General features: G+C 41.9%; 1 protein-coding gene across 1 annotated transcript; it reads left to right on the top strand.

The window, feature by feature from the left end:
* Positions 1–33,193: 33,193 nt before the first annotated feature.
* ERI1 (exoribonuclease 1) lies at positions 33,194–48,644 on the top strand. Its single transcript, XM_063453283.1, has 7 exons — positions 33,194–33,460; positions 39,612–39,790; positions 41,063–41,282; positions 43,403–43,486; positions 44,092–44,201; positions 46,042–46,156; positions 48,123–48,644. The coding sequence occupies exons 1-7, from the start codon at positions 33,362–33,364 to the stop codon at positions 48,363–48,365; spliced, it is 1,050 nt and encodes a 349-aa protein (XP_063309353.1). The 5' UTR covers positions 33,194–33,361; the 3' UTR covers positions 48,366–48,644.
* Positions 48,645–72,089: the final 23,445 nt, after the last annotated feature.

Genomic DNA, 72,089 nt, shown 5'->3' with positions numbered 1-72,089 from the left:
GAGACAGAGGAACAGCAAACCAGTAACCGCAGGGAAACAAACGCGAAAGGCAAAAAGCCAGGAAAACATACCCCTCGGATATGCAGGAGTACCGGTCACCCACATGAAGCGCAGCACCACACTCCGGGAGAGCCCTACATCCCCTCACAACTAACACAGACGACGCCTGTCACAACGCCCTGAAGGCGGTAGCACTGCTTAGACCCGAGAGGCCACACCGCTCCACTACCTCGCAATCAGCACACCAGCAACTGGTCCAGAAGCGACGGACTATTCCTTTAAGTCATGATACGGTGCAGGACGAAGAGTCCCTGAGCATGTACGGGACATTAGTTGCTGGACAGTACACACATGAAAGCGGAGCGCCCAGCCAAGGTATCAGCTGACCCTCCAACTACAGTAGCGGGCTGTCAAGCAAGCCACATCTGACAGAGACTTTCACCTGAGATCTAAGAGACCCAGTGGCACACAAGTGACAACAGTTTTATTTTATAATATAATGTGTAGATAAATCTGTCTTACTCCATTTAGTCCAACACCCATATTAAGCTGCCTACAACCCAACATCACCCACTAAGCATAACCCACGCCCTAGTCTCTCCCGCCACTGCTCCACGTGGCGGCATAACACCACTCTAGCCAGCTTGGGCATACTGGGGGGCTGGGCACCAAGGCAACGTAGCGCTGCCACATCGCTTAATGCCCCAAAGCGGTGCTTTATCTCCATTAACAAAACTATACACAAACGTTAAATACTCGGATGGCCTAGCATGTATTATAAACGTTGAACTATATCCCACACTGGTACCATTGTATCTTCTGACTATGTTTTGTCTCTCCACTGTCTCTTTATCCTAACACCATCTTTTAAACTCTGTGCTTTCACTCTATGGTTCACACAGTTACCTTGTATCTATTTAGCGTGCATAAATATCTTAAAAAGCGCAGATTAACCCCTTAAGGACCAAACTTCTGGAATAAAAGGGAATTATGACATGTCACACATGTCATGTGATCTTAAGAGGTTAAACTATTAAATCTAACTATAAAACATAACCATTATAAAGCTACGCTCTGTTTATACAGTTATACACAAAAATTGTGCACTAATTGAATGCCATAAATGTAAAACAAATGTGATATGTTTATGCTTGCAAACGCTATTGTGGCAGAGTAAGCAGCTGTGTCTATTCATGCACTCAAAAATAAAGAATTAAAAAAAATGGTAAGCTTTATTGGCAAAATATTAAAACAGATATAACATAATATATGTAAATATAAAGATAAAAGTAAAGAAAAAGAGGGGGATGGGACACTTATAAAAATATGTATAAAAAAATTACAATAAATAAAATATAACTAATGATCAATAACAAGTACAATGACACCTTCAAAGAGAAACAAAAATGCATATACTGTATACACATAAAACTACAGTATATATAGGCGCATATATAAAAGATGGAATAAAGTGCATAAAATGTAAGGAGAGAAGGGTAAGAAACCTGATGAGAGTGAAAGAAAATGGGGGGGGGGGGGGAGGAGGGAGGGGAGGTATTCCTTTAAAAAAAAAAAAATTGGCATTCAAGCCATTGGGGTGAAGCATATCCATATGGTATATCCATTACATTTCAGCTCTTCCAAGTTTCTTAATAAAACCACCTCCTCTACAAAGTCTAGTAATAATAGTAATGCTCATAAATTTTAAAAGACTTTGATTGTTGTTGTGCAATTTAAAATGAGAAGAAACAGAATTATTAGTAAAGCCTTTCTGAATATTACAGCAGTTTTCTGCTATTCTGATTTTTAACGGTCTAATAGTTCTGCCTATATACTGAAGGGCCTTCTAATAAATAATAGCATTTTTACAATTGCAAGTAATTGCATTTTTAATGGTAAATATTTTATTAGTATTGTTAGCCTTAAACTGCTGTAAGCACCTTTCCATTTTATATATTATTTACAAGCAATGTGTAATGATATTAACCCCTTAGGGACCAGGCCGTTTTTCAATTTTCTTACCGTTAAAGGAACACTATAGTCACCTAAATTACTTTAGCAAAATAAAGCAGTTTTAGTGTATAGATCATAACCTGCAATTTCACTGCTCAATTCACTGTCATTTAGGAGTTAAATCACTTTGTTTCTGTTTATGCAGCCCTAGCCACACCTCCCCTGGCTATGATTGACAGAGCCTGCATGAAAAAAAAAACTGGTTAAGGGGAGAGGTGGGAGGGATGAACCTAGTAGTGACGGTTCTGACATGGAGGGGGCCTGAGTTTTTGTAGCCGGGTAACCCCTCCTACAATTACAGGATACGCCTTCTTATTTGTAGTCGGGATATAAGCCATAATCGTAAGATAATATAATTGTAAGTAAGCACCGGTCAGTTGTGGTGTGCCGGAACCGACGTATGGGGTAGGCCTGTAATAAAAGAGGGCAAAAAGTTGATTTGTACAAATAATCTTTATTACATATATGTTACAAAGCTAAACATTTAAACGCTAATCTCAATTCCTGTTCTGGTTTTGGTATATAACTGGTGAATGCTGCTGATTTCCAGCATCCAAGTTTTTTATTTATATGTGCAGGAACATTGTGGCTTGATGCTGCTGTAGCGGCTCCAATTCTGAATGAGTGGTCCGAAAAAGCAGAGTGGTCAAGACCGAGCCTAATGAAAAGAGTTCTGATGTAGTAAATGAACTTCGTGGTGGTCAGAGGTTTGCCATGTAATGGGAGTAATGGCGTATTTGTATTAAGACCAACAAGTGCTGAATAGAGATGTCCCGAACAGTTCGCCGGGAACATAGCTTGTTCGCGGTCGCCGCGGCGGGCGAACATATGCGATGTTCGGTCCGCCCCCTATTCGTCATGGAGGTGGGACGGTCTGGGAGGGAGGGTCTGCTGCTGATTGGCTGGAATGTGTCTGCTGACTGTGAGGTACAGGGTCAAAGTTTACTCAATGATGACGAATAGGGGGCGGACCGAACATCGCATATGTTCGCCCGCCGTGGCGACCGCGAACAAGCTATGTTCGCCAGCGAATAGTTCCCAGCGAACTGTTCGGGACATCTCTAGTGCTGAACAATATGTGTCCCGTAATGTAACAGGAGACCAATTAATAAAGGTGGGATAATAGCCTACTTTAGTAGGAGGTCCTAACTGGCTTGTTTTGGTGTGATCAATGGTAAGTATGTAATGGTCAGTGTGACAAACTGTACCTCGTGACGGGTGCTTGGAGCAGCCTGCTGGCCATGCTCTTATCAAAAGACTATGGGCCCTTTAAAAACTATGTAAGCATACTTGGTCCGTGGGATTTTATATTTGGTTCGAGAACCGAAAAGCCGCACGAACCGGAGACCGCCCTGGAGCTTGTAAAGCCTAATTGCTACTTTGTAGCAATTTCCACGGCAGTGTTCTAAGTGTTCGCCTGGGTTGTCGCAATTCCAATGGACGACCACGAGGTGGCAGCCATCTTGTTCGCTTGAAAGCAGGCAGCTGTACTTCCAGCTGGACTTTCAGCATCTCCTGCGTTCGATTCTACAACACTTAGAAAGGCACTGTATGGTGGAAACATTCACACGAACAAGGAGATCAAGCTCCAGGGTAAAACTATTGACTCTGTTCAGTAGTTTGTTCGTTTTTAAATTACCGAACTAGACCAACCGCAAGCCCTGATTCTCTGGAACTGTTTTGGGCATGGGACCATGCGGGCAGTCGGTCAAATTATGACTTCAAGGAAATTCCTGAACCCCTGAACTGATCTGGGAGATTTTTGGATATGTTGGTCACCGAGATCGGGGCTTTCAGGAGATGTAACTTTGTGGGGATTTCGTGTGTTTTAAGGTATTTTTGGGGTTTTGTAAAAATTTGTGGTTTTTGTGCCTGGAGATAATTGAGTTTAATACAGTGCTTGACTCAATTATCTCCCAGGCATAGGGGAGGGATTGACCTATTTTGTATGGGAGTGCCCTGGACCTGAGAGCCAATGTAATCGTGTATATGTTATTACTGTAGTCTACTCTCGGGTCCAGGGGGGGAGTGCCCCTTGCATGGGGACCTGCTTATAAGGCCAGTTGTGGCTGCCATTAAACAGATTTGTTTTACTCTTCATGAAGTCTAGGCTCATGTTTGGGGGATTGGAGAGCTTTATTCACTCTGGGGATTGCTATAATCACTATACTCCCTTGCAATTGCTCTTGTAAGAGCAGCCTGCTTCGCTCTCTGGACTAGGAGAGGTCTACCCACTGTAAGCTGGATCCTGGTCTTGGGTCCAGGGTGGGTGGAGGACAGCGAGACCCCAACCAAGCTGCGGGGTTTACGGTGGTAATGCTGTTCGGGTGCCGTGCTTATGGTGCTCGCAAGTACTAGGAAGCAGCGATTCACAGAGGTACCCAGTTGGGGTGCCAGGCGGTCCGTCACAGTCAGTATCTTTTTGTAGGCTCATAATTTTTAGATATAGGTGGTTAGTCGTGATGTTATTGATAGTAAATTCATTTTGGCATAAGAAGCCATAGAAGGCTAGGTAAGCAGCCATTTTAATTAACAGATTAGTGTGAGTTTTAAACGGATTGGTGTCCAGAAGGTCTTAAAGTGCACAAAATCTAGGTCCGTCTATAGGAAGTCTGGTAGTGGAAGTGGGTTTGTCTAAGCGTTGTATGCCTTTCAGTAAATTCTTAATGGGATAGGTAGACATAATAGGATTTGTGCAAGGGTAGGTGCTTAGGATGTGATGTTGTATTCCTGTGAGGTAGATTTTTATGGTGTTTAGTGATACGTTTAAGTTAAGGTGGCAAAAGGAGATAAACACCACTATAGGGTCTAGAGAGTGTGTCGCTTATCTGGTAATCTACTGTGAATTTGGTATAAAGGGTGAATGCTCTATTGTACGCCCATGATGTATTGGTTGAGAGGGCCGAGCTGGGCAAATATCTGCTGTGTGTTAAGAGGCGTTCTAGTCCAGGATGAGGTCTTGGTATGAGGGGGTGCTGACAGGACTGATGTTTGAGGTAGGATGGACTCTGATGAAAACCTGCACATTAGATCGAGACAATGCGTCAGCGGCTGTATTGATGTGCCCTGGGACGTGTATACAAGTAATGTGATATTGCAGCGTAGCCGCTAACCATGTCAGACGTCAAATTTGTCTCATGATGGTAAGTGATGAGGATCTGCCCTTTTTTATAATGTTGCACGCTGCTTTATTATAAGAGAAGCATTTTACTGCTTTCCCTTGCCATAAGTGCCCCCACGTTCTGGAGGCTGCCACTATCGGGTAAATTTTACATAGAGCAGATGTAGTGTGGAATGGGGGCCAGGAATCTCTTAACCAGGAGTTGCCAAAGATAGCTGTGAACCCTGTATGGGCTGCGGCATCAGTCCATATGACTGGGGAATATTGAGAGAAAGGTGGAAGAAACATTGCTTTCCCATTCCATTGAGAAAGAAATCTAAGCCACATGTGTAGGTCTGCCTTAGCGTGTGCATCTAGGGTTACGGCGCTTTTGCCAGTATTGAGAAGAGGAAGAAGGCACAGCAATCTAGAAATCAAGGCCTGGCCCTGAGGAATAATTCTCATGGTAAAGTTCAGCGTGCCCAGTAAGGATTGTAGGTCCGTTCTGGTACACGTGCCCTTAGCCAGGAAACCTTCCACCGACTCTCTGATATGCTGTACCTTCTCCATGGGTAAACTGGCTTGTAACAAGATTGTGTCTAGTTGGATACCAAGGAAAGTCAGATTAGTCGTAGGGCCGACAGTTTTCTCTTGCGACAGTGGAGCCCCTATCGCTGAGAATAGAGCTAATGTTTTATGAATGCTGATGGGAGTGGACTGAGGTAATTCTATAGTGAGAAAGTCATCTAAATAAAATAAGACTGATGGGCATTCGGCAATGTTGAGGAGCAACCAACATAGCATGTCGGCAAATATGTCAAACAATTTAGAACTACTTTTAGCCCCAAAAGTTAAACGAGTTGCGAAGTAGTACTTATGTTCCCAAAGACTGCCATGCACATGCCACAGTGACAGATGTATGGGCAGGAGCTTGAATGCGTTGCAAACGTCAGTTTTTCCTAACCAAGCTCCTATGCCAGCCCTCAGAATGGCATGAATAGCATCATCCACTGCGTATTGCACGGAAAACTCTTTTGAGGGAATTAATGAGTTGATGCTAGGGGTAGACAAAGAATGTGGAGCCGATAAATCGTAAATGAGCCTTTTTATGTTGTTGAACTTCCCAGTGGCTATACCTATGGGATTGGTACGCCAGTGGGAAAATGGGGGTTTTGAGAAAGGACCTAATATGAACCAGTTGTCCAACTCTTTCATGAGTAGCAACTCTGTGCTGACGGGGTCAAGAAGAGCAGACTGTAGGTTAGGACATTTGTGAATACCAGTGGAGAGTGTGACAAGGCCAGTGTGAAAACTGTCGGTGAAGCCATTAACCAAGAAGTCGACTTGGTGATGAGAAGGGTGTGCCTGGAGGTAATACGCCAGGTTGTCGATGCTAACTTCGGGTAGTCATTGTTTCGGGTACAGACGGTTAGGACACATATCTGTTAAGTACTAATTCTTTCCTTTTGTGCAAGTATGCCCTACTATTAAGCCTAACATGAATCGCCAATTAGTCAATCTCTATTACCGTTATACATTAGTTTCACTAATTACTATTGATGTTGCATATTGTCATCTGCTACCATTAGACAATTACTGGTTCGCTATTGTCGCCTGTTTATATCAGGTACAAATAAGTTTTCAATCACATTTCAAACAACTCTACAAGGCCACGTTGTTACACAATGGGGTATTCGGGTACGGGGGCTTGATTCCTGTCTTGCCTCGTCAGGCCACGGCTACACTCGACAACCCGTCATTAGTGATGTCCCGAACGGTTCGCTGGCGAATAGTTCCTGGCGAACATAGCGTGTTCGCGTTCGCCACGGACGGCAAACATATGCGATGTTCGGTCCGCCCCCTATTTTGTTGGGTTTTTTTTGTGGTCTTTCAGCCAAATTTACTAATACTAAGTAAAAATGACTTAGTATTAGTAAATTGTGCCCCTACTCGCAATACCGCGAGTAGGGGCATGTCTATTAAACAGTGAGCAGCCTGTGGCGGCTCACTGTTAAAAAAAGGGTCCCCCCTCCGTGAGCGGGTGGGGGCCCTAAAGTAAACAAGGGGGGAAGACCTATTGTCCTCCCCCTGGCCCCCACCCCTGAGCGGCGGGTGGGGGCCCTAAATACCAGTAGGGGGGACCTATTGTCCTCCCCCCGGCCACTACCCCTGAGCGGTGTGTGGGGGCCCTAAATACAAATAGGGGGGGACCTATTGTCCTCCCACCCAGCCCCCACCCCAGAGCGGCGGGTGGGGGCCCTAAAAATTAACAATAAGGCGGGGACCTACTGTCCCCCCCCGGCCCCCACTCCTGAGCGGCGGGTGGGGGCCCTAAAAAAAAAATAAGGGGGGACCTACTGTCCCCCCCCGGCCCCCACCCCTGAGCGGCGGGTGGGGGCCCTAAAAATGACAATAAGGGGGGACCTAATGTCCCCCCCCGGCCCCCATCCCTGAGCGGCGGGTGGGGGCCCTAAAAATAACAATAAGGGAGGGACCTACTGTCCCCCCCGGCCCCCTACCCCTGAGCAGCGGGTGGGGGCCCTAAAAATAACAATAAGGGGGGGACCTACTGTCCCGCCCGGCCCCCACCCCTGAGCGGCGGGTGGGGACCCTAAAAATGACAATAAGGGGGGGACCTACTGTCCCTCCCCGGCCCCCACCCCTGAGCGGTGGGTGGGGGCCCTAAAAATTAACAATAAGGCGGGGACCTACTGTCCCCCCCCGGCCCCCACTCCTGAGCGGCGGGTGGGGGCCCTAAAAAAAAAATAAGGGGGGACCTACTGTCCCCCCCGGCCCCCACCCCTGAGCGGCGGGTGGGGGCCCTAAAAATGACAATAAGGGGGGACCTAATGTCCCCCCGGCCCCCACCCCTGAGCGGCGAGTGGGGGCCCTAAAAATAACAATAAGGGGGGGACCTACTGTGTCCCCCCCCGGCCCCCACTCCTGAGCGGCGGGTGGGGGCCCTAAAAAAAAAATAAGGGGGGACCTACTGTCCCCCCCGGCCCCCACCCCTGAGCGGCGGGTGGGGGCCCTAAAAATGACAATAAGGGAGGGACCTACTGTGTCCCCCCGGCCCCCACCCCTGAGCGGCGAGTGGGGGCCCTAAAAATAACAATAAGGGGGGGACCTACTGTGTCCCCCCCCGGCCCCCACCCCTGAGCGGTGGGTGGGGGCCCTAAAAATAACAATAAGGGGGGACCTATTGTCCCCCCCCGGCCCCCACTCCTGAGCGGTGGGTGGGGGCCCTAAATACAAAGGGGGGGACCCTAGTCACCCCCTCCCCTCAAAAAAATTATCCCCCTACCTACCCCCCTCACCCTAAAAATAATGAGGTGGGGAACTTTAAGTAAAAACCTGTAAAAAAATTAGATAAAAACAACTTACCATTCTTTCTTCTAAAATCTTATTTTTTCAGCCCCAAAAAAGGCCAAATAAAAAACCATAATAACCAACGCAATAAAAAAAAAAAAAACGAGCGCAAAAAAAAATATTCCATCTTCACCCATGGAGGGCTCCACGCAGACTGAGCTCTGCAGGGCGGGGGAAGGCTTATAAAGCCTTGCCACGTCCTGCAATTAGGCTAAGAACACTCTGATTGGCTGGTTTAAGCCAATCAGAGTGCTCTGTGTCATTTTACACAGTGTGGGGAAATTCCAAAGAACTTTCCCACGCTGTGTAAAATGACACAGAGCACTGTGATTGGATGGCTTGAAATCCATCCAATCTCAGCCACGGAAACCCTAATATGATAGGACATGATGGAGAAGTAGTAACCTGAAACGTCATCTCCTCCCTATGGGATGCCCCAATAGAGATCGTAATAGGGATAGTTTCGTGGGTTATAAGCGATTGTGTGAGTGGTCTACCATCAATAGCCTCTACAACTAGTGGCGTAGGTCTCTCCCTGACCGGTATCTCATTACCCCTAATAAACTGGACATCAATAAAATTTCCAGCAGCACCTGAGTCCATTAGGGCACTGCAAGAAAACTTCTTGTTATCAAGTGAAATAGAAACCTCAAGGAGGAATCTACTTTTGTTTTTGTTAGAGGACAACTCCATCACACCTAAGATCTGTCCCCTTAAGGTTCTTAGGTGCAGAAGTTTTCCAGACGCAATGGGCAATTAGTTATCATATGTCCCTTTCTACCGCAATATAGGCATAACCCCTCCCTTCTCCTATACTGTTTTTCGGCCTCCGACAGTCTAGTGACCCCCAACTGCATAGGTTCAGGTTCGGGTTCGGACTGTACAGGGAGGTTAGACAAAACAGGTTTAGAGAATTGAGGTGCTAGGGACATAGCCGTACGTCTGGTCTTGCTTCTGGTGGCTTCTCTGAGTCTTAACCTATTATCAATATGCATGACAAACGTAATAAATTCGTTAAGACTCTTAGGTAATTCTTTAGCGCTATCTCATCTAGTATAGTCTCTGAGAGACCCTTTTTGAATGCTGAGATTAACCCATTGTTAGTCCAATCTACCTCGGAAGCTAAGGTACGGAATTCAATAGCATAATCCGAGATAGACTGGTTACCTTGTCTGATGTGCATTAGGGTAGTGGAGGCGTCATCCTCTCTACTCAATGGCTCAAACGTGAGCTTGAATTCGGCAAGGAATTCCTGGTAATTATGAGCTATGCTCCGATTACTCTCCCACAACGGATTAGCCCAGGCAAGGGCCTTGCCCTTTAATTGATTCATTAGATAACCCATTTTTGCTCTGTCCGTGGGGAACGACCCTGGTGAGGCCTCAAAATGGTACTCCACCTGATTAAGAAAACCCCTGCGTTCCTGGATATTGCCATCAAACTGTAGGGATGGCAATAAGGAGATGCTAGGAGTCCCATTAACAGTGGGTGGAGGTACACAGGGTAGAGGTGCTATAGGAGGAGACGCTGCAGGCTGAAGATGCGCCGTTCTAGCGAGAAGTGTACTGAAAGCCTGAGCGAATTGATCCATGCGGTGATCATTCTCCTCTAATTTCCTCTCGCAAGCAGCTATGTGCTGACACAGTTCTACAGGATCTATGGCCATGTCGTAATGTCAGGATTACTGTTTGATCCAGCACATAGAACTGTATAGCACGGATGACAAATAAGTAACGTATTACCGGTCCTTAGAATGGCCGGATTTAACGTACATAGAATAGTCAAAAATACTAGCCGAGGTCAGGGAACACAGAAAGGGACGCAGCGATGAGGAAAGCCAGGAGTCAGGATACCAGAATATAGAGAAGTCAATAAACAAAGCCAAAGTCAAAAAACAGGTAGAAAACTAATAACAGGAACACGCTCTCGGACAACCACAAGGGAAACCACGACAGGGCTCTGAGCAGGATGAGAACTGGGCCTAAATACCCCTCCTTTAGTTCTGATAGGCTGTAACCGGCCTTTGACCCCAAAGTCAGTTACCAGGTTTCATTTGCATAATTGCTGCTCAGCATTAACCCTTCTGTGGATTAGGTTGCTGCTTGGCAGAACTTTTCCTGTGTGGACAGTAAATGTCATTAACCACATTTCTATAAGCGGATGAATACGTGACACACAGCTAATTAGACTGGCAGATCACGTCTCCTCAAGGAAGATTTAAGAAGGTACAGACACTACCTCATGTCACGCCAACATTCAAACCAGACAATCATGACACTTGATAAACACAAAAAGAATTCAGCGCTAGTAATCACAAAATTAGTCAAGGTAGGCAGCAACCCAAATGAAGGTGGATAGATACAAAAAGATATGGAAGGGCTGCGCCAAATAAGGGTAGATAGTCCAGTGAAGTATTGCTAGGGTGCCAATAGATGGTCTAGGATACTTGATAGAGTTCCTCTGTGGATGCGTCTAGTGTAGACCGTTCCGTATATGTAAATACAAGAGAGGTAGAGGCGACTAATGGTATAGTATGAAAGTTCAGGGTGTGATAGGTAACAAAATGTAGAGAACTCACATTCAAGAGAGCTATGGCCAGCTCTGGTGTGGATTGCGTACAGCGGTATAATTCCCGCTTATGGGATATGTAGGGAGGGGGTCTCCGTCAACACCGTCTGGTAGTCCAGAACTCGGAAAAGAAAGACAGAAAGCGACAATAGTGCTCTCAATTTTGATGTGGTTCAGTGTGCAGATAAGAAGAGGTAAAAAACTCACATTTGAGGGAGCTATGGCCAGCTCTGGTGTGGATAGCGTACAGCGGTATAATCCCCGCTTATAGGATCGTTATTCTATCTAGCAAGATGTACATAGATGAGGCACATAGACAACTACACGATACAGAAACATATAACAAATTACCCTCTGACCCCACCCCTACCATCCAAATCACCCTATCCACTTTTTTACAAAAAGGCTTGGATTCTGGCATCCTAACCAAAAACGAATACAACTATCTTAACATCAAATACCCTAAACTCCCTGTCATATATTTTTTACCAAAGATACATAAAAATATTAATAACCCCCCTGGCAGACCCATCGTGTCAGGGATAAATTCCCTACTCTGCAATCTGTCAGAATACATTGACATCCTCCTCCAACCATCTGTTAAATTAATGGGCTCTTACCTAAAAGACTCTATGTCACTACTACGTTTTTTAGACAAATTCAAATGGCAAACTAATTACATTTTAGCTACTTGTGATGTCCAATCCCTATACACGATTATACCCCACCATATAGGATGCCAGGCAATCAGAGACATTTTAACTAAAGAAAACAGAACCCCGCAGCCCAAATAGATTTTATTTTAGAAGGTATTAATATAATTTTAACCAACAACTATTTTTGGTTTTTTGACTCCTTTTACCTACAAAAACAAGGCAGTGCGATGGGTACAAGGTTCGCGCCAAGCTACGCCAACCTCTTTATGGCCGACTGGGAAACCACGGCCATATGGGGAAGGCACGCTTGGTGTACGAACCTTGTAACATATTTTAGATATATAGACGATTTGTTTTTTATCTGGGATGGCACAGAAGCTCTTTTTAACTCTTTTATCCACCACCTTAACATCAACAATAGAGGCATCACCCTAACCCACGAAACAAGTAAGGAATCTATAAATTTTTTAGACCTCAACATCTTCATTACAGACAACACCATCCACACCAAAACATTTTTTTAAAAAGTCTGCGTTAACACAGCTATCGAAAGATCTAGCTGCCATTACAAACCTTGGTTGGAAAGTGCCCCTCAAAGCCAATTCCTTCGTCTCAGAAGGAATTGCTCCAAAATAGAAGATTTTAATAAACAATCAAATTATCTAAAAGAAAAATGTATTGAGAAAAATTACTCACCAACCCGCCTCAACACCACTATAAATACCATCACCAAAAAAGATAGAGCAGACCTCCTAACTTACAATACCCAACCCATCACCAACCCCATGCCCCTTCCTGTTATTTTCAATTTTAATAACAAAAGTGGCCATGTCAAAAAAATTATCAAAAAACATTGGCACCTCTTAAAAGAAGACGAAATACTTAAAAATATTATACCTGACAAACCTAATGTTGTCTTTAGAGGTGCCCCAAACTTCAAATCCATTTTAACCACCAATTTTACAAAAGAAACCAAACCTACTTTTAATTCTTTTATGCCCAATGCCAGTGGCTTTTATAAATGTAAAAGATGCATTGTATGCAAAAACACAGACCCCTCCGTCCCTTCCAAAACCACCAGTTTTAAATCTAATATCACTAACAAAAGCTATAAAATTAAAGATTTTATCAGTTGCGATACCAAAAATGTCATCTACTTGTTGGAGTGCCCTTGTGGTCTCCAGTATGTAGGCATGACCACAAGAAGTCTTAAAGTGAGACTGAGTGAACACTGTAGAAATATCAAAAAAGGCTACCTGAATCACTCAGTCTCCAAACACTTTTGTACACATAATAACGACATAAGACACCTTAAATGCATCGGCATAAAAAAATGTATAATACCATGGAGAGGTGGTAACATTAAGAATATATTAGGTAAAGCTGAGATGGAATGGGTTTTTAATCTAAAAACTCTTACCCCATCTGGTTTAAATGTTGATTTTGACCCGTTCAATTTTATTTAAATTCCTATATACAACCCTTATCTACATGCCTTTATTCTTTATGTTTGGACCTAACCAACCCTCATAATAATAATTTTAAATAATTTTTTCATCTATGCCTTTCCATTTATGTATCTTGTATTCTGTGTTATCTTTTATTTAATTGTATTTTTATTTTATTTTATTTTATCTATTATTTTCATTTAACATCTGTAATATATTATTACTCTGGGGTATAATGTAACCCCTATTTAAATCATTATGTTTGGGATTATATTACCCCCTTTTCATGCATACTCCATTTACATATATCTCTGTATCTCTGTACCTTTAAACCATCTCCTTATGTTTTTTAGATATGTGACATGTTTTTTTTACTTATTTTTTTTATTTTTTAAGAACTTTATAAAACAACCTATTTTTTTTTTATGAACTTTATAAAACAACCTTTTTTTATGAACTTTATAAAACAACCTTTGCTGTTTTTTTTATGAACTTTATTAAACAACCTTTTTTTTTGTTGTTTTGTTTTTAAAACTTTCTCACCCTCGTTTTTACATTTAAATAATTTAAATGGACTCATCACCCTTATAACATCACTCCCATACTTTTGAATCCTAATTTTTAAAAGTGTTTTTAAAAATTGTCTCTGATTGGCCAATTACACTTTTGGCGCAATTTTCAAATTAACATAGCCCTATTTAAACAACCCCTGCCAGGTTACTACTTTTATCCCATTCTGAAGAAGCCACTTATGGTGAAACGCGTTTATGGTTATTAATTCTGTATTTTATTGTGTATTTTAGATCAATAAAAGTTTTTGGGCTACTTTATTGTACCAATCCTCTTTTTATTGCACTCTCTATGCACTTTAAACTTTTTTTTACCTATTCCTGGCATTTTAACCTTTCCTGGTTACATTTACTTCCACTGGCAATTTTAAAGTTCCAGTACTCCAAGAAATCCTAGGTGGGGATCATACCACCAGCGCCTATCCATAGAGCAGTACCTCTGCTCTATCTTTGTGAGTATTATTTTATTTCCTCTACTACTCTCTTTACCTATCACAATTGAGAGCACTATTGCTGCTTTTTATTTTTCTATATTGGAGCCTTGGATCACCAGACGGTGCTGACGGACGTATCGCCGCTACAAATCCTATAAGCGGGGATTATACCGCTGTACGCTATCCACACCAGAGCTGGACATAGCTCCCTCAAATGTGAGTTTTTTACCTCTTCTTATCTGCACACTGAACCACATCAAAATTGAGAGCACTATTGTCGCTTTCTGTCTTTCTTTTCCGAGTTCTGGACTACCAGACGGTGTTGACGGAGACCCCCTCCCTACATATCCCATAAGCGGGGATTATACCGCTGTACGCAATCCACACCAGAGCTGGCCATAGCTCTCTTGAATGTGAGTTCTCTACATTTTGTTACCTATCACACCCTGAACTTTCATACTATACCATTAGTCGCCTCTACCTCTCTTGTATTTACATATACGGAACGGTCTACACTAGACGCATCCACAGAGGAACTCTATCAAGTATCCTAGACCATCTATTGGCACCCTAGCAATACTTCACTGGACTATCTACCCTTATTTGGCGCAGCCCTTCCATATCTTTTTGAATCAAGACACTTGATCTATTAAATAATCCCCTAACTACTAGTGATGTCGCGAACACAAAATTTTCGGTTCGCGAACGGCGGGCGAACCGCCATAGACTTCAATGGGCAGACGAATTTTAAAACCCACAGGGACTCTTTCTGGCCACAATAGTGATGGAAAAGTTGTTTCAAGGGGACTAACACCTGGACTGTGGCATGCCGGAGGGGGATCCATGGCAAAACTCCCATGGAAAATTACACAGTTGATGCAGAGTCTGGTTTTAATCCATAAAGGGCATAAATCACCTAACATTCCTAAATCACAATGGATATGGATTGACACGTGACATATGACATATTGACACCTTGACATATGGATTGACACCTGTCCTCAGAGACCCTAATACACACTGACACGGAGCAGAATAGGGACTGTTCCCCCTACATAGGGTCACTTGGCAGATATGGATTGACACCTATCCTAAGGATCCCTGATACACACTGACACAGAGCAGACTTGGCAGATATGGATTGACACCTGTCCTCAGAGACCCTGATACACACTGACACAGAGCAGAATAGGGACTCTTCACCCTACATAGGGTCACTTGGCAGATATGGATTGACATCTATCCTAATGATCCCTGATACACACTGACACAGAGCAGAATAGGGACTGTTCCCCCTACATAGGGTCACTTGGCAGATATGGATTGACACCTATCCTAATGATCCCTGATACACACTGAAACAGAGCAGAATAGGGACTGTTCCCCCTACATAGGGTCACTTGGCAGATATGGCGTGATCGTGGGAGGAGGAGGATGACTTTCACCTCTTCCCCTGTTAGATTCCCGTTGTGCTGTGACATCACCCTTATACGCTGTGTAAAGCATACTTTCTAATTTATTTTGCAAATGCTGCATCCTTTCCGACTTGTTGTAATTTGGTAACATTTCCACCACTTTCTGCTTATACCGAGGGTCTAGTAGCGTGGACACCCAGTACAGGTCGTTCTCCTTCAGCCTTTTTATACGAGGGTCCCTCAACAGGCACGACAGCATGAAAGACCCCATTTGCACAAGGTTGGATGCCGAGCTACTCATTTCCCGTTCCTCCTCCTCAGTGATCTCAATGAAGGTATGTTCTTCCCCCCAGTCACGTACAACACCACGGGTACCAAATAGGTGACAACGAGCACCTTGGGATGCCTGTTGTGGTTGGTCTTCCTCCTCCTCCTCAAAGCCACATTCCTCCTCTGACTTCTCTTCCTCACAATCCTCTTCCAGCGTTGCCGCAGGTCCAGCAAGCGATGCTGATAAGGCTGTTCCTGGTGGTGATGGTGACCACAACTCTTCCTCTTTCTCTTCACGCTCATCTACGGCCTGATCCAGCACTCTTCACAGGGCACGCTCCAGGAAGAAAACAAATGGTATGATGTCGCTGATGGTGCCTTCGGTGCGACTGACTAGGTTTGTCACCTCCTCAAAAGGACGCATGAGGCTACAGGCATTGCGCATGAGCGTCCAGTAACGTGGCAAAAAAATTCCCAGCTCCCCAGAGGCTGTCCTAGCACCCCGGTCATACAAATATTCATTAACGGCTTTTTCTTGTTGGAGCAGGCGGTCGAACATTAGGAGTGTTGAATTCCAACGTGTCGGGCTGTCGCAAATCAAGCGCCTCACTGGCATGTTGTTTCGCCGCTGGATATCTGCAAAGTGCGCCATGGCCGTGTAGGAACGCCTGAAATGGCCACTCACCTTCCTGGCCTGCTTCAGGACGTCCTGTAAGCCTGTGTACTTATGCACAAAGCGTTGTACGATCAGATTACACACATGTGCCATGCACGGCACATGTGTCAACTTGCCCAACTTAAATGCCGCCAACAAATTTGTTCCGTTGTCACAAACCACTTTGCCGATATCCAGTTGCTGCGGAGTCAGCCACTTTTCCACCTGTGCGTTCAGGGTGGACAGGAGTGCTTTTTCGGTGTGACTCTCTGCTTTCAAGCAAGTCAAACCCAAGATGGCGTGACACTGCTGTATCCAGGATGTGGAATAGTACCTGGGGAGCTGGGGGGGTGCCGTTGATGTGGAGCAAGACGCAGCAGCAGAAGAGGACTCAGCCGAGGAGGTTATGGAAGAGGATGGAGTAGGAGGAGTAGAGGAAGTGGCAGCAGGCCTGCCTGCAAGTCGTGGCGGTGTCACCAACTCCTCTGCAGAGGCATGCATTCCATGCTTGGCAGCCGTCAGCAGGTTTACCCAATGCGCAGTGTAGGTGATATACCTGCCCTGACCATGCTTTGCAGACCAGTATCAGTGTTCAGATGGACCCTTGCCCCAACACTGTGTGCCAGACATGCCATTACTTCCTTTTGCACAATCGAGTACAGGTTGGGGATTGCCTTTTGTGCAAAGAAATTTTGTCCGGGTACCTTCCACTGCGGTATCCCAATAGCCACAAATTTTTTGAACGCCTCAGACTCCACCAGCTTGTATGTAAAAGCTGGCGGGCTAATAGTTCAGACAAGCCAGCTGTCAGACGCTGGGCAAGGGGGTGACTTTGTGACATTGGCTTCTTACGCTCAAACATGTCCTTGACAGACACCTGACTGTGGGCAGATGAGCAGGAAGTGCTCAAGGCGAGAGACAGAGTGGCGGATGGTTGAGAGGGGGCAAGGAGGACAGCAGTGGTTGACGTGGCTGAAGATGCTGGACCAGGAGGAGGATGGCGGCTTTGAGTTTGTGTGCTGCTTGTACTCATGTGTTGATCCCATAGGCGTTTGTGATGTGCGATCATGTGCCTACGCAAAGCAGTTGTACCTAGGTGGGTGTTGGACTTCCCACGACTCAGTTTCTTTTGGCACAGGTTTCAAATGGCATCGCTGTTGTCAGAGGCAGACACACAAAAAAAATGCCACACTGCTGAGCTCTGCAATGACGGCATTCTGGTGGTGGACACAGCATGCGTTGATTAGCGTGCTGTCGGGCTGACCCCGGGTGCCGATGCATGCTGTCTGACTGTGCCACTAGCTCCTTGCGATGACCTCCCCCTGCTTCCAACTTGTCTCCTTCTCCTCCTCTCTGTCTCCCCATCTGAACTTTCGCCCTGTTCTTCTTCTTGCCGAGCAGGCACCCACGTGAAATCCATGGACGCATCATCATCATCAACCGCTTCACTTGTATCTGACAACTCAGCAAAGGAAGAAGCAGCGGGTACAACATCATCATCATCACACCGTACGTCCATGTGTGTAATGCTGCCTGCCTGTGACATATCCCTGTTATCTACATTCTCTGGCAATAATGATTGCGCATCACTCATTTCTTCAAACGGATGTGTAAATAACTCCTCTGACATACCAAGTGAAGCGGCTGTGGTGCTAGTGTTGGTGGTGGCGGCAGGCGGGTGAGTGGTATCTTGAGAGGTGCCCGAAGCTAAGCTGGAGGAGGATGGTGCGTCAAGGTTCCGAGCGGAAGCTGTAGAAGATTGGGTGTCCTGTGTTAGCCAGTCAACTATGTCCTCAGAACTTTTCAAGTTCAGGGTACGTGGCCTCTGAAAACTGGGCATTATTCTAGGGCAAAAGGTAATCACAGCACCACGACCACGATGGCCCCTGCGGGGTGGCCTGCCTCTGCCTGTCATTTTTTTTTGGATTAGTGGTACTATGCGTGCAAGCTACTGTGAGACCAGATATGAGTGGCAATGTGCACTGGCAGAGGTTGGCAGAGTACACGCTGTAGGCCTGACACCCGCTTGAACTACACTGACTGCTATTAGCTTACAGTGAAAAACTTTTTTTCTTTTTAAAGGCACGCTATTGTGACACCAGATATGAGTGGCAAAGTGCACTTGCAGAGGTTGGCAGAGTACACACTGAAGGCCTGACACCCGCTTTAAGGACACTGACTGCTATTAGCTTACAGTGAAAAACTTTTTTCTTTTTAAAGGCACGCTATTGTGACACCAGATATGAGTGCCAAAGTGCACTTGCAGAGGTTGGCAGAGTACACGCTGAAGGCCTGACACCCGCTTTAAGGACACTGACTGCTATTAGCTTACAGTGAAAAACTTTTTTTCTTTTAAAGGCACGCTATTGTGACACCAGATATGAGTGGCAAAGTGCACTTGCAGAGGTTGGCAGAGTACACGCTGAAGGCCTGACACCCAGACGCTTGCAGACAACTAACTGCTATTAGCTTACAGTGAAAAACTTTTTTCTTTTTAAAGGCACGTTATTGTGACACCAGATATGAGTGGCAAAGTGCACTTGCAGAGGTTGGCAGAGTACACACTGAAGGCCTGACACCCGCTTTAAGGACACTGACTGCTATTAGCTTACAGTGAAAAACTTTTTTCTTTTTAAAGGCACGCTCTTGTGACACCAGATATGAGTGCCAAAGTGCACTTGCAGAGGTTGGCAGAGTACACGCTGAAGGCCTGACACCCGCTTTAAGGACACTGACTGCTATTAGCTTACAGTGAAAAACTTTTTTCTTTTTAAAGGCACGCTATTGTGACACCAGATATGAGTGGCAAAGTGCACTTGCAGAGGTTGGCAGAGTACACATTGAAGGCCTGACACCCGCTTTAAGGACACTGACTGCTATTAGCTTACAGTGAAAAACTTTTTTCTTTTTAAAGGCACGCTCTTGTGACACCAGATATGAGTGCCAAAGTGCACTTGCAGAGGTTGGCAGAGTACACGCTGAAGGCCTGACACCCGCTTTAAGGACACTGACTGCTATTAGCTTACAGTGAAAAACTTTTTTTCTTTTTAAAGGCACGCTATTGTGACACCAGATATGAGTGGCAAAGTGCACTTGCAGAGGTTGGCAGTGTACACGCTGAAGGCCTGACACCCGCTTTAAGGACACTGACTGCTATTAGCTTACAGTGGAAAACTTTTTTTCTTTTTAAAGGCACACTATTGTGACACCAGATATGAGTGCCAAAGTGCACTTGCAGAGGTTGGCAGAGTACACGCTGAAGGCCTGACACCCAGACGCTTGCAGACAACTAACTGCTATTAGCTTACAGTGAAAAACTTTTTTTCTTTTTAAAGGCATGCTATAGTCACACCAGATATGAGATGCAAAGTACACTTGCTGAGGTTGGCAGAGTACACGCTGAAGGCCTGACACCCGCTTGAAGACAACTAACTGCTATTCAATCTATAACAGTGAAAAAAAAAAATATTTTTAAATGTCAAGCTTAAGCTATTGTGACACCAGATATGAGTGGTGGCACTGGTCAAGTGGGCACAGTATCCACTGTGAGCCCGACACAGAAGCTGGCAGGCAGGCAACTGCAATTACATAACACAGAGAGAAAAAAAAAAAGCAGACTGATGTTCTAGCCCTAAAAAGGGCTTTTTGGGGTGCTGTCCTTACAGCAGAGATCAGATGAGTCCTTCAGGACTGTAGTGGACACTGAATACCCTAGCCTAGCTATCAATTTCCCTATCAAATGAGCAGCAGCTACACTTTCCCTCCTCTATCTAAGAATGCAGCTTCAGAATTAATCTAAAATGGATGCTGTACAGGAGGTGGGAGGGTCTGGAAGGGAGGGTCTGCTGCTAATTTGCTGGAATGTGTCTGCTGACCGTGAGGCACAGGGCCAAAGTTTACTCAATGATGACAAATAGGGGGCGGATCGAACCGCGCATGTGTTCGCCCGTTGTGGCGAACGCGAACACGCTATGTTCGCCAGGAACTATTCGCCAGCGAACAGTTCGGTACATCACTACTACTTCTAAATGCGGTTCTACATTCATATTCCTTGCATTAGATTAGGTTTGAACCACTGATTCCTATTTAGGACATTCATTCAATAAGTACTGCATCCAGTACGCCGGTACACATAATAAATTAGGGTCACTGGAAATCAGCTACGTTATACAGAAACATTTCACAACGGATAAGAGGTAAGGCAAACTAATCTTATGGGATAATTATATTGCAATAAGTGTGTTTTCTTGCTTTTCCTTTTGCCCTCTTTTACAGGCCTACCCCCTACGTCGGTTTCCGGCACACCACGCCGACTTAATTCCAATCACAAGGTATTTCACTATACGATATTAACCGACCACAAGTTTAAGGCCGAAAGCCTGTATTTGTGGGAGGAGTTAGCGTTCCTATATAAACGCTACTCCCCCTTCCTACCTTGCCGTACGCATGCTGTTCACCCCACTCACCTCTCCCTCTTAAACAATCCATGTGGGGGGCCCTCTTTTATAGGCCTACCCCCTACGTCGGTTCCGGTACACCACGCCGACTTAATTCCAATCACAAGGTATTTCACTATACGATATTAACCGACCAAACTAACCGACCAAACTGGGGCCTTCTAAGTAATATGAATACATTGTTACATTTAGAATCTGTAACAGCCTTTTTTTTAAGCAATATGTTGTATTTTTGTATTGTAGAATTTTATAACATGACAGGAGGCTTCGTATTTGCTTAAGTCTCTCTTTACTAGAACTCCACAGCAGCACAGAAAAACAACCAATCAGAAAAAAGTTAGGTACTATAAAACTCCCCTTCCCATGCATCATTTCCTCTTTCTTTGCTGCTCCGCTGACAGTACAGGTCAGAGTACCACTGCCTCCTGCTTATAGTGGGTGGCTTTGGGATTTTCTTTGTCTTATTTCTGATTTATATTTGTTATTCTAGTTTAATATTATATATTATTTTTATAGATATATACTTTTTTCTCTATTATTATTTATTTATATTTTTTATATACGCATCTTGTATATTATATTTATTTTTACTTTTCTTCCTATATCTATTTATTTTATGTTATTTATATATATAGATATTATGTTTGATTATTTTTTTCATATTATGTGGTTTGGGGTTACTGCCCTTTTTACTGTTCTTTGGGATTCCCCTGTTTCTCTGGGGTAGCCCCCTCTTATTGTGGTGGCTTGTATGGGGGGTTTACCAGGGATTTCTGCAGTTTGCTTCTTTGTTTTTCTCCCTCCCCACCTACCCCACTCTCTACGCCCCGCGGTTTATCCTCCCCGCGGACTATGGGCGCTTAGCTGGGGTTTCAGGAGACTAGCCTTTTGGCTAACTCCTCTGATTCCCTGTGCTCCAGGGTGAGCCTGCCGGCGCCCGGGGTATCTATGCAAGGGATAATATGTGAGTATCTGGATTTCTTGCATATTTCAGTTCCACTTTGATAATATGCAAGGGATAATAATGTAAGTATCTGGATTTCTTACATATGTCAGTTCCACTTTGATAATTTGCAGGGGATTATTCCAGACTTGTCTCTTGAATTCACGCTTTGCATATTTTCTGCATGGTATTTTTATGCTTTCCATGATGTGACTTTTTGGGCTATGTCAGTATCCATTGTTTTCTTCCATGATAGGGTTTTTCACTACTCTCCTCTAAGTATCTACCTCCTATTAGATATAGAGTAAGAACATGTTGTATCATATGGTAGCTCAGTGGTTACAGACCTGCACTGGGGATTTTCATCCATGAGTTCAAATCCCCAGTACAGCAAGAGATCAATCTGTCTTTTTTTTTAGGGACCCCCACTCAGAGGTCCCCATTACTCGTTCGATGCACTGCGGAATTGGATATAAATACCATAATTGGATTGGCGCCATCCAATCTGTGTTGCTCATAGCCCCGTTTTATATTATACACGTTCATAAATGCGTTTGTGAAGGGGACGTATTGTGCGGCCTACGTATTGCAGCCCACAAGGACAAATTAATAAATAAATTACATTTTTACTGTGGAAAACACCGGAAAATAGGAAATGGACTAGGGTAGAACCGAAAAATAAATATCAACCCAATAAAAACAGACAGTATAGAAGTCCCCCATTTGTTCAAAAAAGGAAAGATATTGAATTAAAAAAACGCTTTGAAACCCTTGCAGATGAAAATATACATCCAGAACAAAAGGATTTTTTAGGGGAGAGGAGGGGAAGGGTGACCTTCTCACCTCAGAAAAGAAGAAGATACAGGGATACAGAGGATGTAGAGGAGGAAGCAAAATTCAGCCACCCGCATGTAGAATTTTTAATGGACAGTATACGTTGGATTTTAAATAATAATTATTTCTTTTTTAATTCTCAGTTTTATCTCCAATGCCAAGATACTGCGATGGGGACTAGGTTCGCCCCTAGTTATGCAAATTTATTTATGTCAAGTTGGGAAAATATCCATATTTATAACAGTCAAGAATGGGGGGCGGACCTAGTCTCACATCATAGGTACATAGATGATATGTTTTTTATATGGAGAGGTACGGAGTCACATTTGGAGAGATTTTTAAATTTATTAAATGAAAATAATTGGGGTATTCATCTTACCAGTACTTATAGTAAAGACAATATCAGCTTCCTAGATTTGGATATTTATGTGGAAGGAGGGGGTATTAAAACTAAGATTTTTTTCAAAAAAGTGGATGCAAACAGCTATGTGTTATATAATAGTGGTCACTATACCCCCTGGCTGGATAATATCCCAAAAGGACAGTTACAAAGATTGAGGAGAAATTGCACAGAGTTAGATGTTTTTAAAGATCAGGCCAGTATCCTTATGGATAAGTTTTCAGAGAAAAAATACCCAAAAAGCATATTAGATAGGGCGTATGAGGAAGTGAGCCAACTCAATCAGGATGATGCAATTATGAGACGAAAAAATAGGCAAATTGAGGAAAAAGAGAATAAGATGCCCTTAGTTTTTGATTTTAATAGTGATTCTAGAAAAATGAGGTCTATAATCAATAAACATTGGGACTTACTGAAGAAAGACAAAGAGTTGGCAGGAATCATACCAGAGAGGCCTTTTATTACTTTTAGAGGTGCACCAAATTTTAAAAGACTTTTAACTTTTAATCACCCCAAAAAAGAAGTAAAAACAACGTTTTTAAATAATAAAAGTGGTTTTTATTCATGTGGAAAGTGTATGGGCTGTAAATGCAGCAAAAACAAAACTCTAAAAGGAATAAGTAAATTTAAAGCGAGACAAAGTGATGAGGAATTCTCTATAAAGGATTTTATAACTTGCTGTAGTAAAAATGTAATTTATTTATTAATTTGTCCTTGTGGGCTGCAATACGTAGGCCGCACAATACGTCCCCTTCACAAACGCATTTATGAACATGTGTATAATATAAAACGGGGCTATGAGCAACACAGCGTCTCAGCCTATTTTAATAAGTACCATAAAAAGGATCCTAATGGGTTAATCTTTCTAGGTATCCAAATAGTTAATAAAGCCTGGAGAGGGGGAGATCATATAAATGCAATAGGTAGGGAAGAAATGAAATGGGTACATCGTCTAGGAACTTTAGAACCGAGAGGTTTGAATATAGAATTTGACTTGTACAATTTCCTGTAAAAAGAATAATATATATTTTTGCACTTTATTTTATTTCATCTTGAGTTTAACTTTTATAAATTATAGTATATTGTATAATAAAGATTTTCTAGAGATTTTAGCTTGCTTTTTAATATATGTAACATTTGACTAATATATTCCCCTTTTTTTTCTCTCACTTAGATTGAGTAGATGTGTATAATATGCATAGGCGTGCGCACGGGGTGTGCCGGGTGTGCCTGCCTGGGCACACCCTAATCCCCGCGGCACGCCTATGGATTGAGTCCTGCAGGAATGGAGTTCTTGCACTTTTTTTGTGCAGGAACGCCGTTCCTGCAGGCACTCAGCGCCCCCCTTCCTCCCCCATGTCCCCCCTGTCATGGATGGGAGGGGGGGCAAGAGTTTATGGCCCCCCCCCCCCCCCCGTCGGCTCTCTCAATATCAGCCGCGGCGAGGGAGCTGTGAGCTTTCTGCTCCCTCTCGCCGCGCGCTGTTTGCTGATGCTGGGAGCCGGAATATGACGTCATATTCCGGCTCCCAGCTACAGCAGACAGCCCGCGCAGCGAGAGGGAGCAGAAAGCTCACTGCTCCCTCGCCGCGGCTGATATTGAGAGAGCCGCCTGACCCACTGGACCCCAGGGACAAGTCCACGCCAGCACTCCAGGTAGGGAGGCTGGGTGGACATTTTTTTAATTAAAAAAATAATAATTTGTGTGTGTGTGTGAATGTGTGTGTGTGTCTGTGACTGTGTGTGTGTGTCTGTGACTGTGTTTGTGTGTGTGTGTGTCTGTTTGTGTGTGTGTGTGTGTGTGTGTCTTTGACTGTGTATGTGTGTGTGTCTGTGTGTGTGTATGTGAATGTGTGTGTGTGTGTCTGTGAATGTGTCTGTGAATGTGTGTGTGTGTGTGAATGTGTGTGTGTCTGTGAATGTGTGTGTGTGTGAGTGTATCTGTGAATGTGTGTCTGTGAATGTGTCTGTGAATGTGTGTGTGTGTGTGAATGTGTGTGTGTCTGTGAATGTGTGTGTGTATCTGTGAATGTGTGTCAGTGAATGTGTAGGTGTGTCATTGTATGTGAATATGTGTGTCTGTGAATGTATGGGTGTGTCTGTGAATGTGTGTGTCTATGAATGTATGAGTGTGTGTGTGTCTGTGAGTGTATGTGTGTGTGTTTGAGTATGCGTGTCAGTGTGTGAATATATATATATATATATATACATACACACACTGGAGTGTATATTATTTTTTTTGGGGGGGTGGGAACCCTTACACACACCACCCTCACACAGCACACTAACAGCACACACACACACACACAGCAGTGTATATATATATATATATGTGTGTGTATATACATATATATATATATATATATATATATATACATATACATGCGGCGTGTGTTTGTGCTTTAGGGTGCACACCCTAATGCAATAGGCTGCGCACGCCTATGATAATATGAATATAGTCTGTACATAATAAGATGGTTGAGATATGTGTTGTAAAAAAATGCTATTTAGGTGATAAGGACTCTATGAATGAACGTTGTAATGAAGAGTTTTGGAATAACACATAGAGACTAATTTTTAACCAATGAGAGGACATAATGGGCGGATGCACACCAATGAGAGTGGATTTAAAAGAAGGCAGCAGCAGGATGGGAGTGTGATCTGAGGAAGCCGAATCTGAGGCGAAACGCGTCATCACGCACGTCCCGTGGTTACGTCACTAAGGCTCCGCCTCCAGGAAGTGTCTGCGGTATTGTGTTTGCCGGCAACCAAACCGAACAGAACATTTGTCCAGAGAAGGACTGAGGGAGCTAAGTGACACCGTTTTATACTGTGGAATTTTGCAGATATTAAAGTCAATTTCATTTTCAAGCTGCTGCCGTCCTGTGTATCTTTTGTATACAAAGAGGATACAGTTGGAGCAGGCTTATCTGCTCTTCACTTGTGAGTGTACCCATAGAGAGATTGTCTCCATATGCTAATTTATTTTACTGTATTACGCTATGTACTTTTCTTTTTATTTTTTATATATATGCACAAGTAATTTGAAGTAACCCAATCGAGGGTATACACAGCTGGGTATTGTATCCACTTCATCTATCTGAATTTTGTGTTGCACTGTTATAAAATTGTAGATTATGCTAGCTTTAGTGTACCTATAATCTTAATTGTATTAATGACAGGAGGCGAGTATTTTCCACCCATTCTTATCCCTCCCTTGTTTATTTTTATAGTTTAGATTATCAGGTACGTATGCAACTCTGCTTGCTGCCTCTGCTACCTGTCGTTTGTTTCTTATGTCTGTTTTTAAAAGTAGGGTTGGGATATCTACATGTTAAGATGAATTTGGTTGCTACTTTGGGTACCTACATGTTTATTCAGAGTACGTTTCTTTGGATAATCAACCTATTCAATTCTGTTTTTTCTCTCGTTTCAGTTTACAGTCCATCAACACTATCTGGTGTGGCAGTTCTTCTCGGAAGGTGGACTTCATTGTATATAGGACTTCGTTTCTCCCCATTATGTTTTCTGTATTTGTTTCTGTCTTGTCGCAGCTTGAAAGAGGAAATGATGCATGGGAAGGGGAGTTTTATAGCACCTAACTTTTTTCTGATTGGTTGTTTTTCTGTGCTGCTGTGGAGTTCTAGTAAAGAGAGACTTAAGCAAATACTCGCCTCCTGTCATTAATAAAATTAAGATTATAGGTACACTAAAGCTAACATAATCTACAATTATTATAGTATATTGACATTATGCTAGCATCTCTTTACTTCTTATCATAAACATATTAAATATACATTTAATATTACAATGTTTTTTGTATTTTCTATCGACATATTCGACCATAATACCTAGAACTATAAAAATATTAATGTTGTTACTTATTACGTAATTATTATATATTAATAAAGAGCTTAATTTTGATCTTCAAGCCACGGCTACAACACAATGCAACAATTGCATCTGTAAAAAAACAATTCTATCTAAGAAGGATTTATTTGTTAGTTTGGTTTTTCTAGTGAAAATCTTTGTTAAGTGCATTTTCAAATTGGGGGCACCCCTGAAGATAGTTGTTGAATTGTCAGGAATAATATCTCAGTAAGTCATCATCTTTTTATAACTTTTTTTTATTTGTTTGCTTTTATTATTATAGTATAATACTATTGCTAATGAAAGGTTTCCATTAATAGGTTTATTAATGCTTTTTTAATAATAATGTAATTTTTATTTGTCTTGTCTGTTTGATTGATCACAGTATTTATAGGTTTTTTTTTAATTATAACCTTTCTGCATACATTTCACTTTTAAACTAGTTGCTTGTTCTTTAAATATTGACAACTCCAAACAATTCCTTCTTAATCTAAGCATTTGACTCTTAGTGATGCTCTCCAATTAAACATTATTGTGGAAGGTATCCATGTTTATGTAGTTATTGACATGTACTTTTTTTTAAATGTGCCTTTGTTTGGATCTTGTTGTCTTTAATATAAATATCGAGATCTAAATATGTACTTGAGTGTTATTTACATCATTTGTTAAAATATTACAATTGTTATAATTTAAACAATTAATAAAATCATATCCTGTAAAAAAAAAGATAATTTCCATATGAAGAGAAGATCATCTATATACATAAAATATGAGACCAGGTTAGCACACCAGCAACGCCCTGTCCAAATATGTTTTTCCACTGGGTGCAAACCTGGTACCCATAGCCCTCCCATTTCTTTGCAAATAAAAAGAGTAATTAAACCAGAAATAGTATTTTTTTTTTAATCATATCAATACCCTTTATTATAAATTCTAGTTGGGTATGGTGCATACTGCCATCTTTTTCTAAAACTGATTTGACAGTTTGACAGTCCTCTCTATGTGGGATTATTCTACATAGGGACTGTACATTGCCCGTAAAGAGCATATAATCGTCTGCCCAGATTATCAGAATCCTGATCTTCCTTCCCTTTTTCAAAAAAGCTATGTTGTTTCATTGCAATATCTGCAGTAGGTGTTGGTATTGTTTAGTTGTCTGTATGCCTCTTCTTCATACATCTCTTTTGATTGGATTACCAAACCCCCGCCTATATTGGCCGGTTCAATACCAATAGATTCATCATTCTGTAATTCTCTTACTACCATTATTTTCTCCTGGTTAGGTTTGGTTTAGCTCCAGGTTTATTATTAAGCTTTCGTAGATCTTTAGACACTTTTTTTTTTTCAAAAATCTCCAATGCACTTGATTTACAATGGGAAGGATACAATTTTGACTTTTAATATATTGATTACTTTCCTTATCAGAAGTGGGTTTATTGAAAAAGTTAATACTTTTTTCAACATTTTTGTTAATATAAATTATCTTTAACATGTCATTCCTTACAAACGTATTGACATATACAAAAGCAAGAAAATCAATTTTTCTTGTTAGTTACATTCATTTCATAACTTTTTGGGGATCCTTGACAGATACACTGCTGCCCGTATTGTAGTGAGCGCTTATACATATTTTGTTATTTTTTGCAATATATTTAGACTAGACTGTCGTCAGTTGAAATGCCTGTATATCTCTGCTCAGAACTACACTGCACTGTGCATCTCTGCTCAGAACTACACTGCTCGATTTATTACTGGGGTCATTTCCAGACCTCTGATGTTTAGTCTCACTGAGCAGAGAGACACTCTAGAGCAGGACTGCCGAACAGGTAGATCCCCAGATGTTGGGGAGTTGTAGTTCTACAACATCTGGGGAGCCCTGCTCTAGAGACTATAGAAATGTACATTTTTGCCTTCAGTGCCTTTCTACTCAGAAAGGTGGTATTATTTCCACCGCCAGGACCATTCAAGTCTCGCCAATCATGAGAGAGATGACAAATTTTTTTATGGAAAAAAAAAAAATGTTCTTTAATTAGACATGTTACCCACTAGATGGCATTATAAGATAAAATTTGAATGAACTGTTTTTTTTTTTCCAATGTAACCAACTATGTTATTTATCTATAGTACCCATTTGCTGCACGGGGCAATCAATTAATTAATCAAACCATCCAATGATTATTAATTAACAAACTGACCAGCCCATAGCACAGGATTAGGCAGCCTTTGGCACTTCATGTCACGGCTCCCCGCGATTCTGCCGGCGTGGCCGCATTGAAACATAGCACAAAAATCTCATACTTTTTTTTTTTTATTTTTAAATTCTTTATTTTTGAATGTGCAGTGTTAAATACACAGGTCAGTGATGACAAATTATATTACATTCAGTAGATAATTGATAACCTTATGGTAACAGATTCAGGATGCGCTGCACTTTTTATTTTTTGTTAAGGAAAACAAGAGTAAACATAGACAGGCATGGCTTAATGAAAGGGACTAACAGACTATACATGCTGCCTAAACATTTTAGCTTCGAGGTAAGATTGCATGGTTATATGAAATACAAGTCACAGATTGTAGGTATCACATTTAAACTGAGTGCATCTTGTAGCTAGATCAACAATGAGCGTGTTATGCAGTACAACGAGAAATGGTGCCACTGTATCCCTGCCTCCGTATGCGGTCGCCCAGGTTAGGATTACTTACGATGGCACAGAGGAATGGGGTTGCAATAGATGCTATAACGAAGCGTATGGTGGGCAGTGGCTGTAAGGGGCCATAAGATGACGCTATTAGCCAAGCGGCAGGCTGCAGGGCTTAGTTCTAAAGACCTGTCTGGTATTATTAGGATGATTGTGGAGGCTAAGTTGTAGCATGCACTTAAGGAGAAGAAACATCATAAGTTTTACAATATATTATATGAGGTAAACTAGGTTAGGTTAGCAGCACTGTGGATATATCTAGACATGGGATAGCGCCTACGCATTTTGATCAATCTTAGCTTTGTAAATTGTTTATGAATTGAAGCCGTCAGTGTAGCCTGTAGTAGGTAGTGTATTGCCAGAACCAGCTCTCATGATGAGTGAACAGGTCCCTCTGAAGGCTATTCTTCACCCTATGCCGTTTCTGTAGGGTCCCCTAAGCCAGGAGTGTTGGACCTTCATGGTCTGGACCCAGTTGGTGCCTGCGACAAAGTTCGCTGTGTGCTTGTTAGGGCGCCTCCTGTGATGTCTTAGCGGCCCTTGATCGATTGTGAGGTGACGGGAGAGTTTCACTGCAGTGGCGTATACTTTACAACAATGTCGGGTAGTTGTTCGTCGTGCAGGTGGTCGATGAACTGGTGAGCATGTCTGTCCCCCCCTCCGCTTAAGTGTCGGTGAAGCTGCTGGATCTGTCATACGTTTCGCGGCAGGGGGGTGCTTATTATGGTGTCGCCGTCTTGGAGCCTTAGCCGTTGGAGGAAGCTGAGTGCTCGGGGGCCACCTCTCTGTTCCCCATTTTGATCTGTTGATTGGTGTCTCTGCTTTTCTTCGTGATGTGGGAGTAAAGCCCTTCTGGGCCCTGGTTGCGGTTGTGGAGCATTGTCGGCGGCTGATACGCTGGGTGACCCTCTTGACTCTGCAGGCCGCGAGCTGAGCTCGGGCCCTCCGAGTGTATCTCACAATTTTGTGTGGTGGTGGGTCGTGTGTGGGGGTTCCCTCGGTTTGTCGGGACCCCGGCAGGCATTGACGGGTGCGCGGTCCGCGGCCCTGAAGTACAGGCGCGGTCCCCGCACTCCTCAGTTGCTTCTCACTGGAAGGCGGCCTGGTGGTGCCCTTCAGGGTCGGTGGAGGTAAGGTGGAGGGCAGGCGAGGGTCCTTTGTGGCTGTTCGGGCCCGTGTCATTGTGGCCCACAACCGTGCCCAAAAGTGGTTGAAGGCTGTTGTTATGCGGTCTTCTTGGCGGGTCTCGTTTGTCTGTCGCTCTGGTCGAGTTTGGTGAGTGTAGGCCATGGAGCTTTGTCGGCAGTCTCCATCTTGGGTGCTGGGTGCGTGTTGCGTATAGTCGCGGAGGCTTGTGGAGTCCTGTGGCCCCGTGGAGTGCGGACCGGGATAACCCCCGCCGGTCCATAGGGGGGGGAACGTGGGCCCGGTAGGAAGTCTGCTGAGTGTGAAAGCGGCGGGAGAGCGGCCGTCTCTCCCGCCTCTCGTGTGGGTAGGCTGCATGTTGGCGCCAAGCAGGGCATCGCCGTTCGAGGTGTCCTCCTGTAGGGCTTGTTGTCCTCTGCTCGTTTTCTGCATCCCGGAGCCCGATTTGGGTGTCTATTTTGGCAAATTCTGCGGTTATTGTTTGTTGGCCCGGGAGCTGTTGCTTCTTGCGTCCGTTCAACTCCGCGGTCAGGCCCCGCCCCTCAAAAATCTCATACTTACCTTGGTCGCGGCAAACCGCTGCCCGGCCTCCTTCTATTAAAGTCCCCAGCAAGAACGGCATTCCTACAGACGCCGGCCGCTGCATTTCCGGTTTTAATAGGAGACTTACCGCCGCCCGCATCAAAGATGGCACCAATGTGAGTGCAACGTCACGCAATAGACGCGCACGCACATTTTGGGGTTAGAGGTCAGAGACAGCCAATTACAGCCTACGGAGGGTTATTTAAACGCAAATTACCTTTCTCTCTTTGCCCTGTTGTGGTTTCCACTAGCTGGTTATCCGAGAGAGTGTTCCTGATTGCGTTTTTCTGGTATTTGACTTTGGCTTCGTTTTGACTTCCCTAATTTCTGGTTTCCTTGACTTCTGGCATTCCTCATCGTTGTGTCCCTTTCTGTATCCCTGACCTCGGCAAGTATTTTGACTATTCTCAGGTACATTAAGCCTGGCCATTCAAAGGTACGGTTAGACGTAATCCTTAGTCCTAGGTGTGATACTATTCTGCGTGCTGGATCAACTATAATCCTGACACTTCAGATGTTGTGGACTACATCTCCTTGATGTTTTGCCAGCATTGTCGCTGCAAGAGCATTATGAGAGATGCAGTCTACGCCATCTGGAATGCCTACCACTGCTGTTAGATATACATGGTTATGTACTAAAACAGGGATTCAAAGTGAATTCAAAGAGAATGTCACATTTGCGGCCGGAGTAGCTGAATACATTCCTAATGATACCGGAGAAACTGACGGAAGCCAAGCACAGAGAAGTGGACACAGGTTTCTTCAGGAAGGAAGAGATTCTTTATTCGATTCACCGACCGGGGCTCAGAGGGACTTATGTCACCAAAATACAACAAGATCTGAGCCCAGAACTGACTGTGTAAATGCATGATATAGACATGTAGCTCCTCCTATAGTTAACTCTACCCACATATATTCTTTACACAATCAGCTGAACAAAGCCTAACTTCCCTTACTTGTTAGACCACATGGCTCACCCAGAACAATGGAGGAGGGGAAGTGTTTTCAGTTTCTGCATTCCTGCATTTGCTCAATACGGTGTTGATTGTATCTTAGCTACGTGTAACTAACTAACTGATACAACATTTACACATATGCCACATGGCAATCTTGTCCTAGTAAATTTATTTTTACTGAGATTCCACCACACTAACGCTACAGTCCTGGCGCCTCTGTACAATTAGACCCCCCACCATATAATCTTAAAATAAAAACAAATAATTCATTTTAAAACTAATTAGTCACACTCCTCAAGCACCAAATCTTCCTCAACACTGCTGCGGCAGGCCTCCATGCGCATGCGCGCGTGACGTCACGGTATGTTACAGTATGAGGTCTAGGAAGCAAGATTCCTGGCTCTATTTCAAAGAGGGCTTGCAGGCGTACCTTGAGGCAGTGCTTCTAAGCACTCTAATTAAACCAGAGAGCTATAGGAGGTAGGTGAGGGGGTACAGGACTGCAGGCACTATGACAACTTCATTGATATGAAGTTGTCAAAATAATTACAGTGTCCCTTTAAGAGCAACAGAATAAAACCCCATAACATCTCTACATCAGGTATTATAATTATAGTATAAATCAATACAAACCCTCCCCCACCTGATCGTAATAAGTGTGAATCCTACTGGATGAAATTAACTGTCTTGACAGGTCACTGCCACATTTGTCTTCCCCAATCAATGATGGCGGCATCGGCTTTTTCCTCCCGGTCCTCTTAGCCTATCAGCGATGCGGGATTGCCTCCCTCAGCCGGACGTGACGTAATTTCTAGTCCAAAAGCGGGACAGACAAGACTTGATGGAGGTGGGTTGTTGACAGGGAAGCCATGGTCGGGGTTCGGACTGCGACAGCTGGCTGCTTATGACCCCCAAATCCGTCCTGACCCCTCACCGAGCTGGGTGCTGTCCGCCCAGGGTCACTGACAGCCACACAACATGGAGGAGCAGAAGGAGAACAGGCCGCTGCATGCAGGCCTCCCAGAGGTGGACGATCTGTGCAGGAGGATGGCAAAGCACATGGATCTCAATGGAGGAGTGAGTGGGAGCTTTATACATTGTCCCATTGAAAGGATAAGGGGTCAGTGTATGGAGGGAGAGGGGCTGGGGTCAGTGGGGGGGGCTGGGGTCAGTGGGGGCTGGGGTCGGTGGGTGGAGGGTAGGGGGTGGGGGGGCTGGGGTCGGTGGGTGGAGGGTAGGGGGTGGGGGGGCTGGGGTCGGTGGGTAGGGGGTGGGGGGGCTGGGGTGGGTGGAGGGTAGGGGGTGGGGGGGGCTGGGTGGGTGGAGGGTAGGGGGTGGGGGGGCTGGGGTCGGTGGGTAGGGGGTGGGGGGGCTGGGGTGGGTGGAGGGTAGGGGGTGGGGGGGCTGGGGTGGGTGGAGGGTAGGGGGTGGGGGGCTGGGGTGGGTGGAGGGTAGGGGGGGGCGGCTGGGGTCGGAGGGTGGGGGGGGCGGCTGGGGTCGGTGGGTGGAGGGTAGGGGGGGCGGCTGGGGTCGGTGGGTGGTGGGTGTGGGGGGCGGCTGGGGTCGGTGGGTGGAGGGTGTGGGGGGCGGCTGGGGTCGGTGGGTGGTGGGTGTGGGGGGCGGCTGGGGTCGGTGGGTGGAGGGTGTGGGGGGCGGCTGGGGTCGGTGGGTGGAGGGTGTGGGGGGCGGCTGGGGTCGGTGGGTGGAGGGTGTGGGGGGGCGGCTGGGGTCAGTGGGTGGAGGGTGTGGGGGGGCGGCTGGGGTCAGTGGGTGGAGGGTAGGGGGGGCGGCTGGGGTCAGTGGGTGGAGGGTAGGGGGGGCGGCTGGGTCAGTGGGTGGATGGGGGGGGGGCGGCTGGGGTCAGTGGGTGGATGGGGGGGGCGGCTGGGGTCAGTGGGTGGATGGGGGGGCGGCTGGGGTCAGTGGATGGGGGGCGGCTGGGGTCAGTGGGTGGATGGGGGGGCGGCTGGGGTCAGTGGGTGGATGGGGGGGCGGCTGGAGTCAGTGGGTGGATGGGGGGGGGCGGCTGGGGTCAGTGGGTGGATGGGGGGGGCGGCTGGGGTCAGTGGGTGGATGGGGGGCGGCTGGGGTCAGTGGATGGGGGGGCGGCTGGGGTCAGTGGGTGGATGGGGGGGGCGGCTGGGGTCAGTGGGTGGATGGGGGGGGCGGCTGGGGTCAGTGGGTGGATGGGGGGGGGCGGCTGGGGTCAGTGGGTGGATGGGGGGGTGGCTGGGGTCAGTGGGTGAGGCAACTGAGGATGGGGGGTTCTGTCCCTGTGAAGGGGAACACCATGTCAGGTGTTCAGATTGTTGTTGTTGGTTTTTGTTTTTTTATCTCCTGTAGGCTTTGCTCACCCTTTCAGTGTTTAGGCATACTTGCAGAGATTCGTTGCTATTGTACAATGCAACATGCTATATTGTAAATGAAACAAACGTTGTGACAGTGGATCAGATTGTCGTTTCCCTGGACTTCTGATACTATGTGTATTCATTCCACTCTAAACACCAGAACCACATCAGTCTAATGTAGCGATTGTTGAGTATAGGTTCTGGCACTGCAGGGCTCTGATTTGTAAATGTTGCCTTTTCTGAAGCATTTGTCCCTAATAACACCTCTACTGAGAGCCACTGAAAGTGCTTCATATTATATTACTGCAGTCTGTGCAGGGCAGATATTTGTTGCACGAAGACCCAAACTAGAGGTGCTTCTTGTAGATTTACAAAGTTAGACTCCGTGAAACAATTCTGGACGTCCTCACGCTTTGCATGAGGATGTCCAGCATGTTGAAAAACCCCATAGGAAACCAGGGAGTCCCATCACCCCCATTGACTGATGTCTGCAGAGAAGGAGGTGGCAGACCCAGCACTGGAAGCAAAGAAATTGGCATGTCTGTCCATAAGCAGGACTTGTCTCCTTTGGAAATGTCTCCAAAAGTTGCAAGGTGGGCGTTACAGTAATGATACTGTGTGGGAAGCAATATAGTAACTGTTAGCAATTCAGCATGGTGTTCGAATTTGGCATTCTTCCCGATACATAGTATAAACACATCTTCCTCTAAAATGTTTTTTTTTTTTTTCTTCTTATAAAATTGTCAAAATTTGGCCTATGGCTGTGACTTTTATTACGAATTTTCCAAATATTAATAAAAACCATAACTTTAAACCAAATAACCATTTCCAGGCTGCACCCCTTAAAGCCAGGAGCCATAACTGTATATTTCCAGCCAAATAAACCAAGTCCACCCTCCTGTGATGCCCAGGCTTGTATGCCAACGCCACCAGGCTTCTGGGCAACCAAACTCTGTGGCCCCCCCATAGGCCACGGCCATCACCCCCAGAGACTGAAGACTCAAATTAAATATTCCCCAAACCTATGACTGACAAATGAATCGCATCGCTCCTATAGAAACCTGCGCAACTGCCCTCAATAACTATGTGTGCCTATCTGAACGCATGAAGGCATAAACTAGCGAAGTTTAATTTATGAGAAATATACACTTCTTAGAGACACTATAGTCACCAGAGCCACTACAGCTTAATGTAGTTATGTCTGTAGCCTGTCCCTGTAGCCTTTTCAATGTAAACACTGCCAATAGAGTCCTGCGTCAGGTGTGTGTATATATATATATATAATCTCTCTCTTCTGCATGCTGAAATAAATCACAGCATGATTTGGGGTATTTGGCCTTGCACATTGGAATAAATGTAAAGGGCGCCAATTGTTAAGAGGCCTGGGTATAAATTTTCCTCTCTTCATCCCTATTCTGGCTTAGTAAACTCTTTTGCTGTAGTAACAGTGAGAGGATATCACTGTATTCTCCATATCCTATCTTTTATTGATTTACTTAAATGAAAAACCAGAGGGGAACTTCCACACCCTAACATACAAGTTTCTTTCACTCGAACCTCCTCCGTCCCAGACTGCATCACTTTAGGACTACCAGTGACGGTTTCCTTGCCTTCGACCCAAGCTCTCGCTAAACTAAATGTCTGTAATAACTTGGTAATCTTTTCAAGTTAAGAATCTCTCACCTAAAACCGCATTATTCAGGTTTTTTTTGTGACTCATCCAGCTCATGACTGTGACCCATGGCGTCCTGGGCTTCACTATCTTCACTCTGCCTCTTTATTCTTTTGTTCAGATTTCCTGCTTTGTTTCTACTGCCTCTTCTTGCTTCTTATGGGAGATGGTGAAAAGTATCCCTGGATCTTTTAATCCTTGCCACATGAATCTTGCAGGGGTCACTCTCACCAAATTGTTTTGCACTGGCCCCTTAATTGTGGGCGGGAAATAGCCTGCACACTCCTCCATTTGTAATCTCTTCCTGCAGTTCAGCCCCTTCCTCTTTAATTTGTTCAGACCTTCAGTACCAGGGGCTGAGTACCAAAAGAGAGCCTAAGAAGTGCCAGACACCTTCTTGAGGTAAGAGCTGCAGCTCAATACTTATGAGCAGCCAATCTTTAATTCAATTCAGCTTCGTGATTAAACAGCAAACCTAATTGTCTGGCACCAGCTGAGGAGAGTAATCTTTTTGGCGCCTTTAAATTTATACCCCACAGTTCCCGCTGCTAGGTAGCTCGCGCTGCAATTAGCCACTCAGGAACCCTACCTGAGGGCGAGCTTCCCGCCGAAACCAGCCGCATGCATTGCCCTGCGCCTGACACCTGGCTAGCGCTACCAACGTGCACTCACCTGATACTTGCCCACAAACCTCTTCCCCGTCAAATCCCATGAACCTGCTCCTTAGGAGTCTACCCGCCCCGGCATATCCTTTCTCTTTAGGAGTTGTGACCTAGTCATTGCTTTAGGAGCTGTTAAACTTTAATTGTTAGAGACAAAATACAACTTCTTGCTATTTTCTAGCAGTGCCCCTCATGCACACTACATCATTGAGTTCAAAGGTCTTTTCTTCCTTTACATTAAAAGGTTGTGAGCACTTCCAACATGACAATTTCAACACTGAAAAACCATCAGATCCTGGAGTGGTAAATTGGACTAAATTCCCCATAACTTGCTTAGATGAACATTTTATAATGTATATAATGGGATACTAATTGGCAGGGTACCAACTAGATGTTGGAGAGGTATGAAGCTTTATCTGATCTCTAGGATTAATTAAAATGCAGGTAATCTGCACTACAGGGAGTGCAGAATTATTAGGCAAGTTGTATTTTTGAGGATTAATTTTATTATTGAACAACAACCATGTTCTCAATGAACCCAAAAAACTCATTAATATCAAAGCTGAATATTTTTGGAAGTAGTTTTTAGTTTGTTTTTAGTTATAGCTATTTTAGGGGGATATCTGTGTGTGCAGGTGACTATTACTGTGCATAATTATTAGGCAACCTAACAAAAAACAAATATATACCCATTTCAATTATTTATTTTTACTAGTGAAACCAATATAACATCTCAACATTCACAAATATACATTTCTGACATTCAAAAACAAATCAGTGACCAATATAGCCACCTTTCTTTGCAAGGACACTCAAAAGCCTGCCATCCATTGATTCTGTCTGTGTTTTGATCTGTTCACCATCAATATTGCGTGCAGAAGCAACCACAGCCTCCCAGACACTGTTCAGAGAGGTGTACTGTTTTCCCTCCTTGTAAATCTCACATTTGATGATGGACCACAGGTTCTCAATGGGGTTCAGATCAGGTGAACAAGGAGGCCATGTCATTAGATTTTCTTCTTTTATACCCTTTCTTGCCAGCCACGCTGTGGAGTACTTGGACGCGTGTGATGGAGCATTCTCCTGCATGAAAATCATGTTTTTCTTGAAGGATGCAGACTTCTTCCTGTACCACTGCTTGAAGAAGGTGTCTTCCAGAAACTGGCAATAGGACTGGGAGTTGAGCTTGACTCCATCCTCAACCTGAAAAGGCCCCACAAGCTCATCTTTGATACAAGCCCAAACCAGTACTCCACCTCCACCTTGCTGGCGTCTGAGTCGGACTGGAGCTATCTGCCCTTTACCAATCCAGCCACGGGCCCATCCATCTGGCCCATCAAGACTCACTCTCATTTCATCAGTCCATAAAACCTTAGAAAAATCAGTCTTGAGATATTTCTTGGCCCAGTCTTGACGTTTCAGCTTGTGTGTCTTGTTCAGTGGTGGTCGTCTTTCAGCCTTTCTTACCTTGGCCATGTCTCTGAGTATTGCACACCTTGTGCTTTTGGGCACTCCAGTGATGTTGCAGCTCTGAAATATGGCCAAACTGGTGGCAAGTGGTATCTTGGCAGCTGCACGCTTGACTTTTCTCAGTTCATGGGCAGTTATTTTGCGCCTTGGTTTCTCCACACGCTTCTTGCGACCCTGTTGACTATTTTGAATGAAACGCTTGATTGTTCGATGATCACGCTTCAGAAGCTTTGCAATTTTAAGAGTGCTGCATCCCTCTGCAAGATATCTCACTATTTTTGACTTTTCTGAGCCTGTCAAGTCCTTCTTTTGACCCATTTTGCCAAAGGAAAGGAAGTTGCCTAATAATTATGCACACCTGATATAGGGTGTTGATGTCATTAGACCACACCCCTTCTCATTACAGAGATGCACATCACCTAATATGCTTAATTGGTAGTAGGCTTTCGAGCCTATACAGCTTGGAGTTAGACAACATGCAAAAAGAGGATGATGTGGTCAAAATACTAATTTGCCTAATAATTCTGTACTCCCTGTATACTCCTTAATCAATAGGTAATAAGGTATTTCACCACATCTCAAGACCAATCATTGCTGGAGTTTGTCAACCCCTTGCCACTCCCAGTTAAACCTCAACATCCTAATTACCCATTTATGATTTCTATGGCGATCTCAAAGTTGAAAAATCAAAATGCCCCATGCAAAAATTGCCTATTAAATTTATATTATGAGAATTTGTTCCACATCTTGCTACCTCGTATTTCCTGCCTGTTTAAAGCTATTGATTCTCACAGAAATTCCACTACAGCAGTAGCACGGGCAGTATTCCACGAAGAGGTTAGAAATCTGTCCTCTTGTAGCTTCTCACCCTAAATCCCCCTTTTAATAGGGTTATTGCAGGTACCTGTGTGTACTCTTACACAACAGACATTCAGGGTTCCACTGTGCACTATTTGCCATAATTTCAGTTATGAATTAAAGTAAAATCATGGAATATTGTTATGGAAAGAATGCTTTCTTGCATTACTCTGAAATCTTTAATGATCAAGCAAATCAAGTTCTTTTTGTTTTTGCAGGTAAAGCAGAAGAGTAGGTTGGATGGTCAAGAGCCTACATTGATAACCTCTATCACTTCTTGCGCTAGTAACTTCAGTGACCCTGTCTATAAAGAAATTGCTATTTCAAATGGTTATGTTAACAGAATGAGTAAGGATGAGCTGAAAACAAAACTTGCAGAGTATAAGCTTGACACTAGGTAAGTCTGTTTGTGGCACAAAGATTTGTTCTTTTATATTAAATGATCTGCTACAGATATCACAAACTAGTTGCATTCAGAAATAAATGTTACTGTATACAGTAACATTCTATCACTATAACTTACCATGTATTTCCTCAAACACTTGCTTGTGTAAATAAAACGGTGAATCTTTAATGTGTTGTCTGCGATAAAGTAAAGCTTGGCATTTTCTTGAATAAATCACTCAGTATTGCCTGGGGAGTTGTGAACAATGTCTCTACTACAGTATTACACAGCAACAACCCACTAACACCAGTGATACTACTCCTGATGTGATAAAAGGAAGGTAATAAACTGCCAAGTTAGTGTCAGTATGTTTGTCTTTGTATGGACATGTCCGTCAGGGCTTGACAAATCCTACTCAACATAGTATCGCAAATGAGGCCTAGTGTCCACAATTTATCTCCTACTCTGTCAAAAATGAATTAAAACATCTTATCTACATATAAATTGTGCTTACATCATCCTCCATGTATGCCCAAAGGTGAGGTCGAGCGTTGATTGGTCTGTAGCACTATCAATTGTGTTAGTAGGAGTTACGATTTTCTACGTGGGGAAAATTTTCTTTAATGTATGTATTTGTGGGACTGTGCCGACTGCGTAACTGACACACAAACCCGGAGTCCCTATCCTAAACTGTAGTGCTCTTTTGGCCAAAGATAGAACAGTTTGTTTTTCACCCTTCGAGCACTCTCTCTGTTGTGAGTAGTACAGTACAGGATGCAGAGTTCGGATCACTCAGTATTTTTGTGTTATACACTTGCAATGAGCTATGGAGGAGAAAGGAGTTCATTCTACTGGGGGGGAAAGTCACACCTATCCTGCTCCACTGAGGAAAGACCCTGAAGAGAAAACTTTTTTACATTCTACCATGTGGAAAATTAATTTTCCTTTTTACCTAAACAGATCTTGTGTCAGTTTCATCCAATATATAGCCAGAACTCTTCTAAACTTCCTAATAATAAAAAAAAAAAAAACATTGTTTATGTATGTAAACTTATGTCTTAAAATGTAGACTCTACACTTGAAGTCTCCATTATTAAATGACTTGGTCAAATTAATATATAACCAAAAAAAGAAAGCAATTGTAGGTTTTGATAAGAGTGCTTCAGAACTAAAATGTTGATCCATCGTATAGTGTGTTTATTTTTTTTTTGTTCTTGTTTTTTAATATCCTTCCCCCCACACTAACTGACTAAAATTTTATTTTTCATGTTTGTTTTAATCCAGTGGTGTAAAAGATGTGCTCAGAAAGCGCCTGAAGAATTACTATAAGAAACAGAAGCTGACACATGTTGTGTTAAAGGATTCAAGCAGTCATGATACTTATTATGACTACATTTGCGTCATAGACTTTGAGGCCACTTGTGAAGAATGTAACAAGCCAGACTACATCCATGAGATCATTGAATTCCCTATTGTTTTGGTCAACACAAAGACTTTGGAAATTGTAAGATTTTAAGGGAGTATAAATTATACATGGCCTAATGCCAACTCAAGGTGACAAATCTGCCTTTTTATGAAATCTTTTTAAAACACTGGGAGGGACCTGTGTGTTTTTTTTTATACTCCCCCAAAAAAAATAACCAACTCCAAACAAGTGTGTTTTTTTTTTTTTTTTTTTTTTTTTCCTCTCTACGTTCTCAATCATATTTTTCTTAAATTTAAGAACCATTAACATTAGCTGGAAAATGTACCCTCCTTTTCATGTACCCTCCTTTTCATAGACTGTGGTTTTTTTTTTTTTTTTTTTTTTTTTTTTTTTTCCTCTCTACGTTCTCAATCATATTTTTCTTAAATTTAAGAACCATTAACATTAGCTGGAAAATGTACCCTCCTTTTCATAGACTGTGGTTTTTTGTTTTTTTTTTTTGTTTTTTTTTTCCCCCCCGTCTTCACTAAACCGATCAGGTCAGCCACTTATTGGTTACGGTTGAAGTTATATTCCACGTAAGCTGTTTAGCAATTGGTTGCCACGCCATCCTGCTACATCAGATGTATTTCATTTCCACCAACTTTATTTTTTTTTAAATTAAGGTGCTATTTATACTGCAGTTGCCTTGTATCGTTGTATTTGTGCGTATATGAGCTAATATATTGTATATGTTCGAGAGTAGTTTGTGGTATTGTGTATGATACCTAGAAATGTTTGCTGTGTATGTGGGCTGCTTGTGGAATTGTATGTGTCGATGGATATATCACATTGTGTGTTTGGTAGTGTGTATATTTGTGGGGCTGTTTGGGGTATTGCATGTGAGACACTGCATGTTTTGTTGTGAGCATGTATGTGGATTGTTAGTGGTGTAACGTTTGTGCGAATTGTGTGTACGTTTGTTTGTGGGCTGTTTGTATTATTTGTATGAGGGGAGGGTTATTCTGCATTTCTGTGTATATCTAGCAGTGTGGGTGGCTTCCCTAGGTTCCAGTGGGGACCAGCCTGGCCAGGTACAGGTCAAGGACAGGAGCTGCAATAGCAGCTGCCGGCAGCTCTACTCCAGTGTGGATTCCCATTCACAAGTGCTGGGAGGAAGTGATCTGAGGTCACTTCCTCTACGTGCTACAATGCATAAATTGAGGATTGTCCTTCACCACCTTTTCGTATTAGCAGATATCTTAAGTTTCACTGGGACTCCTGATAGGCCAGAGCCCGTTTGGCTATAGCAGCCTTGAGTGCCGTGCAAAGACACCTCGAGTGCCGTGCATGGCACACGTGCCATAGGTTGCCTACCCCTGCTCTAGTGGCTGTCTCACTGACAGCCGCTAGAGGCGCTTCCACAATTCTCACTGTGAAAATCAGTGAGAAGACAGTGGATGTCCATAGGAAAGCATTGAGTAATGCTTTCAAATGGGCTGTCGGAATGCGTGCCGCGCATTTGGATATGACGTCGGCAGGTGATGAAGAGTTCCCCCAGCACAGAAGGAGCCCGGCGCTGGAGAAAGGAAAGTGTCTGTCTGAATGGGTTTTGACCCGTTGAGCCCAGCGGGAGGGGGCCAAATGACCCTGTAGTGCCAGGAAAACAAGTTTGTTTTCCTGGCACTATAGTGCTCCTTTAAGTGAGCTTTAAAGTCTTAAAAGAATTGCCCTAGCTTATTGTACTTGAGCATAATCGGCTCTTATTTGCTTGTGGTAGAATGCATTAACTAGCAGAAACTAGTTCTAAAACCATTAATATATCAAACTAGGGATTCTGAAATGCTAGCATCTTGCTAAAACAAGTTTGCAAACATGTTTTTCATTCGAATTTAGCATCCCATATAACAGAACGATTTTATTATAATGACCTCTATATAAACCTGTAAAATGGCTTCTAAAGCACCTACTCTAAACTTTCAGTAGAAAAGTAAAAAGAAGCTGGAGAATGCGGAGGAGTTCTAAGTTTCCTCTTAACACAGGGATACAATCTGCAAATCTTTACCCAGAGTAGTGCTTTGTAGAAGGCTCATTATAGCCATTTGTGACAGGGTTGCATTGCACTTGCATTGAAAAAATGTTTAGAAATTTGAGGGATTGAATATAGAATATTTATTTTTAATGTTTTCTTCTATTTATTTTATTTCTCTTTTCTCTAGGAAGACACGTTTCAGCGTTATGTGAAGCCAGAAATCAAGACTAATCTTTCTGAATTCTGCATTACACTTACAGGAATTACTCAGGTATTTATACATTATTGCCATGTATATAGCGCCAACATTTTCCGTAGAGCTTTACAATATTATAAGAGGTAGGATTTTAACTATAGTGTATGTATAGTTAAATCCTAAATGTGTTCATTGTCCTACTCTGTGCTTGTTCTTTTCTAAAGAGAGAATGTTATTTGATAGCTACTACTAGACCAAAAACTTCGAAATGGGCACTCTAATCCCATAACTATAATGCATTGTAGTGGTTATGGGATTAGCGTGCCCATTTAGAAGGTGCTGGGAAATTTTTAGAGCTAGCCCCTGTTTCTGTTATACAGTTTAGAAGTGTTTTGCCACAGAAAGTCCAAGGCACCAGCAAAATGGCCTTTTCCCTTCATTAGTATTGTCAGGTTTTTCTTTAAAATGTTAAGCATTTTTTTTTTTTTACGATTTACATGGAACATTAATAATCTAGCAGGTGCCATACCACAGGCACTTGGGGATCCTCTTTGTGTCATACTGTTTAAGGTAGGTGTAGACACCCACAGTCTTGAAGGACCATAACCACTATAAAGGGCCAGTTGTAGTGATTATGGCATTATAATTTTTTTTTTTTTTTTCTTTTAATATCCTGACAGGACATTGTAGACACTGCAGATACGTTTCCTGAAGTTCTTCGTAGCGTTGTCGACTGGATGCGAGAAAAGGAACTCGGAACAAAGTACAAATATGCAATCCTCACTGACGGGTATGATTTAGAGGGCCCTAAGCTGAATGCGGTTACTTTTTAGCAAATGATTTTGTGCAGTCCGGCTTTGGGCTATAAAGAGTGGGCAGCTTGTCTAAATGAAATGGTGTGATCTTTCCCAGGCAGTTATGGTATAGTAATGACGGTGTCCAATACTGGACATATTTGTGCCTGCAATAACCTGAGGCTATTTCTAAAATGGGTCCAAAATTAGTTCTTTGGGCTACAATAGGTACGTACTCAAAGTACCTGTGCTATACAGGTCATTTCAGACTACACTTGCAGCTTTAAACAAAGCTACGTGGTTTATGTGCTCAAAGGCTCATTGCTGAGAAACTTCTACAAGTCTTTGTAAGAAAATGCAGAAGACATTGTCGCAAGGTATGGCAGGTAGCAGTTTATTGAAGTACGTCTTATTGCTGTTTCAACTAGTTAATATGACAAAGTAGTCTATATTGTCTCACCTTTTGAATTGAACTTAATGTTCAATGAAATTCCGGTATTCCGTATGAGTATTTCTATTTTATTTATTTTTAAAAACTATAACAGTGTGTCTTCAAGACCTGAATAGCCAGCAAACTACAAAATTATTTTTTACTTTCCCCAACACTAAAATATTAGCTGTGTTTGTTATACTATATAATAAACTGCCTGGCCAAAAAAGTCGCCTCCTATTGGATAGTTACTGCATGGGTGATTTATATTTCAGCTGGCAAGTTATTTAACCCCAACTGATGCAATGAGTAGCTTCTCATTTCTTTAACAACCATGTCGAAAGACACATCCCGTGGTCGTGGAAAAGATGTTGGTCTCTGAGAAGGGTCAAATCATTGGCATGCAAATTGGGTTAAGAACTGTCCAATGCATTATTAAAAACTAAAAGGAAAGTTGGGAACCACCAGTGATGAGCGCATCAGGGTAAGAAGAGAGGCAGATGAAGTGATGCACCCATCATACCTAGTGCCTACTGTACAAGCCTGTCTGGGCAGTGCTATGATCTGGGGTTGCTGCAGTTGGTCAAGTCTAGGTTCAACAACCTTATTTGCCAAAGAATGAGATCAGCTGAATATACTGAATGACCAGGTTATTCCATCAATGGATTTTTTTTTTTCTTCCCTGATGGCACGGGCATATTCCAAGATGACGATGCCTGGATTCATCGGGCTCAAATTCTAAAAGAGAGATTCAGGGGGCATAACACATTTTCACACATGGATTGGCCACCACGGAGTTTAGACCTTTACCCCATTGAGAATCTTTGGGATTTGCTGGAGAAGTCTTTGAGCAGTGGTCCGACTCTCCCATCATCAATACAAGATCTTGGTGAAAAACTAATGCAACACTGGACGCAAATAAATCTTGTGACATTGCAGAAGCTTATTGAAAAAGATGCCACAGCGAATGTGTGCCGTAATCAAAGCTAAAGGCGATACAACAAAATATTGGTGACTAATTTATTTTTTTTTTTTTTTTTAATCAGGCAGTGTATAATACTATAATGAAACATTAATTGTTTTGTCTTTGATTTAACCCTTTCTCTTGAAGAAAACAGATCTTTTGCTCACTCAGAGTACTGAATAAATGTACTTTAAGCCTATTAAAGAAGTGCTTAATATACAGAAATTGAGTTAATTGGAACCATTGGTTGTAGATTAAATAAATCTTAAGTGGCATTCAAGGAACAATCAGTTGAACTTCCAAATTACATACCAATATTTCAGTGCGTAATATATAGATAAGGGGTGACATATTGATATATATAATATTTTTTTTTCTTCAGGTGTTTGACATCTGTCAAAATAATCTTTGCTAATTGTTCTGCATATTTTTTGCATTTTAGATCTTGGGACATGAGCAAGTTTCTGAATATGCAATGTCATATTAGCCGCGTTAAATACCCACGTTTTGCTAAGAAGTGGATCAATATACGCAAGTGTTATGGGAATTTTTACAAGGTCTGTACCAGCTACAACATTACAAACCATTTTGCTTAGAGTCTGCACAGATGGGCAAATGTAGATATTTTTTTTTTTTTTTTTTATTCTTTATTTTTGCAGTGCAAAGAAGAAACATAACAGTAGGCGTGTGGTGCCCCAATAGCATTCCTCACGCTTAGAATTAACATTTTTAACAATGGGGTTATCATAAATCCGTGCACATTTTTCAGTTATTTATATCAAGACTGTCCACATTCAAACTGTACGCTGGGTATACAATTAAAATGAGATCACAGTTTAGCTGAGCAGATCTAGCAAGACCTTGGCGGCCTAGTGCGTTATATACCATATTAAGCATTCCATTTAGTCGCTGGCTTATCCAACTGGTCTAGGACATATGAAATGATGTAGCACCGCTAACCATCGTATGTAACAGTTAAAGAGCCCGCAGCCCTGTCTAAGCCCAGGAAAAATACCAAAAAGTTGTCAACAACTGTACCTTATTATATCCTGTAAATATAATTATAGGTGCTGTGTTATGTACGTACACTGTATAACTCCTTTTGCTCTCATGACAAAATCAATAAAAGTCTATATATTGAAAGAAAATAAATAAAAAAAATAGTCAACAACTGGCTAAGCATAGCATGTTTTAGCTAATATATATTCAGTAAGTCAAGGAGAGAAAATGCACACATTTCGGAAGTTACCAGGACAGGAGTAGGTACATGTTTGGTAACACTATTATAGGTTTAGATCAGGTTTTCAGGGTACGTTACAGCAGTAGTACTCTACAAGCTAGACAGTTCGTTTTTTTTTTTTTTTGTTGTTTTTTTTAAGTTTTGTCGTGGACCTAGAGTTTGAAAGTACAAGTTATGGATCATATGATCTGAATGGTAGCATGCTAACTAACTAACACAGCGAAAAATGGGTGTATTGTTGTAGGCACAGAAAGGTAAATGTAGTATCACATTTTATTGTGAAATAGCTAGGGCATAGTATAGTCGTGTATGTCCTATATATATATATATATATCAATACAAGTTAAGCGGTCAGTGTGGGTTACTTAGTCGTGTGTGTGGTTGTACAAGAATGTTGAAACTTAGAGCATGAATAAGGAAAACATCTTATCAATTAGCGAAATATAAATAATAAATAACCTGTTAGCGCTTTCAGGTTTGGTTATATAAAACAATATCTATAAGCATAGACCGCGGGTGGCAAATGTAGATATTAAACCTAAAACTGAATGTAAACAATTGTTCTAGGATGGCTGAAAGTAAGTGTGATTCTGTCTTCTCTTCACTGGATGATCTTGTTCTACTCATGGCAGTATCTCTTGCTCCAAATTTTTTTTATTTGATCAGAAAAGACAAACCATTTTTTCTCATCATTGATAGCCAAATAGCAAAATAAGTGTCCAGCAAGCTATTAACTGATATAAGAAATTCTAAATTAAACAGAACTTGCAATAAATGATGTGTAAACCTTAAATGACACTTTACAGGAAATATTCAGGTAGGCTGTGTAAATCACTTGCAAGGAATAAAGACTATGGCTGCATAAACAGTCATTTAATTCCTAAATGGCAGATAATTGAGCAGTTAGACTGCAGAGGCATAAGTTAAAGTTGTTTTGGTGACTTGGTGTCCTTAACTTTATCCTACTGCTTACCTAGCTTCCATTCACCACTCTGTGTAATCTCACCGGACAATAATTATCTGTTTGCATTCTAGTCATGATGGAGAAAATTAGAAGATAAAAGAAATATATTGCTATTAAAGTTGAACTCTGCCAGTTTGTTTGGAAAGACATTAAGATCCCCACTTTTAATTGTTAACTAGAGATTGACTATGTTTTCAGTTGGTTAGAAAGCTCTGAAGTAGAACCTAATCCCGTACTACAACATTATGGATCTGATCTTATGTGATTGTTTACTGATACCCACCTCCCCATAGTTTACGGTTTTGCAATTTTCTGCCAGGTGCCAAGGACCCAAACCAAACTGACAACCATGTTGGAAAAGTTGGGAATGAATTATGATGGCCGTCTGCACAGTGGTCTGGATGATTCTAAGAACATAGCCCGGATTGCCGTTCGAATGCTTCGAGATGGCTGTGAACTGCGTGTTAATGAGCGGTTGCATGGAGGGCTGCTCGTGAATGTATGTAGCTCCTTGCCATTTGAAGGGGCTCCTGTTCCTCAATATCCGTGCTTTAAAAACTAGCCTTTTCCCTGCTGCTGTGTGTATATACTTCGTGTTTTTGTTTTTTTAGGAGCACCTTACATGATTTTACTAAAATTTGTAAGTTCTCGCAAAAGATTTGCTTTTTTGACATGCTTTTAAATATGTGCACTTGTGATTTATTAACTAGGAAATGCAATGCTTAAAATGGATTGTGTTTTTTAATGTCTTTAATAAATGAATTTCAACGGACAATATCCTGGGGAATTCGTTATATTTGGAATATAGCTTGACAATAAATATTGTTTGTATTAATTTAAAGGTATGTGCATTATTGACACTTTTTTCTATATTTTAAATAAGCTGTAAATTTGTAAGCCAGGATATTACTTGCCCCATTTGGCTTGTTTACTCACAGGGTTTATTACAAGCTTATTCTGTGATTAATGTGATCTGTGGTCAGTTCACAGCAATGAACGATTACATCAGTGTTATCTTTTAAAGAATGAAATTCTAAAATAGAACTACCTCTTAAAAAAAAAAAAAAAAAAAAAACACATGGGTTTATTAACAAGTAACAGAATATTCATTCCAGTTACTCTACTGAAATCTGCATATTCTATTTGATAGTATTGGGTTTAAAATGTAATTAGATGCATTTTGTGGTATGAGGCTGATTGGATGTAAATACCAAACACCACACATTAATCCCCCAAAAACTATTTCTGTTGAATCAAAGATTTGGCTAGTTGTTTAACCCCTTAAGGACACATGACATGTGACATGTCATGATTCCCTTTTATTCCAGAAGTTTGGTCCTTAAGGGGTTAAAGTGTGGGACAAGCCGAGCAAACTTTTATTTGCTTTTGGGGTTGTGTGGAAATTGAAACAATCTTGATATAAGTCGCACTATATATCAGGAGTTTCGGGTAAATCTTTTCTTATTTCACCAACTCATTAATTACGTGGCAACCCTTTATCCATTCACTAGTCCACTCCACTCAGTCCAAAATTAACTCGACTTTTGTATTTACGGATTGGTACTTGACTTGGGTCAGTGGTCCAATCCCTCCATTGCGACTTACCAATATTCTATAGTTGTTGTGCTATATCAAGACATTATACCAATTTGAGCTAATTAGCACTTAAAGTGAGGTCTAAGTCCATTCAAAGTTTGTTTTTAGATTTTGTTTAAACGTTTACATTTCGTTTGTCTTTTGCTTTAAAGCTTTGGAATATATCATGCAAAATATGCCAACTGCTAAGCATATGTATCGCTTAATTGTTGTTTATGAGAAGTTTCTTATTACACTCCATTGTTCCATGACGATAAAAGGGGTTTTAAAGCTTAAATGTGTACTATTCAATGTTTAATTCTTTATTTGCCATCTCAAGGCTTTAAAGGAACACTCTAAGCAACATTCTTTTTATTTTTTTTAAATTCTTTATTTTTGTGGTGCATATGTTTAACACACACTCTTGCAATGCCCCAACAGCTGTGACAAGGATTGTATGGTACATATATGAACAAGTACAGGGCTTCTACGATTACTGCACACTTTATTTAATTTTTAAATTTTTTTTGAGTCTAAGCAACATTCTCACTATAGCTCACTGGTATTAGTTGTGTTGCATAGCATGCTTTGGCACTATCCCTGGTTTTATTGTCAAACTGTTTAGGAATCGTTTTAATAAACTTGGGCTGTACCCAGAGAAAACCTCAAACATTCACACTGATAATGCAAGTTTAACACTTCCAGTACTAATGGATCTTCGCAATGTCCTTTTAAGTGAAAGTGGCCGGGTTTAGCCGCAGAGGGAAGGAGGAAATCTAATGTTTGGGAAGCATTGTAGTGGAGAAGAACAAGGGGTCAAGGCCAAAACCGTAAGGTTCACCAAAAGACCGAGGCAGTCTGAGAAGAATATGCTTAGAAGAACAAGCTTAAAGATACAATTTGAACCAGCAGTGTTACAGATGTCAAAGTAGTGCTGCATTTTGAATATGCAATGTCATACTAGCCGCATTTAATATCCACGTTTTGCGAAGAAGTGGATCAATATACGCAAGTGTTATGGGAATCTTTAAATTTGTGTTTGTGATGCCTGAAATGTCACGGACTTCATAATCCATGTCCGTTCATGAAGTCCGTGACATTTCAGGCATCACAAATGGTTTTAATGTTTTGTTCAGCTTCTAAACCGTTAAATTTCCCCACCCCCCCAGGGCCTTTGTGAAATAGGTCATGTGGAAGAATTGGGGAAATAAACCAGCTGTAGCACTTTTTGAGGCAATGCTATTATATCACCAGTAGGTGTCTCTGCTGTTTTAATTAAGATTTATTTTTAGATTGCCTCCAGACAAACTATTGTGAATGTGATGTTTTTAAAGAACTTATGGATGTTCATATACAGGAAGCGTGCTGCACTGTTCTTGATTTATAAAGTGGGTTGTCAAATGTTTGTAAAGAGATTTAGTACAATTCTGGGGGAGGTATTATTTTGACAAATGTCACATTACATGTATCCATGTTCCCTTTATAAACCTCACACATCCCTTGTACAATGTATTTTGTATGTTGAGGTTTCCTTGGCTGTAACTGCTGTCAGACTAGTATGTTTGGGAGCTTTAGCCTCGTTACATCAACCTACATAAAGCAGATCTGTCACCAAAAATACTTTTGTCCATTCTCCTTCTATAAAGCTGCCTGTGTCTAAATTTATTTATTTTTATTCCATAGTGCTTTACTTTTTCTAAAACACATGAGTAAAAGTACTTTCCTTATGTATAGCAGTCCAGTTGTTAATGTGCAGAGTTTAAAGCAAGTTTCTGTTCCAGTTGCCAAACACATGCATATTAGTGCTGTGATCACAAGTCATCTAAAAAAGAAAAAAAAAGGTACATTCAGGAAGGTAGAAGTTCTTCATATTCTGTCTCCACTAGCAACCGTCTGTTCATATTTCCATCAGCACTCTACCTTCCTTGGGGTCAGCAAAATAATCTGCTACAACTCATTACTACTTCCCTGTCTCCTAACTCAACTCTTCTACTTAAAAAAATAAAAATAAAACACTTCCCTAATCTTTCACCATTCTTTCATTGTTGACACATTCTCTGCTTACAATGTCAGATATTGTTTTCACTCTTTACTCCCTTCTACTTGGAACCTTGAAGGAACACTCTGGGCACCATGTTGACTTCATCGCAATGATGTCATTGACATCTACCGGAAGGCCTTGGCGTTTTATCATTTACAAAAGCTCCCATTGAGAAACATTGAAGCCGGGACTAGAGGTGGAGGAAGAAAGCCCTGGAGGATGGGTGCCATCGTAAAGCACTTTTAGAAATGGTTTAACCCTTTAAGGTAAGAAGACGCTCAGGACCTCCCAGCACCATAACATCGAGATGAAGTCGTTGGGGTGTTCCTTCAATTGCTTTAAAATGGAAGTCATCACACGCTGATTCATCCCTCGCTATCAGTTTCTAACCTGCCTTTTTGCTTTTGGAGCATGCTGAATGTGTCAATCATCAACCTTTCTCTTTCTATGCATTCTCTTTCTCAATCAGGAAACGCTGTGTAATGTGAATTGTCATTAATGAATGTTATGGTGCAATAGGACCTTTTTTTTTTTTTTTTTTTTTTTTTTGCTCTAAAACGCTTATTGTTTAATAGATCTACCGAAAGCAATGGTCATGTCAAGGAGCAACGTAATGACCTTAGAATGTGCTTACAATCTTGAGTACTTAAAAACATAAGTTCTAAAAAGTAACGTAATTAGAAGTGAAGAGGAATTGACAGGTATTATAACTGCATGTTTCAGAGGGACAGTATAAGCATCCAGAACATTTCATCTCATTAAAGTGGTGTGGGTGCAGTGACTCTGTTCCCTTAAAGGGGTTCTATAGTGCCAGGAAACAAAACCCGTTTTCCCGGAACTGTAGAATCATACAGTGTCCCCATCCTTCACGCGTGGCTGAAGGGGTTAAAACCTTTTCAGTCACTCACCTGAATCCAGCGCCGATGTCTCTTGGCGCTGGGTCAAGCTTCGCCCATGCTCCTCTCCCGGCGTCAGCTGGCAGTGGAGACCTAATGCACATGCGAAGCAATGGCCACGCTCGCATTATGATTTCCCCATTGGAGCGTATTCAATGCTTTCCCATAGAGGAAACCATATGCAGAGCATGAGGAGGTCCAGCGTCAGATAACGGACCAAAGGTCCGTTTTAATTCCTGAAGTCCTTCCAGCGGCTGTCTGGTAGACAGCCACTAGAGGAGGAGTTAACCCTGCAAGGTAATTATAGCAGTTTCTCAGAAACTGCAATAATTACTTTTGCATGGTTATGGGACATGAGCTGTAGTGGTCTTGGTGCCTACAGTGTCCCTTTTAACCTTGCAATGCAAAACTTTGCAGTTTGTGAGAAACTGCAATATTTACATTGCAGAGTTAAGGTACTTCCTGGTGGTTTATGGAGTTTGTGAAATGGCACTAGACATCTTCACACTTTGCATGAGCATGTCCAGTGTTGCTGCGCATGCGCATTAGCTTGCCCACTCTACCCCCCGCCCCATTGCTGACATCAGCCTAAGCTGAGATGGAGCAAAAACCAAGGAACCTCCGTGTTGAAAATAAATAAATGTAAAAAAAAAAAAGTGGTGATGGAGGGCTGGGCACTCCTGGCACCATAACCACTACAGTGCTTGCATTGTTCCTTTCAACCCATGTAAAAAATTGTGTAGAAAAAGTGGTGTGGGTGCAGTGACTCTGTTCCCTTAAAGGGGTTCTATAGTGCCAGGAAACAAAACCCGTTTTCCCGGAACTGTAGAATCATACAGTGTCCCCATCCTTCACGCGTGGCTGAAGGGGTTAAAACCTTTTCAGTCACTCACCTGAATCCAGCGCCGATGTCTCTTGGCGCTGGGTCAAGCTTCGCCCATGCTCCTCTCCCGGCGTCAGCTGGCAGTGGAGACCTAATGCACATGCGAAGCAATGGCCACGCTCGCATTATGATTTCCCCATTGGAGCGTATTCAATGCTTTCCCATAGAGGAAACCATATGCAGAGCATGAGGAGGTCCAGCGTCAGATAACGGACCAAAGGTCCGTTTTAATTCCTGAAGTCCTTCCAGCGGCTGTCTGGTAGACAGCCACTAGAGGAGGAGTTAACCCTGCAAGGTAATTATAGCAGTTTCTCAGAAACTGCAATAATTACTTTTGCATGGTTATGGGACATGAGCTGAAGTGGTCTTGGTGCCTACAGTGTCCCTTTTAACCTTGCAATGCAAAACTTTGCAGTTTGTGAGAAACTGCAATATTTACATTGCAGAGTTAAGGTACTTCCTGGTGGTTTATGGAGTTTGTGAAATGGCACTAGACATCTTCACACTTTGCATGAGCATGTCCAGTGTTGCTGCGCATGCGCATTAGCTTGCCCACTCCACCCCCGCCCCATTGCTGACATCAGCCTAAGCTGAGATAGAGCAAAAACCAAGGAACCTCCGTGTTGAAAATAAATAAATGTAAAAAAAAAAAAGTGGTGATGGAGGGCTGGGCACTCCTGGCACCATAACCACTACAGTGCTTGCATTGTTCCTTTCAACCCATGTAAAAAATTGTGTAGAAAAAAGTGAGGTGATGGGCAGACTGGAGGCAGGAATTACTAGTAAGTTAGTCTAACAGAATGACAAAGTACACTCAAGAAGCGGTATACTCTAGCTCACAAAACCTGGGTGACACTGATGGAATCTACGACCCACTATGTTTATATCCACTTTCAGTTAGATGGGATTAGGTGCCCTAATGGTTTACCATTTATGATGGTGTACTATTTATGTTATGATATTTGTTTCTGTAAATTTGCTGTTTTCAATGCATAATGACAATAGCAAATCACCTGTGAGTGTGCAATGGATGAATAGACCAGTGTATCTAGGGCAAAGAATTTCCCATTGAGACTTCTACTACCTTTGTGTTCCACAAGGCATGTACCATGTCTGTGCACCAAACTTTTACCCATGCTGCTTGTTGATCTGTACTATTTCTGTCTCTATAAATTTTAAATAAAAAGGTAAACTTGAAAAGAAGAATTTCTCCTTGAATAAACTTAGCACTTACATCTGTGCAAGCCCTGATATATATAATTGAAAGGACAGACAGAAAGGAGCTACTCGTCATGGGACTGTTTTCAATCATGTATTCTTTGAGTTTTAAGAGCGTTTTGTGGTTTTTCTTCTGAAACCCAATCGTGTTCCTTTTTTTTTTTCTTTTTTTTTTTTCTTTTTTTTGGTAACACAAACCTAAAACCAGTATGGCATGTAGCTGACTCATCAGGGCAGCAGAGCCAATAAATCCAATAAATCGCTTTTTTCCCCATATGTGGAGAAAAAAATATTGACTTATTTTTGAATTGAATCTGTTTTCTTTTTTTATGTTCATTATATTGTCATTGTTGTAAAAACTCATGTATTATCAATGTGTATTGTCGACATGTTTATTGTTATTACATTATGTGTATGTGTGTGTATGTATGTATGTATATATATATATATATATATATATATATATATTTGAAATAAAAAGTACTGGCTTTTTTTTTTATTATTGCCTGCGCTATTTAAATGGACACTATAGGCACCAAAACAACTTTAGCTTAATTAAGCAGTCTTGGTGTACAGCCTTGCAGTCTCACTGCTCAATTCTCTGCCATTTAGGAATTACTGTAGTAATCATTTTTGTTATTTTATCTTTTATATAGCACCAACATATTCCGTAGTAGACGTGCAAAAATTTAATCTGAATCAAATTCCTTTTAATCCACATTCGAACAAATCGATTCACTTAGGATTTACCTGTAGATTCCTATTCATTGGGTGTGGGTTAAAATGAATTTGACTTGGCTGAAGCGGCTGAAACTAATTTCTCTCAACTCCACTGCTTTACCATTGTAGAGTGGAGATATTTGACAAGTAATTGGCATACAAAATAATATTCATAGAGAAAAGAGGCGAAGAGGACCTTGCTCAAATAAGCTTGCAATCTATGAATTGTCACTTTGTTTATGTGACCTAACCACACCTCCCCTGGCACCATAAAAAGATTTTTAAAAGTTCAGTTTTTTTCTTTTTGTCCAATTCTTTATTTAAGAAAAAATTTTACATAATACACAAAAAGGCATAATTACAGACACTTCCAAGAACCAAATTGAAACATCACTGGAAATTTTGCATCAAATTGGAAAAATAAGGACTACATAGTTGTATGCATAATTGCATTTATAATACCTTTCCTAAAGTCTTTTTTGAAGTGCAGCAAGAATCTAAGCATGTATCATCAAATGTTCCCTTCTGCAAAGCATGACGTAATGCTTTTTCTGCAGCAAATTCAATTTATAAGGATAAACAGCAGGGCTAAGGGAAAGAGAAAAGCCAAAAAGATCAAACGCAGAAAAGGAGTAAAAGGATGCAAAGAGCATGGGGAGAGCTACAAGTTGCCACATCAAGAACCCTAAGAATATTGTTACGAATGCTTGTTCCAGGTTTATCCAGGATTACTTTGTTAAATTGAACTAACACAGAAAGCTCTTGCAGGCTCTATTAAGCAATTAACAGAGCAGGAAATAAGAAATTCTATATTCAACACATTGTGCAAACGGAACCTAAAAAGTGGGCTTTTTTCAGGAAGTATGAAAGGAAGTGTGTGAGTCGCAGCCAGGGAAGGTGTGACTAAGGCTGAATAAACAAAGTGGTTTAATATATGGCATATTATTGTGAGACTGCGTGGGCGTCATCTATAAACCAAAATCAGTTCATTAACTTGTTTTGGTGCTTGGAGTTTCCCTTAAAGGGAAAACTAAGGGGGTTTAGATATACATTGTAGCCAAACTGTGTTATGCCTACCGTTCCATCAAAGTACCTCAATATCCTTGGGCCCAAAACTGTTCTGGCAAATGCTACCTCCACTGCACATGTTAAAATTAGTTTAGGACTCATTATTTGGGTACTATAAGAGGTAATTTTAAATACTCTTGAAAAGTTTTAAGTAGTATATTTTGTGTAGACACTAATCCCACGATGTCATCTCGTCTAATACCCATATGCTGTATATAGTCTCATCTGCTCCTCTGATGTTAGTCTTGGTACATTGAAATACTATTTCCTACTCTCACGTATGGTCCAATTTGCTGAAATTAGACTATTTGGGAGGGGGAGGGAGTTACTAGTAATCGCTTGTCCAATCTAGGTTAGTTACCTTCCAATTTAGATAAAAGTTCACAACCCCTATATTCTATTTTTTTTTTTTTGGTGGATACTCTGGTGACATTGTGTCTATGTTCCTTGTTTAGTCTGAAAGCTGATTTATAGCTGGAATATACTTTGCTCCAGGCGTCATGCCATTTGGTAAATGGTGTGACTGCTGGTTTATTCATCCCTGTCAGACTGATATTATTTTTATAAACATAGATTATCACAGACTGTTTCGGTTCCATGTGCTATTACCACTGCCCTACTTTCTTTTGTTGGACAAAACAAAAATCCCTATTTTTTTTATTTTTTATTCCATCTGGTAACCCGAGTTCAAACAGTGAGATCAGATTGTTATTTTATACAATGCCAACTAGTTGATTAAATGGCATCAGCTGAGAATATCATGTAATGATTGATCATTTCGACATATAATCAGTGTGGCTCTTTTGGAACCGATACATTTAAAGACCAAATCAGCTACAACTGCAAGAATCAGCCTTTACAAAGTTAATATCATTGGTAATATGCTTTTTTTGTATGGTTTCTCTGTGGGCATGGAACCATTGGGGAATGATACCATATACAAACACAGCCCTGCGTTCATGCACACATGCACACACACACATGCACGCATTGACACATACTTGCAATGCCTTAACATGCATCCTTGCATTGCATAGTAACATAAAAGTACACACACACATTTTCACTGATTCTACTCAAACAAACAATGCAAATGAGCATCCATACACATTGCATGGGTTTATTCAGAAACCAAGACTTGTAGAATACAGCTAATATTTTTTTCAAAATGATGAAGCTGGAAGGATAACAGAGTTACCATATTGGCCTATATTTTGAAATGTATAATGCATTTCACTGGATAGAGAATAAACCCCAGAGTTATATGGAATCTATGTGGAATATATGGTATTTCCTGGCTAATCATGGCAGCATTTAACATATGGGTTTAGCTCCTCCCTCTAACCCTCAGGACAGGAAACACAAACAATCAAACAATTAAGCCTACCTTCCCCCAGTATATAAGGTACCCCAGTATCCTCCACACCTCAGTCTTTTCCTGTCCTCCTAGCCCTAGGACAGTTTTTTATTTATTTTTTCCAGTTTTATCTGGATAAATTTTTTTTTTTTTGTTCACCTGACCATGTTTGATATGGTCTTGTCCCTGTGGAGGTCAGCCTCCCTCCTCAGGAAGCCCAGGCACATGTAGCCCATTCTCCACGGAGTTGGGAACCCCTGGGAGCCTGGGTGGTTAGTTCCACAGGCTGTGGGAATCCTCTGGCGTCCTGTGTGTGATGCAGACCTCGTTCAGACGATCAGCATGAAGGTAAGACGCTCGCGCATGCGCAATGCGTCCGACCGGACTCAGAGTGAATTTTGCCCATATCCAAAATGGCGGTTTCGCGATCTCGCGACCAAGTGAGCATGTGCGATCCTTTAAAGGGGCAGAGCGGGAAATTTGAAATGGCGGTATTTAGACTAAAAAACGCTTGTTTTCTTTCCCTTCAAAGATACAGTGCTCTAGTAGGCTGTTATTAAAGCTCTGCAGGTAAGTGAATTACTTTTTTTTTTACAAAGCTTCATAATATTGGGCTGAGAATACATTATTTTTTTTTAATGTTCTTAGCCCTACAGTCAGTATGGATCCATCATCCCCTTCTGCAAAATCAACGAGATCTGCAATAGGTCATAGGTGAGCAACATTTTTATTTTTATTTTTTCTTCACGTTACTAAAAAGAGTGCATAGAGGGTACAGTCTCATGACTTCTGTGTCTTACAGCCCTCGTGACCGGTCCTGTCCCAGATCCCCATCGAGGAGAAGGGAACAACCGGCAGCCTGCCCTGGATGTGGAGCAAGGCCTATGGATAACTGCAGGCTCTGCAGAAGATGCTTAGCCATGGTCGCAGGAGAATCTGATCGCCAGAAGTCACCGCAAGCCTCTACCTCCTCAGCCACAGATATGGCTTACTGGATTAAACAAGCGGTGGTGGAGGGAATTGCTGAATCTCACAAGAATAAGAGATCAAGAGGTGAGACCTTCGGCATTGATTCAGATCAGTCTGAAGATGAATACAGACAGCCTTCAGCTTACCTGGATTTAGAGCAAATCTCTTCCAGTGAAGAGGAGTATATGGAACAACCTTGCTCCTTGGACTCCAAAACTATGGAGCATTTGATTATGGCTGTTAGAAGAACATTGTATTTGCCAGAAGAGGCCAAAGAATGTTCAGCTTCTGACAGACACTTTGGTGATTTGCATAAGAAAAGACCTTCCTTCCCAGTTCACAGCTCTATTAAAGAACTGATGACGAACGAGTGGAAAATTCCCAGCAAGAGGATTACTAGTCAAGGAAGGCTTTCGAAGTTATATCCGATCAAAGAGGAGGATTCCAGAATGTGGACTACGGTTCCTAAAGTTGATGCTCCTATCATTAAGGTTGCTAAAAGATCTATGCTCCCGATTGATAGCAATGCTTCCCTTAAGGAGCCCATGGATAAAAGGATTGACACTGATTTATCTAAAGCTTTTATGACAGCAGGTTTAGGTTGCCATCCGGCTGTATCCATTTCTGCTTTGTCTAGAGCCATGTGTTCCTGGTTGCTTGACTTGGATGATGACATCGATAAAAGTGTTAGTAGACGTCAGTTGGCTGAATCCTTAAGAGATATCAAACTCGCCAGTGACTGGCTTTTGGAATCCTCCACTGACCTCATTAGAATTCTTTCTAAGGTTATGGCTCATTCAGTCACCGCTAGAAGGGCGCTTTGGCTGAGGTCCTGGGGGGCAGACCTTTCCTCTAAGAATAATTTATGCTCACTTCCCTTTATGGGGGAAGTGCTTTTTGGAAAACCGCTGGATGAAGCTATTAAAAAAGCGGCCGAGGTTAAACAGGTTATGCTGCCACAAGATAGACGTCCTAAGAGACCTCATTTGGACCGCAGACCTTTCAGGGATCAAGGCTACTTTAGGGAAAGTAAGACCTACAGACCGGGCAGAGAATTCTCGAGGCATTCCAATTGGAAGAGCGGCCAGAATGTAAAATCCTCTAGGGGCAAGACGCAGACTTCTTCCTTTCGCCCCAACAAGCAGTTCTGAAGGTGGCTTACTCCAGGCTCCTCGAGTGGGAGCACGTCTTTCATTCTTTCAGAGGGCCTGGGAAATCATTCCAGATGCTTGGGTGAGATCCATTATCAGCGGAGGTTATCATCTGGAATTCGAAGAATATCCGCCTCCACCAAGGTTTATTTGCACAAGGCTTCCTGCCAACATCCAAAAAAGAGAGATTCTGAATCTTTATGTCTACAATCTGCTTATGGAAAAAGCCATCGTGCCTGTACCCATAAGAGAAAGATTCCAGGGTTATTATTCTCCCCTGTTTTTGGTCAAGAAGCCGGAAGGAAAATGGAGACCTATTCTAGACCTCCACCAGCTCAACCTTTATCTAAGAGTCAGAAGATTTCGCATGTAATCCATTCGCTCCATCATTCCTGTTGTTCATCACCAAGATTGGATGATATCTATAGATCTCAGGGATGCCTATTTTCATGTCCCGATCACGATCGCCCATCAAAGGTTTCTCAGATTTTGTGTCCGGAAAGAACACTTTCAATTTCAGGCCCTTCCGTTTGGTATAAGTACGGCCCCAAGGACCTTCTCGAAGGTTCTGGTCACCATCATTGCCTTGCTCAGAAAAGAAGGTGTAGCGGTGTTCCACTACCTGGACGACATCCTGGTTGTGGCCCCGGACCGAGGATTAATATTTCAACACAGACGACTAGTCCTCGACACTCTCTCTCATTTCGGCTGGCTCATCAATTACGAGAAGAGTCACTTGCATCCTTCAAGAGAACTGATATTCCTGGGAGCAAATTTCAATACAGACACGGCGATTGTATCCCTCGCACACGACAGAAAGATCGTGCTGCAAGATCGGATAAGGGACTTCAGACTGAAGACTTCAGCCTCGGCAAGAGAGTTTATGAGGCTCCTGGGGACTCTTTCCTCCACAATAGAGCTTGTCAGGTGGGCTCAGTGGAACCTTCGCCCTCTTCAGCAATTTTTTCTGGAAAATTTCAGGACCAGCTCAAGGGATTGGGAGATGCTGATTCGCATTCCTTTGGTTCTGAAACAGAAGCTCCTTTGGTGGATGTCGTGGGAAAATATCTCCCGAGGGTTCCCCCTGCGGGAAATAGATTGGGTGGTCATTACGACGGATGCCAGTCTGACAGGTTGGGGGGCGCATTTAGGCAATAGATTTTTTCAAGCAAAATGGCCTCCGAAAACTCAATGCTTACCTTCCAACATCAGAGAACTAAGAGCTACTTTCCTGGCCCTTCTTCATTTTCAACATGTCATCAGGCATTGCTGGGTCAAGTTGAGAGTGGACAACAAAGCAGCTGCTGCCTACATAAACCATCAAGGCGGAACAAGGAGTGTAGCCCTGATGAGAGAAATCGTTCCCATTATGACCTGGGCTCAGAATCATGTGGAGGGCCTGTGTGCCACCTATCTTCCAGGGAAGGAGAATGTATTAGCGGATTTCCTCAGCAGACACCTGATAGAAGCTTCAGAATGGCAACTTTCCAGGAGGATCTTCACCCAGTTGGTCCAGAGGTGGGGTCTGCCCCAAGTGGATCTCATGGCGACCATTCGGAATGCGCAGGTACCATGCTTTGTGTCGAGGAGATACCATCCGAAGGCGGTTGCTCAAGATGCTCTATCCATCAATTGGGGGTTCAATCTGGCTTATGTCTTTCCTCCGATTCCCCTCATACACGCTGTTCTGAGAAAGATCTCCAAGGAACATTGCAAGGTGATAGCGGTCCTTCCCTTCTGGCCTCGCCGCCCTTGGTTTCCCCTGTTACAGAGGTTATCGATGGACCTGCCTTGGGAACTTCCAGTCTCAGAAGACCTGCTGTTTCAGGGACCAGTGTTTCATCCGGAGCCTGACAAATTCAGGCTCCATGCATGGCTATTGAGAGGAAGTCTCTAGTTGAACATGGCCTTTCAGACCAGGTTATCTCAACCCTGTTACGTTCCAGGAATCCTTCTACTTCTTCTACGTACCATAAAGTATGGGAAGCCTTTGCACGATGGGGTAATTCCACGGTTCAAGATTTAAGTTCCCCTTCCGTATCTCAGGGTTTGGGTTTCCTACAAGCAGGCCTGGAGAGAGGCCTTCAACTTAACACGCTTAAAGTGCACTGCTCGGCTCTTTCAGCTCTTTCTGGTGTTCGTTGGGCATTAAATCCTATGGTGATTCGATTCTTCAAAGCAGTCATTAGGATTAGACCTCCTATCAAGGGATTCTCGGCTCCTTGGAATCTGCCTCTGGTTCTGCAGGCCTTGACGGAACATCCGTTCGAACCTATTGATGAAGTCCCTATGCAGGTTCTTTCTCTGTAGACCCTGTTGTTGCTGGCCTTGGTATCTGCTAGGAGAATGTCAGATATTAGAGCACTGTCATCTGAGGAACCGTTCACTACCTTCTTCGATGATAGAGTTGTGCTACGGCCTAGACCGGAGTTCCTTCCTAAGGTTGTTACATCCTTCCACCTGAATCAGGAGATTGTCCTGCCGGGGTATTTTCAGGAGCCATCTTCTCCTGAAGAAGAAAGATGCCATACGCTAGACCTGAGGAGATGTCTTTCCACATATATTGGTCGCTCAGCTAATTGGAGGAAGTCTCCCCAATTGTTTGTGATACCTTGGGGTTCTCGTAAAGGTGAAGCAGCCTCTGTAGCTACCCTTCGTTCCTGGACGGTTCAGGCTATTTCTAGAGCTTACAGAGCGAAACAGGTTCCAGTTCCCAAGGACATCAAGGCACATTCCACAAGGTCCATTGCTACTTCATGGGCTGCAGAGTCAGGAGTTCCTGCAGAGAGCATCTGTAAAGCTGCCAATTGGTCATCGTTGAGGACCTTTGTACGTCACTACAGAGTGGATGTCTCTTCTCATTTGGATTCAGAGTTTGGCCTGTCGGTCTTGAACTCTTTTAAGCCTTAAGTGGATATTAAACAATTTTTGTAGCATGACTTACCCTCCCTGAGTGGTTATTGCTTTGGGAATCCCATATGTTAAATGCTGCCATGATTAGCCAGGAATAGAGAAAATGTATTGATACTTACCGTAATTTTCTTTTCCTGGCTATTATTCATGGCAGCATTTGGTCTCCCACCCTATCTTGGTTTATTTGTCTTGTTACTGGACTGAGGTGTGGAGGATACTGGGGTACCTTATATACTGGGGGAAGGTAGGCTTAATTGTTTGATTGTTTGTGTTTCCTGTCCTGAGGGTTAGAGGGAGGAGCTAAACCCATATGTTAAATGCTGCCATGAATAATAGCCAGGAAAAGAAAATTACGGTAAGTATCAATAAATTTTCTCTAATAGCATATTGTGTATTTTTGAAACATAGAAGAACCACAGATAAGAACCATTCGGCCCATCTAATTTCTAAATACTTTGTTAGTCCCTGGCCTTATCTTATAGTTAGGATAGCCTTATGCCTATCCCACGCATGCTTAAACTCCTTTACTGTGTTAACCTCTACCACTTCAGCTGGAAGGCTATCCCATGCATCCACTACCCTCTCAGTAAAGTAATACTTCCTGAAATTATTTTTAAACTTTTGCCCCTCTAATTTAAGACTATATCCATTTCACTACCCACAAGGGAACTAAACAATTCTTCAATCCGTGGTAATGGATATTGATCAACAATTAATTGGAGGTTGATTGCCACTCTAAAATATCCTCTAAAGCGAATGTCCCCAGTTTGGTTCTGACAGTATCTGTTGGGGAAGACCATTCACTGCTGGAAAATTGAATAATAATCCCATGCTGTTGTATTGTTCTAGTTCTGCATCAATTTTAGGTTTCAGTGCAAAAGGTACAACTCTTGGTCTACAAAATTTTGGAATAGCCTTTGTCCTTAAGTGATGCTGATTTTTTTTTTGCCTTTGACTAAAACTAGTGCCCCATCACAGTCTTATATTTTTAGTTTAGTGTTTCAATCTAAGTAGAATGTGAACTCTTATTTTATTCTATTAGTTTATTAAGAGGTAACTGTTGTGGTAATGTTGGCATGTCCAAAGCTGTGATCCATGATCTACCATGGTCCTCCGTTAGGTAAAATGTAGAGTTGGAGAGTTTGAGATATACCATTAAACGTCACAGTAAGGGATACACACCCAACAGGTTTTATTATCTAATACATTTGCACGGTGACAGCTGTGCCTTTTGGAACAATTGGGTATTTTAGTCCCAGCCTGTCCCAATCACCAGATGTGATGACAGAGACTTTATCTACTCCCATAGTGAGAGATTCACCATCTATACAAACCTTTGCTTGCAGTTCTAGATTTGTCTGTAGATTTGCAGTTTGTATAATGTCACAAACTTGTATAATCTGCTTGTGGTTTGTGAAAAGTTGAACACGACTTGTCTTTCTTAGTTGTATTTCTGTCTGAGCTATTTCTGCATATACTCTTTTCGTATGACCACTCTTCCCACGCACAAAACAGGCGCTATTCTTAAACGTGCAAGTAATTGCATGTGGCTTTTTGTCACCACATCTGTAACACACTGTCCGAGGCACTTGTTAACAAGTTAGATATTGCTTATATAGTTATATTAATATAATACTTATTTTCGGTAATGCACATATCCGCTTTACTAACTGACTCCTCAGTAACCACTCAATATGGCTTCCAACTGTCACATAAAGACCTAGAAAACTCTTTTTAAGGGCTTTTTTTGTTTGTTTGTTTTTTAACTGCACTATACCCAACAAGTTCTAATCACAACACAGACAGACGCTCACCAAATACAGGATAAAAGGTCGCTCAAAAGGTCGCACAGTCAGATAAATGTGGATTCACTGGTTTAAAGGGACATTCACTGGTTTAAAGGGACATCCCTGGCAACAATACAATGTTTATGCATTTTACAGATTTTCATCTAAATTGGTTCCTCTTATTTGTTCATGTTCAGTTTTGTATATTTAAAACAATATTTTGCATCATTTTGTATCTTAAGCCAGCTTTCTTTCACTTTGTCATTCACAACCTGCAATAATAATGTGTGTGGTAACACAGCTGTACATGTCATCAAGGGACAATACAGAGTTGTAGTTCAGCTAACTGATAGAAAGATGATAACTACACTAACAAGTACAACTCTGATAACTGAACCACAAGTCACAGAAACCTCTGCTCAGAGCAGAATTTATGCTGTCCAATAAACCAATAGTTTAAAAAAAAACACTTCTGATAAATCTTGGCCTAACTTTTTTTGAAAATCTATTTTTGTATTCAAATAGATTTTTTCAGAAACAGAAAATAAAGAACCAGATGAGATACGCAGGTCTTGATGGGAATGAACATGAGTTAATGTACATAGCTTTATACATGGGGAACAATCATATTGTGACTCAATTTAAGGATACTTATAAATAACAGTGACTTGCTTAAATGGTCTTTTTCTTTACCACTTATTAACCTGGAACCATGGTAAAATCATCAAGAGTGCTTATCTTTAAAATGATCCTACACCGTCACATATTCCCCAGAAGAACCCAAGGTCTACATCAATATGACAATGTTAGGTCCCGCATTATCCATAGGAGTGACCATGCTCCCTCAGCACTGCTACTCAAAATTATACTCTATGGTGGCTACATATCCTCTCCCATTGTGTGTGTGTGTTCCACTCATATTCAGTTATAGAACAAAATAAAAGAAGGGCTAAAAAAGGGAGCTGCGTATGTATCTACCTCTCCTCTCTGTCACAACCAAATCCTCCCAATGCTCAAATGCTCCATATCGTTGTTCCATCTTTGCGAGAACATGCGTGAGAGAATAAGAAATAGGACAAAGAGAGGAAAGAAGTAGGCAAGAAGAAGAAAGTTAAAACGCCCCCGCTCCCCCCAAAGTCATCACTGACTTACCAAACTTTGTAAGACTCCTATTCCTAGTCTTGGTACTACCCAAACAAGCGAAAATGGTGAAGCGCAATGGCATATTTTTTCTGCCAAAGCCAGTGTCTGCGACTGCAGACCTCATTATCCACTTCTAGTCCCTCCAAGACAAGGCCCTGCTCCCCAGCAGTCCAAGGGAAAACTTCACTACTCTTTGAGAGCTCCACATTATTGATGTTCCCAGACTTCACAAGAAGTTCTCTTAATTGGAGAAAAGCTCTGGAACAGCTTCATACTAGGGATATTCTCTACTGATGCGGATACAGAGGGTACTCTTATTCACGTACCTTGGTACTAAGTATAGAGCACATAGCTATCCAGAGTTGGAGACCCAACTGTGCAATCTGGGCCTAGTTGGACCCCAAGGGCGGACAGTACTGTTTTCTCCCACTTGGATCATGATTTCGGAGTTTACTCCCCACTTCTCACAGCAACCCTCATCTGTGAGAGAGCTGACTTGGGGGGGCCATAATAATGCAACATGGCCTCTACGTCCGAGGGACCCATACTTTCCACCACCATTCCACTTTCCACTTTCCACTTGATTCTTTCAAGTTCTCACTGTTTATTACAGCTACTCTTCTTGTTTCTTTATATATTCTCTCTCTCTCTCACATTTCTATACTTGATAATTTGATGCCCTTGTGGGCCGTAACTATGTGCGCATAGGAATGCATTGGACACTAACTACCACATTGAGGGATTGTCCTGGAGTGTGTATCTTTATAAATTTTAAATTTAAATTTAAGTGACAATAAATTGTATATTGTGTGCATTAGGCCTTTCTCATAGAAAACTATCAAATCAATGCTTTCCTATGGTGTTTTTGCTTGATGATGGAAGTCCTCATGCAAAGTGTTTCAAGTGGTAGACAGTCACTAGAGGCAGTCTTAGCAGTCTTTTATAAAACTGCTATATTTTACATTGCAGTGCTAATTGGTCTGGGTGCAGGTAGTGTCCCTTTCATGGTAACCTTTTATATCGAATTATTGCATGTTTATACTGCATGACTTTTTCCTAAATCTACTGATTGCTCCATCCCAAACTATAGAGACCATAATGGACATAAGAAAAGTCTTTATGAAGGGCACTTCATACTTAGCAGAGCTGACACTTTGCAGATAGGAATTAGACAGAGATTAGTCAGAAGATAGACTGGCAGTATGACAGATTTATAGTAAGTGAGTTATCACATGTGTGGACCTGTGACTGTAACATATAAAATTCTTGCAACAGCTGGTGCCCCATTAGCATATTAACATTTTCAGGGCTGGGTTAAATGTGCCTGCCAGGTCCTACTCTACAGATCAGAATGCAGGGCCCCTGACTGACTATGCACCTTCCTACTTTGGGCAAAGCTCAAAGCTGATGATATAATATGTAGTTATGTGTTCAAACAGGAACTTTAAAAGATATTATCTCTTACTGGTTTTCTGGTGTTTTTTTTTTTTTTGTTTTTTTTTAAACGTATTATCTATGCTATGCAATCCAATAAGAATGGATCATTTTCACCCTTGGGGTGCCCATTTCATTAAAATTGACTCTTATTATAGCAGCACCATATACACACACTTTTCTGCAAACACACAGAGAGATAAATTATAGCCTCTCTGAATAAAACAAGGGAGGAGAAATTGCGTGTCAATGTTGGTGAACTGCCAGAATTGTTGGAAATCGTGACAATGTCTATTTTTGTAACAAGATGGGGCAGAGCCCCGATGTAATTTGACATGGCCTATGATATACCATAGATGATTAAATAAAAATCTTTCGACAAGACCTTGGAACATAGTACCCAGTACTTGGTTTACACAGGAAGGATACACAAGTTAGAGTCATGACAAGCCATGTTAAAGGGCCCCCACATTGTAAGGAGTCAAACCATTTTCAAATGGATTGACTTCTTACCTGTGGTCTAGCAGGTACAGATCGACTACTATCAGCCAAGAGCCAGAAGTTCCTAAGGAAGAATTTCATTCAGGACTTAGTTCACTGACTGAGGATGTCTGTTAGGAGAGCTAACAGAAATGACTACTTAGGAATCTCTTGCTCTCGGACGATGGTAGTGGACGTCAGAAAAGAAATCGAACCATTAAAAAAAAATTTCAATCCTTAAAATGTCGTGCCACCATGGCACTCTTAGCACCAGAGCCACTATAACAAGTTCCTTTAATATAAATATTACTTTTATTGACACATCATTAAAGTTCCAAATTCCATAAATGTTTTTGAATAAGCACTTTTGAGATGTGAACAGCATCAAACTGGGTTTGTGTTGACTGCCTGCTAGCATACTATGATGGACTATTCACTCTTACCAATGGAATGTTAATGACACGTCAATAAAAAGCCAAGTATTATTTATATTAACATGAATTGTGGATGTGGTTTGAACTTTGGAATCCTTGTTACGGTAAACTTGGAACTCACAGGCAAATACTTGAAAACGAGAGAAATCTCAATGTTTCTTTCCAGGTAAAATATTTTATGAATAAATAAATAAATATCCGAAACAGCAATTGTTTTACATTTTTTTCATTATTTTATTACCATGTTGATCGTTTTCTCACTTGTCTAGACTGCGGCCGAGGTTGGCAGTTCGAAGGGGGTGGCAGGATATAGACAGGCTGCAGTGTAGGGGTCATGAGCATCTTTTAGTAGGCTCCACCTATTCTCCATGTAGCATCAATCACTTTAGCTCTATAGAGCTTGCACTGTAATTACGCATCATTGTATAACACAAGCCTTTGGAGCTGCACTAACTGTTACTGCATCAAGTACAGTCTGAGCTGGGCTACTACTGGGATAATGAGGTGAGATAGTGGGAATGGACTACTACAAGGCCATGGGGTGGGATTGAGAAGAATTGGCTACTACTGGGCTATAGGGTGGGATGGGGGTGAATCGTCTATTGCAGGGCTACTTGGTATGATGAATTAGAATAGTCTACTACTGGGCCATTGAGTGGGATGGGAATAATTAGTTGTCTTCGGCCTACGGGGATGGATGGGGAGAGTATGGACCTACTATTGGCCAACGAGAGACGGAGTAGAATGGGTTACTACAGGGTTATGGGGAAAATTGACCTATTGGAAGGGTTAGATGGAGAATAAATTACTGCTGCATTATGGGTAGGAACTGGAGGAATGGACTAGAGCAAGATATGGGGAGAATGTGCCTCATATTTGCTATGGGGGGGGGGGGAGATTGGAGATAATGAGCTGTTTTGGTGTTGACTGCACACCGTATTCTTTATGGTCTGTTCTTTGCCGCAATCGGATTAAGACTGTCATTGTTGCCAAATTTGAAGATTTACTACCTTCTGGATTCATATGGACTTTTTTGATGCATTTATTGCCTCTCTTATTCCTTCCCTAAGCTATATTATGCTCCTCCCTTTTTATAAGTGAACCAGCACCTCCTTCACCGGGCCTAGGGCACACAAATGCTTACTATTTGATTATACACAACATAGCTAAAACCCTGTGTACGACATCCACACCTGGGCAGCTTTCCTGTGCTATTAAATTTCAGTTCTAGATCTTCGTCTCTTATTCTTATCTGCTCATGCTGCTGTTCCCGGATCAATCTCTGCTACCTTCAAATTCAAAGCAAGCAGCGAATTCAATGTCTCCCAGCCCCCAAACAGCTTGACAAAATATGTGAGACGGTGCACAGAGACTATTAGCAACCTTACCAATGCACTGATCTACAGTGATTATGGTGCATAGAGTGCCCTTTAACCCCTTAAGGACCAAACTTCTGCAATAAAAGGGAATCATGACATGTTACACATGTCATGTGTCCTTAAGGGGTTAAATCTCCCTTGGAGGAAATATGAATGAGACAAGACTTGACCTGATTAAATAGTTATTTTGGGGCAGTGTTTGCTCATTCAAAAAGTAATACTGATCTCATTACTAATGCTATATTTAGTTATACGGTGTTATATTCAGCAGAGTGGGTAGAACAGTACCTTAATTACCATTCCTTCTGTAAGAGATGACTGTGAATTTATCAGCCGAGAGGCAGACGCACAAATTACTTGACTTCTTTTATTCACAGCCATATTCAGAACAGCAAATGCAAGCGACCCAAGTGAATGCCATAAAAGTTCTAATGAGCCAAATTTAGCACTGCAAGACTTTTCGTGCTGAGTCACATTGAATGATTTGTGCACGTCATGTTACTGGCTGTACAAACTTGCACACCTAATCCTGTTACAGGAACATAGATGCCATTACTAAAATACTATACTATAGTAATCTATAATATACTATTCCATGCTATAACGTTCTATGCTATATACTGCATCTTTATTGTAGGGCATCTTTATCACAAACAAAAACATATATATTGTTTTTTTCAAATCCTTAACTTGGCAGATGTTATGAACATACTTTGAAATTAACAAGAAAAAAATATAATATTAAGAACATAATATTTAAAGAAACACACTAAACACAATAACCACTGAAGTCTATTGTAGTAGTTATAGCGATTGGTAGCTAGGTCCCTGTCCCATGTTTTTGTGTGTCTTTGTGCTAATGTGGATGCAATGTGACTACAATGTGGATGCAATTTGGCTAAAGTGCTAAGGTAACACATGTCTACATGTATCAGTGTGAGTAGATTGTTAGAACTAGTTTGTAAAAATATATTAATATTCAAATTACTATATAGTGTATATTATTTAATATTGTGCATTATTATACTCCCCTTTGCAGTCATGTTTCCTTCAAAACGTGTTACATTTATTATTTATATAGTACAATCACATTCTGCAGCCCTGTACATAGTGATAAAACAAAAGTTAAACATGTTCTCTTATTTTTTTTTTCCCTAGTGAGACTTAATATTTAAGAGTTCTTAACAGCGTTTTGGTAAAACTAGTCTAAAGAAAATAATAAATTTGTAATACAGGTTTTGTTAGGAAAATACAGTAAAAATATATTTATTTATTTTTAAATGCAATTATGTATAATTTAATTTAGTTTTTTGTTAATATTTTTACATTTCAGCCACTCGTGTACCAAGTGTGTAGGTTAAGTTTTAGTTTAGTTTTCTAGGGTGAGTTATCTTTATTAACTCACTGAAGACTGGGCCAGAATAGGAGCCTATTGGGCTAAAGCTGACAATTATCGTGGGCCTAATTACAGAATCTTAAAGATAGAAAACTCTAAACCAGTCATATCTCCTAATCATTATGCATCTGGTGGAGGTGGTGCTGGAGGGAAGACTCAAAGGATGCAATTATAAACACAAACCCTATGCTAATCTCTCGATTTCATCTTTCAAGTAAATCCATACCCGCTAATAGCAGCATCCAGTGAAGCAGGACGTCAGTGGGCGGGGTAAAAGGATGGGCCACTGACGCGATACACATAACCGGCTGCGCTCATACTGAAAGGGGGCAGGTCTTTCCAAAGAATTGGAAGGTCAGCCTGGCATGAGTACATGTTAGAATTGATGTACTTGAAAACATTTGGGGGGTTGATTTTGCATTCTTTGGCTATCAATTTCTTATTTTCTAGTTTAGCCACTTTAATTGCTTTTTTGCAAGCATCATTGGCTTCTTTATATCTTATATAGGATGCCTCTGATTTGTCCGATTTAAATGCTATTTTCTTATTTTTAATCTCTTGTTATACTTCTCTACTAAGCCATATTGGTTTTAATTTGTTTCTTTTATATTTATTACCCAATGGTACATACTGAGAAATATACCTTTCCAAATATTTGTTTAAGGAGATTCCATTTATCCTCAGTGTTTTTTTTCACTAAGGAGTTTATACCAGTCAATATGTTGTAGAGCTGCCCTTATCTTATTGAAACTGGCTTTTTAAAAATTATACGTTTTAGTATACCCCATGTGCATTTGCTTTTTTGAGTTTATTAAAAAAATTACCATATTGTGATCATTATTTCCAAAATGCTCCCCTACTTGAATGTCGGTCCATACATGCTTTTTCAGCTACCATACTTAATCCACAAACAAGAACATGTGAAGAGTAATAATAAAAATATATATATATTATTTATTTATTTATTTTTATTAATAGGCCTTGTCCATGGACCCGGAGCTTCAGCTCCATCCGCCCTAATGCTAGCCCAACCCTGCTGCATGGCCTTCAGCAGGTGGGAAGGTGAACCTGGAGTCAATATACTTAGCTGAAGTTCTCTCATGGGTGCTGCCATCTTTTTTCTTCAGGTCCTGCCAATTTAATCACCTGGAACAGTGTCATTGTTTTCGAGGGATCTAATGAGGTTTGTAAGGTGCAAGGTGATGCCTGGTTCCCACAGCTATCGCTAGTTTATTTTTTCATATTTTGTTAACTTCAGGCTTGTAGATAAGACCCTATTTTGTCTTTTGGATTCTGTTGAATTTTTTATGAAATTTCAACACAGTCAGTATAAGAGTTTTATAAAGATTGTATCTTTATAAAATACTCAGAAATTTTAACGCAGTGACAGAGACACTTTAAACATTATAATTTATTTTGTTCCAGTCTGCAGTGTTTCCATT

Source organism: Pelobates fuscus, chromosome 5 (assembly GCF_036172605.1).
Source record: "Pelobates fuscus isolate aPelFus1 chromosome 5, aPelFus1.pri, whole genome shotgun sequence".
NCBI classification, from domain to species: domain Eukaryota; kingdom Metazoa; phylum Chordata; class Amphibia; order Anura; family Pelobatidae; genus Pelobates; species Pelobates fuscus.
This window is presented reverse-complemented; position numbering and strand designations above follow the sequence as displayed.

Excerpts from the sequence above, each read along its gene's own strand:
- ERI1 (XM_063453283.1), top strand. The coding sequence starts at position 33,362 with ATGGAGGAGCAGAAGGAGAACAGGCCGCTGCATGCAGGCCTCCCAGAG. Across the intron at positions 33,461-39,611 it reads ACATGGATCTCAATGGAGGA|GTAAAGCAGAAGAGTAGGTT; the intron begins GTGAGTGGGAGC and ends TTGTTTTTGCAG. Across the intron at positions 44,202-46,041 it reads TATGCAATCCTCACTGACGG|ATCTTGGGACATGAGCAAGT; the intron begins GTATGATTTAGA and ends TTTGCATTTTAG.